Source organism: Diadema antillarum, unplaced genomic scaffold (genome assembly GCF_040938485.1).
Source record: "Diadema antillarum isolate AM-2024a unplaced genomic scaffold, OU_Dant_1.0 seq00000182_RagTag, whole genome shotgun sequence".
Lineage (NCBI taxonomy): Eukaryota > Metazoa > Echinodermata > Echinoidea > Diadematoida > Diadematidae > Diadema > Diadema antillarum.
In genome coordinates, this window is record NW_027271249.1 from 208247 (window position 1) to 279893 (window position 71647).

Below are 71647 nucleotides of genomic sequence, written 5' to 3' on the forward strand. Positions count from 1 at the left end.
GGACTCAACTCTCTCTCATACATCACCGCATTCGTACGTAAAAGATATCACAAATAAACACACCGGTTATTGCCACGGTAATTGAATTGTATATGGCACAAGCACTTTACTTGCCTTTATTTTCGGAGATGGGTGAATAAAACATAGGAAAGTATCTCGTGGGGTTGCCCACAGCCCTTCGCAATCTCACCAACTGCTCGTATGATATACGGACGACCCAAACACTGTCCTTACCCGGCCGTGGCTAGAACGCGACTGCCCATTTGACAGTTGCCGTACAGACTCTTGTTCGTACCGCCCGCGTGTAAACGCACGCCCCGTCCGTACCCATATCCTCTAAGAGAACGTGCGTACACGCACTATCATGACATCACTTTGTTACACTACCCCCCTCTAAAACAAGTCAGTCCTCTGACGGTGAAATAACAACAATAACAGAAGCGATGGTATGAAACTACTTTCCTATCAATGAAACAACTTTTATCTGACAGCCTTCTCATATATCAGGCTTCTTTCTGTATAACTATACATAATTCATAACTTCCTCTTAAACAAGATGTTATTCTTTCTTCAAAAACAACTCGCTCTTTAACAGTCATTCATTAATGGGACAACACACTGAGTAAGCCTATACACATCACTTATCTTACTAAGTGCAAAACATGACAAATATCAAAACCACCACCTGATATATGGCTTTCATACCTGTGGCAAAATTTGGTAACGACTCAGTGTAAAGCCGCAAATTCAATTAAGAAGTCAGCCTTTAAAGCTAAAGAAACAAGATGGAGTTTATAACTTCTTACTCTATTAATAATTTTCATCTTGCGCCAAACTTCAATGAAAAAGAAAACCACTACACAGGAATGTACTTATTTCCAATTTTGAGAGTCATATTATATGGAATGCATACTCATACCAATTACTTATCACTTGTTCATATCCGTTGTGATGAGTATTCTAACTCAAAAGCCAATAAACACTATACAATTACAACTCTTTCCTTCAGACCTGTAGTATTCTGTGATAGAGGGTATCTTAAAACATAACTCTCTGACCTCCAATGCTTATAGCCAGCATGAACATCGATGTTACAAATAATCAACGTTTTCAACTCTTCCTTGTATCTGAACTCACGACTTAAACAATCCTTATTGCTATACTGTCATGATAAAACATGTTATTCATGTAATTATTGTCTCACTTTGGCCTAGAAAATACACAAATTGAAACATACTTTATTCTTGACTTTGCTACTGCGAAAAGGCTCTTGTGTTCTCTATTCACAAATCATAAGGTAGAGTAAAATTAACTACAGCTTTTTTTGAATTCATAACACGCTGAACTTAATGGCAGTCCTTTGTCAGGAATCTGGCCTCCAGGTCGATTTCAAAGTCTGTGATGGTTTCCTCTTGGCAGACGAGGATTCCCTCCTGAAAGGTCTCCCTCTTCACTGTTTGTTTGATGCTTTTCACCCTCCCTTTGCATTCTTCTTCCAGGTCGTCTGTGGTGAGTTTCCCCCCGGTGAAGTTTGGTGGCGCCACTGGTTTGCCGGTTGCCTTCAGCGGAGTTGTGCATAACCATCCGGCACTCCCTCTCCTTTTCCTCCTGGAATACTTTCATGCCCTGGGCGCCGTACCATGTGTAGGTACTGTTCTCCCTTACTCTAACAGGCAGTCCCATCAACATGCGATGCGCCTCAAGGCTCCCAATGTCTTTCCCGAGCTGGACGCGTCTGATGTCAGTTTGGAGCACAGGAAGCACATCGCCAGGGCCATCTGACTCCGTGACATCCTCGGATGTACTATCCGCCGCCTGTTGTTCCGCCTCTCGTAGCGCCCACATCCCCCTTGCCTTGCCAGACAGAGGTGTTTTGCCCCCCCTCTTCAACATACTGCCGGGTAATGGGCGACACTCCTATCACAAGCTGGTCTCCACATTCGTCATCCGGGCCGGCATCTCCGGTTTGGTCGACGTTCGAGGGCCGCTCCCTCGTGCCTGACTCCTCCCGTGTTGGCTTTGGGGTCGCTGTGGACCGACCCAGTCTCCTCTGCTCCCCAGTCTCGCGAGTCTTCCGCAGTGGGCTGCTTCTCCTCTGCGGACTCCGGCTTCTGGGGGTCCTCCTATGGGGACTTCTCCTATGGGGGCTCCTCCCTCTACCCGTTGGACTCTTCTCTGCTGGCATGTCGCGGTGTGTCTTTTCATGGGGGCGGAGGTTGTCGATCCTTCCATAGCTTCGGTTGCATTCGCGGCACTCAAAACGCCTCAGATGTCTATGCTGACTTTCGATGTGTCTCTGGAGACTTCGGTGGTGGCCCAAGTACTGTTGGCACGTGTAACACTTGAAGTTTCCACCCATAGTGAAACGTGGGAACCTGCATCAAAACAGAAAGAAAGGACCAAGGCTGGTTCCTTCAATTAAAAAACCCAACCTACGTATTACACTTGTAAGCTAAAGGGAACACAAACATCGCATTTATTCATCACATTTCAAAAACCCAATCGTTTTGGGGCCATTCTCTGCCTTGGAGGGTTTCGACGTGGTGCCGGGATAGGCATTCGCCTAGGTGCTGGGGTGGGGATATTCGGTTCGCATTCTTGGTCAGGGGGTATCGTTTCCAATTCGGCGTATGGTGACGTCGGAATATCCTCTCTGATCTCTTCCTCTAGCGCTGTCTCATCCTTCTCGCCGGGAAGGTAGCTTGTTTCTACTTCCGGCTCTTCGATCCAGGATTCTAACGGTTCCCCTTGATAAGGCTTCAACCGGTCTGAGTGAACAACTACCATTTTGCCATTGGGTTTCATTTGAAGTCTGTACATGACGTCGGAGAGCTTGTGTGTCACGAGATATGGCCCTTTCCATCTTCGCTGTAGTTTCGGAGACAATCCCTTCTTGTTTGCGGGGTTGAAATACCACACGAATTTCCCTACTTGTAAGCCATCCTTATCTGCTGTCTTGTCATATGTCCGTTTCTGGTGTCTAGCTGCTTTAGCTAAATTCACTCTAGCTCTTTGATGTGCTGTTCTCATCTTCTTTCTCAGCTCGTACGCATAGTCCGACTTCATTTCGGTGTCAATTTCTTCGTCTTCCCTGGTCGCTTCCGTAGTAAGATCAATGGGGAGACGTACCCCACGACCTAACATCAACATATTTGGTGACTCTCCTGTTGATTCCTGGGGTGAGGATTGATAGCCAAATACGGCCAGGGGAACTTGTTCGTCCCAGTCACGCTGCTTTCTGGTCGGGTCGATCATCATGGACACCATGGATATGAGCGTACGGTTAAACCTTTCTATGAACCTGTCAGATATCGGGTTGTACGGCGTTGTGCGAGTTTTGTCGATTCCCAGGACAGAGCACATCTCTGCAAACACTTGAGATTCGAAATTTCGTCCTTGGTCTGAGTGCAATACCTGCGGCACTCCGAATCTGCATACAAATTCATGGACAAATTTCTCAGCCACTGTCTTAGCCGTTTGATCCGGGATGGGATATACCTCTACCCATTTTGTGAAGTAGTCCCCTACAACTAGCAGATATTTGTTGCCTCTCTCTCTGTCTCTGGGAAGGGACCAACGACGTCCAAGGCAACACGTTCCATGGGCATCCCGACTGATCGTTGTTGTAGAGGTGCGCATCTTGTTCTGACAGGAGACTTCTTGCTGGCACATGTGTTGCACATACGAATGATTGATCTTACGTCTGCATCCATTTTTGGCCAGTGACACCTCAGGCGAACTTTTGCGATTGCTTTCTTAGACCCCAAGTGCCCTCCTGTATGACCGGCATGCAGTTCCGCCACTACTTGCTTCCGGTACTTCTCTGGAAGAATAATCTTCCACTGTACAACATCTCCACTGTCGGATTCCCAACGTTGATGGAGGACGCCTCGTATCATTCCCACTTGGTCCCACATACGCCAGTATGACTTTGCGATGTTTGATTGCAATTCTACATTGGACCAATCTGGCCGGATACCCTCCTTTTCTTTATGCTCGACTACCCATCTGATCGTGTCGTCGGCAAGTTGTGCCTCTCTGAAATCAGAGAGTGTGATGGAGGGCTCCACGTGGACTGCCTTTACCTGCTGGTGGAATTCTGAGTTTGGTACCGGGCTCTCCTTATGTTTTGTGTTTGGCTGAGGACAATCCCCTTTGATGTTATCGCACTGAGTACAATCCCTGCACGGTCGCCTGGAAAGACTGTCAGCGTTCGCATGTGACCTCCCCGCACGATGCACAATGTCAAGGTCATACTCTGAGATGACTTGGAGCCATCTAGCCATCTGGCCTTGGACATCTCGGAAGCTCAGAAGCCAGGTGAGAGCTCCATGATCTGTCCTGATTGTCGTCCGTTGGCCATAAACATATGGCCGGAACTGTTTCAGGAAGACAACCACAGCCAGTAATTCCTTGCGGGTTGTACAATAGTTCTTCTCGGCTTTGTTAAGGGCCCTGCTAGCATAGGAAATGACTCTTTCCTTCCCATCGATCACCTGCGAGAGCACGGCTCCTATGCCCTCGTTACTAGCATCAGTGTCTAAGATGTACTCACAGTCAGGATTTGGGTACGCCAAAATTGGCGCCTCTTGTAATCGTGCTTTCAACTCTGTGAAAGCAGCCTCGCAAGCTTCGGTCCATGTAAACGGTTGACCTTTCTCGGTCAGTCTGTGTAGAGGGCGAGCGATGTTGGAGAATCCTGCGATGAATCGGCGGTAATATGAAGCAAGCCCCAAAAAACTTTGAACTTCCTTCACAGTAGTGGGGGTTGGCCATTCTTTAACCGCTCTGACCTTCTCTGGGTCCGTGGCTATTCCTTGGGCTGAAACGACGTGACCTAGGTAAAGGACACTTTCCTTGAACAAGTGACACTTTTTTGCCTTGAGTTTTAGACCGGACTCTCTCAAGCGCTGGAAGACTGTCGCCAAACGATGTAGTTCCTCTTCGACGGTCTTGGCATATATGATGATATCGTCCAAATAGACCAAGAGAAGATCCCAGTGTAGCCCGGACAAGACACGCTCCATCAACCTTTCGAAAGTGGAGGGCGCATTCGTAAGGCCAAAGGGCATTACGTTCCAACAATACAGACCTCCTCTCACAACGAATGCTGACTTTTTCTTCACGTCATCGTCAAGCTCGACCTGCCAGTAGCCCGAGGCAAGATCGAGGATTGAAAACCAATTTGATCCTCCAAGGGCATCCAACGAATCGTCTATTCTTGGAATGGGATATGCATCTTTGATCGTGATCTTGTTTAGACGCCGGTAATCAATGCAAAACCTTTTCGTGCCATCCTTCTTATTCACCAATACAACATTGGAAGCCCACGGGCTATCAGAAGGCTCGATCATGCCAGTGTCTAGCAATTGTTTGATTTGACGAATACATCCTGATATTCACAGGAGTTTTGCGATATCTTTGTGGTGTGTTCCTTCGACTCCTTGCTTGGCCCGTTCGTAGAGGTCTCTTAGATGCTTAGGCACCTCTTCAATCATTCCGGCATCTGTGGGTTCTGTCTGTTTCTCTTCAGCATCAGTCACAGGAGTGATGAATCCAGCAAGGGTACCCCGCTTAACAACGCATTCTTTGTTACTTGGGTTGTAGACTCGGATAGGCAGGGTCGTATCTTCGGCCTCAACTAGTACGCATGCCACTAATATTCCTTTCCGAGCTAGTTCATTGTGCGCAGGCTCAATCAGACCAAGGCCTGTCCTGACCTTGCTAGATCTCACGTGACCTGAAATTAGTGCCTCGTGTCCAGCAGGTATTCTGGTAGTTTCCCCAACTACTACCCTTGCACAGAACGATGTTCCTTGTCCGTTGGTGCATCTGATTCTCTCGCCCTTCAGGTTCAATTCCTTGGACTTCAAATCTAAACTTGCCTGGTTTTGTAGGAGGAAGTCCATACCGAGTATTCCGTCGATTTGGCCAGTGTTAGCGAAAACAACTTGCAATGACGAGATACAAGCCCCTATTCGAAGTTCGATCCAACCACTTCCTAGTGTTGAAAGCTGACTACCATCTGCGTTCCTAACTCCTGAGATGTTGGTATTCAAATGTGGCCTTTTTACTCTAGGAATACGGTGATACAGCGTGGATGACAATATCGTGTCGGTAGCACCAGTGTCTACCAGTAGCATAGTCTTGATACCCCGTACTTCCACTTCAACGAAAAGGCCACTGCGAGCCACATCGGGTCGTGTTCGAACAGTTGGTTGTATCTCTGGGACCGTAGGCAACTCATTCATTGTTTCACGGTATTTGTTGGCCCCTAATTCTGATCCAGCCTCCTCTCGGGCCTCTGAGTCGGCTGATCCTCGTTTCCCGAATTTTTGACCTGTTCTTCCTTCAACTTGTTTCTTGTCTTTTGCGGGCAGTCTCGTTGGAAATGCCCTTTCTCATGGCACTTAAAGCACCTCCGATCTGTTCTTGGTGTGCTCCATCCCGGCTGTCCTGTCCACTCCCTGTTTGCTTGTGGTTTGGACTCTAGTCTTTCTCTGATCCACTTCAGTTCCTGTCTTAGCTCGTCTATCTCTGTCAATGAGTTCCTTTCCAGGACTCTGGATTGTTTATATCTCCTTCCAGTCCTTTGTTCCTCCAATCTGTAGAAATTGTCGGTCGCCAGTGCAGCCTGAATGGCTTCGTCCAGTGAAATAGGCTTGGAACGGAAGACTCCCTCTCTGACAGACTGATCCTCGATTGCTTTCGTAAAATGGGTTCTCGCAAGACGATCCTGTGCTTCCTCCGGTAATTCAGGATAGGCGAGCATGGACAATTCTCTTACCGCTTGGCCCAACTCCTGAATTGTCTCTCTTGGCCCTTGACGGCGGTATCGCAGTTCAAGTAGATAGTTCTCGGCTAGCTGTCCGGGACCGAAACGCTTTTCTAGAAGGCCCATTAGTTCATGATATGAAAAGCCTGATGTTTCACTGATCTTCCCGCCGAGGGTTTTCAGGGCAGGCCCCCTAAGACTGGCAACCAAGAACACTTTCGCCTGGGCATCATCCCAAGCATTTGCCATTCGACATGCTTCAAAATGGCCGATATATTCATTCCAAGGAGTTTTCCCATCGAACCTGTCCGGAATAATATTAGGTTTTGAAGGTGTTGTGTGTGCGAAGTGTGGTTCGTCAAGTTTTCTTTCTTGTGCAACTACTCTTGTTGCATCAGAAACCTGTCTTTCCATGCGGTGAGGTTTGTCTGCTTGACGTGGTTGCGGTCGTCTGCTATGTGCCGGCATCCTTAAACCTGTCGATGTCTTTTCCCACTCACGAGAAGAAACGGGAGGTCCTCGGTGATGTTCAAACATCGGAGAGATAGGTCTCTCATCCGCTAGGACACCGTCGTCAAATATGCTCGCAGTAGGTGTCCGTTCACGTTCACGTACCCTCGGAAATTCTACAGTTGATTGCTCCAATTCCAATCGTTCCAGCTTTTCGCGTAGGAGACGATTTTGTTCCAGCAGCAGTTGATTCTTATCTCGAGAGTGTTGCAATTCTTCATCACCTCGCTGGACTTCTGCTGCCAGCATGTCAAGTTCTTCTTGAGGATCTAGAGCTGAATTTTCCGCCATTGTCAACGGCTTTGCTTTCGTTGCTGTAGAAGTACAAGCGCCTGCAGAAAATGTAGTGAAGCAACCTGACGAAACTGGAATGAAACTGGAATGCTCATAGATACAAACGATGAGATGATGACACCTTAAGACGATGGAGTACCAAGGGCACCTGTGAGCCTGAGGATGCCCTGTAGGCAGATGTGATGGATCACAGTATGCTGTCATTGAACTATAGAGGGCCTCTGTCAATTTTGTTGGGGCACCTCTCCCATTACTTTATACAGGTGAGTGCGTCCGTTATGTGGAACTCCGTCATTTTTCATGAAATACCAGTTTATGGCACAATGTCATGCAGTATCCATTATGTCATATTATACATACATATTTCAGGTTTGGAAGTGTTATTGTTAGATTGTATAATGTTATTCTAAAGATGGATAATTTGGTGTTAGGAGTACGGTTTACACTTGGCTTGATGCAACACCTAGTATGTATAGTACGCACGTCGATATCACAGTCGTAATGTGTGTGAATTAGCCTGTGGATATGTGTGTTGTGTATAGGCGCATTGAGTCACTGCGGTCGTAGGCTTGTGCGTATGATATACTGCAGTACGTAAAGACTGATAGACCTAAGTGGGGTTGGAGTACACGGTCAATTCAAGATGCGTTGGATAAGCGTAGTGAGTCAGTGTGCTATGAGTAAAGAAAGAATGCTTAGTGTGATAGGAAGAATGGATGGTTTTCATTGACTATCAGTGCTTAATTAATGCAACTACGTAATATGATTTGGTAACGTGGAAGAGTTTAAAGATAGAGTCAGAGATGTAAGGTACAGTGTAGGTACAGTACAATGTTGTGGGTTTATAATGTAATACCACTGAAGTTGTAAGAGGGAATATTATTCCTTTTGCTTACCCTAATAGAGTAAGATTCTGTATTGATAGGAGGGACTAGGGTATTTTGTAAATGTGTTGTTTAGTAAGAGATTTAAAGAAGTATTTATCTGAGTATCGATCATAATAGTTTTGACACACACAATGCTGGAGTTAAGAATACAGGTGTATTGCACTGCCGTTACCATCATTTAAGGTTTGTCATGCTGAGACATTGTGTAGATTTGTATTTGTTTTTCATAGTTGGTGTACCCTGTGATCTGAAGTTGTAAGATCCGCAGTAGTTTGGTATAGTGTAATTTTTCAGCATTATTATACTCCCATCCTACCTTGCTGACATTCCAGATTTGATGTAGTAGAACCTATATGGATCAGATGTGTGATTGTAATTGTTTTGAGTAATACTAATAGCTGATTTGATTGTGATGAAGTGACTTTTATGTGTTAGGAATGGTTGGTTGAAGAGAGGATTTGTCTGTATGATATCGCGTGACTTTTATTAAAGAGCAAATGTGGTCAAAGAAAGGTTATGTGAAAGTGCTAATAATAGACGCATTTATGTTTGGGAAAAACTGTTCAGCAATTTAAATCAGTGAAGAGAGAACTGCTGTCTCATTTGTTTTTATTATCATTCAAACAAAATAGCATAGTTTGAGTCAGATCTCTGTTGGACTCTGAAACAAAACAGGTATTATTCTTTTCACAAATAATGATGAATGAGATATGTTTTGTATATTTTATATGCAAGGACTGGTAGTCACAGATGTAAAAAGCCTTTATCCTACTACATGTATATGGGGTCTGACATTACACTAACAGAGTGGACATGACACTGGCTGCTTGTCATGAAGTGTGGAGAGTATGATTTTATTTCGTAGAGTGAGCCTTCTATGTGAATAGGCATTACAGAGTTGTAACATACAAAATGTGTAAGTCTCAAAAAGCAGATATTGTTGCAACACATTTGCATTGTATCAAATGGTTCCACAACATTTGTACCCAGCCATTTACAGTCTGTTTAATGTATTATAAATGGTTTTGAAAAGTCATGATTAGTGAAACAACAGAGAGAAAGAGAGAGTTAACTTTATGACACATATAGCTGATGACGGCAGATGCTTTCACTAGTTATGATACTATTATTGATACTCTCCTGTGGATTTACATGGCTTAAAGGATGATAACTCACTTGGTATTTGTGTGTTACTATATGACTAAGATGGTTTTGGTGTTAAACATGTACGGATTTCATGATATCGTACACTACAGTGTTTTGAGAGTTAGTGTGTTTCAAGTGCATTTCAAGGCATGTATTTGTGTTGGACAAAGATGTTTGTTTGTAATGATATTATCATTACATGAACAATCATATTAATAAAGACCTCTCCCATTACTTTATACAGGCAGATCCGTCTCCCACTCGGTCATCTTTCATGGTGCCTCGTGTTCGCCCCTTACCCACTGGATTGCCATAAGAACCCCGCAACAGAACCAGTAGGGCGTACTCACACACCTAGCACCCCATCACACTTCTAGTAAATCATCCAGTTCAACACACATACACCCACACCCCGCAATAATCCCCCGAGAGGACCACCACCTCCCCCACTACACAGAGTTAACTCCTGCCCTTGACGTCTATGGATGAATTTATAGCGCCTAAAGGCGACGTGCAGGTACAGCTGTAGCGCCTACAGTTTATGTGACATGTAGGTGAAGAGGCGCCTGCAGGTGGCGTGTATAGGTGAAGAGGCGCCTGCAGGTGGTCTGTAGGTGAAGAGGCGCCTGCAGGTGGCGTGTATAGGTGAAGAGGCGCCTGCAGGTGGCGTGTAGGTGAAGAGGCGCCTGCAGGTGACGTATTGGTGAAGTGACTCCAGGCGAGCCTCACGGGAATACGTCTAATACGATGTAGAGGTGAAGACACCTTTGCGTACTATGTAGGTGACTAGGCTTTACGGCGACTTGTAGTTAACGCAATAAACTGCACATGTCGGTGACGGCGCCTTTAGGCGTCGTGTAAATGAAGTGAATAACGAAATTTGAGTAAGATCGGAAAATCTTGCAAACGATATGAACTAATACAATCAAAATCCCTCAATATGCCTGACAGATCCCACCGCTGCCACCAAATGTAACACAACCGGGACCGTTGTGTATCGAGGTCGGGGCTCTCCTGTCTTGGCATTCAAAGGACTCAGCAACTCTCTCTCTCATATATCACCGCATTCGTACGTAAAAGATATCACAAATAAACACACCGGTTATTGCCACGGTAATTGAATTGTATATGGCACAAGCACTTTACTTGCCTTTATTTTCGGAGATGGGCGAATAAAACATAGGAAAATATCTCGCGGGGTTGCCCACAGCCCTTTGCAATCTCACCAACTGCTCGTATACGGACGACCCAAACAATGTCCTTACCCGGCCGTGGCTAGAACGCAACTGCCCATTCTTTTGTCAGTTGCCGTACAGCTACCACAGACTCTTGTTCGTACCGCGCGCGTGTAAACGTACGCCCCGTCCGTACCCATATCCTCTAAGAGAACGTGCGTACACGCACTATCATGACATCACTTTGTTACAATATATACTTGGGTGACCCGCACCTCGTCATAGTTAATGTTTGCGCATATTTGAATCACATTTCGCTACTGAAATTCTTTGAAATCCAACTCACATACAGGAAAAATGCTGAAAATTCCAATGGAATCACAAGCTCACTGATCGATATCGAAAATTTGCAGCTATCGTCGTCAAACGCGAACGATGCGAAATAGCTGTGCGCTGAGAAAGGGGCCCGCAACTCGTCACCCGCGCTCCCATAGACAAAGCACGTAAAAGACGTCTGCGGGTGACCGTGATGCTCCCATAGACACACACGTAAAAGATGCGTGCGGGGACAGTGGTGATACTAAGGTTATAACACGTAGGTTCCTATTCCGATTAAAATTTCCGATTTTCGCGAAAAACTGTTCGGTTTTCACCAAAATTTGCTTGGCCCTGCCAAGTTTCAAGCATACTGAACACAGTCCCGGGCATAAATTTTTGTTTAGTGCGCTTAAAACAATTTTAAGCGGGGTGACGGTATTCGGGCCCCTGACGAGGTGCGGGTACCTCGCTATATATATATATATATATATAATATACAACTCCATGTAAGTGCACTGCGCATATTATTTTATGCTGAATGTACATTCAGCTGTATGGTTGTATGGTGTAATCCGCGAAATTGGTAAGAAAATTACCCAATTATTAAAACGTTCATAGCCCTATAGAGACAGTGCGTGTGCTATTCAATAGAACATGCAGAAGTTAATACAGTATTGTTTATAGCCTATTTTGGAAACACAATAGCCTCGGTCTTATTTTCTCCAAAGGACTTAGGACTATGGTTAGGGTTGTGATGGGGTTTTAGGTTTAGTTTGATGTGAGGATTAGAATTAGGGTTAGGTTTAAATTGGAAAAATATTATGTTTGGCTGATAAAGTGCAGATATTTCATGGGAGCATTGTTGCAGGAGCAAATGTCATGGAACCGCTGTTTCAAGTTGATGTGTTTTCCTCCGTCCCGTCATCAAAGATCGACTGGTTTGGAATTGAGTGTGCAGGCCTCTTGAAAGCAATCATATTTTGAAAGTAGCCAGTCAATTAATCAGTCAGCCTACTTTAATTTCATAAGACAGTTCTTGTAGAAGCCATACCAAAGTGTTGCCATATGACGTCACATACACAATATGAAGAACAATATGAACAAAAAGAGATTCAACAAAATTTCAATCTTTTTTTTTTTGGTAAATGAAAAGTACACCACTAGCTACTAACGTGTGTTAAGGGTAATATTTCTTTCTCAGGCAAAGCAAAATAATGCTCTTTCATAATGCTATAGAAAAGTGAAAACATGTTGAATTTTCAATACATTTTCTTCCTATCGTTCTTCGTGACGTCCAGGGGCGGATCTAGCTTTTTATAAAGGGGGAGGGGGAGGGAGGGTGTGGGGGGTATCCCCCCTCCCACAGTAGGGAGAATTTTTGAAAATCTGTGTGTGAAAATGGCGTTTTCTTGAATCTAAAACACCACTATTTTTGATATAGAGGTCATTGCCCCCCCCCCCCCAAAAAAAAAGATGTAGGATAAAAAAAAATGGTCCCGGATTTTTTTTTTTTTTTTTTTTGGGGGGGGGGGGGGGGGGTTGGGGGGTAGCAACCCCCCAACCATGGGCGTAAATCCCGGGGGGGGGGGACGGGGGGATATATCCCCCCCCCCCCCCCCCTGAAATGGAGGAGGGGGGATGGCCTGTATCCCAATCATCCCCCCTGAATTTTGAACAAAAAAATGGAGGAAGCAGAAATGCGATTGTATCAATTTTGGCATACTGCATGACGTTTGTACGCCGCCCTTCAAACAGGTAACAGAGCTGAACAGTATATTCTATCTTGTAAAAAAATTTATATCTAATTTTCTCAAGCGCTCGCTCGCTTCGCTCGCTCGCGAAGAAAGTAACATCGACATACACTGTAAGGTAGGCTCAGACGTTGACAACGTCAAATAGCATAGGCCTACATGTAAACATGCTATGACGTGAGTAACTGGGGACCATCTACAAAATAATTATGTACGAAAACAAACAAACAAACAATAACAAAAACTATATCGCCATAATTGAACCCCCTCCATTTCCTGAATCATTCTTGAGAAACGACAGTGAGTGATGACTCAGTCTGAATACATCTATGGGCATGGATACCCAGGGAAGATCAGGGGCGTCGAATCTATCTCGGGGGGGAGGGGGGGGGGGTGGGCAAAGGGGCATTTGCTCCTCCCCCACGGAAGAGTTTAGGCAGACAAATCATTTATCCCCAAGCAATTCCGGAGATGAGGACAAATCTCGAACTTTCTTGATGGAAAATTGTCCCATAATACCGCCAGAACTATGCACCAGATCGTTAAATTGCCATCATAAACATGCAAAAGCTCCGCTATACTGGATCCCTTTCGATAGACTTTGTACACTTTTGAGATTGACGTATATTTCCTTAATTTATCAAAGAGTGTGCAGCAGATCTTTCACTTAACAAAAGCTCCCTCATAATTATGCAGAGGCGTCGATGGGGAGGGGGTGGTTCCCCCATAAAAGTGGGACAAACAAAAGCGAAAAATATAGCTACAAACGGGAGTTTTTGGAGTGTGAAATGTCAAAATTTTGAAGCTCGCTCGCTTCGCTCGCTCGCATTTTATTGTTATGCAAATTCTCCTAATGATGCTGCCAGTAATTGCCAGCAGTTGTAACCGGTGCGCTCCCTTAATTTCCAAAGCGAATTAATACAGTCTTTGGACGGTAAATGTCAAAATTTTGGAGCTCGCTCGCTTCGCTCGCTCGCATTTAATCATTACGCCATTCTTCCGATGTTGCTGCCAGTAACTGCCAGCAGTTTTCGCCCGGTTCGCCCCCCTTAATTTCCAAAGCGAAAAAAATGCAGCACAAAGGACAGTTTTTGGGACTGTAAAATGTCAAAATTTCAAGCTCACTCACTTCGCTCGCTCGCATTTAATCATCATGCCATTCTCCTGATGTTGCTGCCAATAATTGCCAGCAGTTTTCGCCCGGTGCACCCCCCTTTAATTTCTAAAGGGAATTAATACAGCCACAAACGGTCTTTGGACTACAAAATGTCAACATTTTCAAGCTCACTCGCTTCGCTCGCTCGCATCTAATCGCTATGCCATTCTCCTGATGTTGCTGCCAGTGATTGACAGCAGTTGCGCCCGGTGCGGCCCCCTTAATTTCCAAAGCGAAAAAATACAGCCACAAAGGGCAGTTTTTAGGACTGTAAAAAGTCAACATTTTCAAGCTCACTCGCTTCGCTCGATCGCATTAAATCGTTATGCCATTCTCCTGATGTTGCTGCCAGTAATTGCCGGCAGTTGCGCCCGGTGTGCCCCCCTTAATTTCCAAAGCGAAAAAATACAGCCACAAACGACAGTTTGGGGACTGTAAAATGTCAAAATTTTTGAAACTCGCTCGCTTCGCTCGCTCGCATTTAACCGTGGTATGCCATTCTCCTGATGTTGCATGCTGCTAGTAATTGCCAGCAGTTATGCCCGGTGCACCCCCCCCTTAATTTCCAAAGCGAAAAATATAGCTACAAACGACTGTTTTGGGACTGTAAAATGTTAAAATTTTCAAGCTCGCTCGCATTTTATCGATGTACCATTCTCCTGATGTTGCTGCCAGTAACTGCCAGCAGTTGCGCCCGGTGCACCCCCCTTAATTTCCAAAGCGAAAAAAATACATCCCAAAACGGCAGTTTTTGGACTGTTAAATGTCAAAGTTTTGGAGCTCGCTCGCATTTAATTGTCTATGCAATTCTCCTGATGATGCTGCCAGTAATTGCCAGCAGTTGCACCCGGTGCGCCCCCCCCCCCCCTTAATTCCCAAAGCGAATTAATACAGCCACAAACGGCATGTTGGACTGTAAAATGTCAACATTTTCAAGCTCGCTCGCTTCGCTCGCTCGCATTATTTTTCATCGCTGTGCCATTCTCCTGATGTTGCTGCCAGTGATTGACAGCAGTTGCGCCCAGTGTGGTCCCCCTTAATTTTCAAAGCAAAAATATAGCTACCAACGGCAGTTTTTAGACTGTAAAATGTCAAAATCTTCAAGCTCGCTCGCCTTTAGTCGCTGATTTTCTGCCGAAAGTCATTTGACAAGCAAAATAAAAAGCAATAACAAGAACAAAAAGTCTTCATATTTTTGCTGCCACTTTCCTCCCACTTTATATTTCATGCAAAAGGGGGGCACCAAGCTTCTCCCCCCCAGGCTGCGCCGGTCCGGTTATGGGCATGTAATCGTGATGATGATGACTATCGCCGATCATCCCCCCACTCCTCAGTACGGATTTACGCCGTTGCCCCCACCCCCCCCCCCCCCCTCTAGATCCGCTTCTGACGTCACAAACTGAAATACCAGCAGTAGGCCTACCCGTACTAAAATGCCACCGTATAGTCTGCAAAGTTGGATAGCGCCAACCGGCGATGACATGATAAACGACACATAGACCTAAGTGGTGACAGGTGTCACCTTAATGCCATCGGTAGTCCCAAATTGTCGCAGTTTTAATTGCATGTTAACGAGAAATTGTGAGAAGACGCAATCACGAATAATCTGTAGTGTTTTGCATTACATGTAATCTGCAATCTTCTCATATAGGCCTACTGATCAAATTATGTGGAAGTGAAATATCCAAGCCTAAAGGAAAAGAGGCTAAGAAAACGACAACAAAAACCTGATAGGGGTTGGGGGGTTGGGGAGGGCAGATCTGTTCCCCCGCTCTCTTTAGGCGCTACCTGATGGTCAACATGGTTTATTTCATGGCTCTCCCTCACTTCTTTTTTTGCACCATACAAAGGAATACATAAGGTGTCAACCCCCCCCCCCCCCACTTTTTTTTTTAAACCCCTGAAGTGCGTAAGTGACCCGAGAAAGAAATAGATAGAAACGTTGAAGTGGTACACGGGAAGGCTTTGTTGTTGTTGTTGTTTTTGCGCTGAAGACCTTTTTGTGTGTCTTTTTTTGTTTTCTCTTGTTTTGTTTTGTTTTGTTTTGTTTTTTTGCTTGTCAGCTCATGAAATCCGGAAGTGGGTCCCCACTTGTTTGAAAACGGCGCCAGTTGCAGTGCATTTGCTGCATTCACTAAGACGAAACCATAAACGTCGACCACGAGGGTGTGTTGTATGTGTGTGTGTGTGTGTGTGTGTGTGTGTGTGTGTTGGGGGGGGGGGGGCTACCTATCTGGACCTATTTGGACGTATTTTTTTCTTCTTCTTTCATCACTGTTGTGCATGGGGCCTTTGGGAAGATAAGTCACCTCAGTTCGGGGGGGGGGGGGGGGGAGGCGGTGTTGGTTTTGTTTTGTTTTGTTCAAGCGGAACCTGCTCGCCACTTACGGGCAGAAATATAGGATCTAACGTAGATGTGGACGGAGCATTAACACACGACTTGGGCGCACCGCTCTGTTCAGAAGTATTGATACTCGAGCTTTTTTAGCTAGATTTTGAAAGGTCGTCATTCTATTAAACAAATACATGTAGGCCTAAGTACTACAGTAGTAGATCTACTACCGGTACGAATGGTTCATTTGAACAACGTAACCGTAAAAGTAGGTCACTATCTGGCCAGACTTGAACCCGCCGCGTGTCACCATGCTGTCTCCGTCGTGCGCGTTCATCCCGCCTGGTGCGCTATGATTCAAAGTTAAAATCCGTTTTCATGTTCAGCTTGACTTTGATTTATCGAGTAGGCCTACATGAATTAGTTTTACATCAACCAAACGGAACCGTGAGCGTGTCCCATTTAAATCGGATTATGCCTGAGAAAGTTATCTTTGCGAAATAATGATGCCAGTCACAGTCACTTGCAAGTATTCAAACTAAATTACAGTATCACAATCTACTATAATTCATCGATTTTGTAAAAGAGCTCAGGAAGTCTAAAGTAAAACCTCTATAGGTGTCATTTGCATGAGATTCTTCTACATTTGGAATTACATGTTTAGCAATCATCAGTGCATACAATGAAGAACTATCACAATGGCTAAATAATTGTTTTAAAAAAATGATAGGGGCCTATATTTGTGTCCAAGCCAGTTAAAGTACTTTACAAAGTATTTGGAATGACCGTCATGCGACCAATAACACCGATTTATATCTACAGAATAATTGTGCTAAAAGCCAGTTTTCTATTCCACAGCCTATACCATGATTGATGGTAAAGAGTCATATAGTTTACTGTAGTATTCAAGTCGAGGTAAGATTATGATTAGAAATACACGTGTATTAAAGGGAAGATAAACCCCAAGAACAATGTGGATTGAGTGAAAGCAGCAACATTAGTAGAACACATCAGTGAAAGTTTGAAGAAAATCGGACAATCGATGCAAACGTTATGAATTTTTAAAGTTTTGGTGTTGGAACTGCTGGATGAGGAGACTACTAGAGGTTATGACGTATGAGTGGACAACAATACCAAGAAAATATAAAGAAAATACTACAAAAATCCATTTTTCATGAAAAGTACAAATTCCATCAATTTGATATTGACATATGTTAAGGGTAGCAATTATTCCCCCTGCTTTCTGAAAGCGGTTGGTCCACTGCTCTTTCATAATTCTAGAAAAGTGAATTTTTGTTGAATTTCCTTTATATTTTCTTTGTATTGTTGTCCACTCATACGTCATATCCTCTAGTAGTCTCCTCATCCAGCGGTTCCAACACCAAAACTTTAAAAATTCATAACTTTTGCATCGATTGTCCGATTTTCCTCAAACTTTCATTTATGTGTTCTACTAATGTTGCTGCTTTCACTCAATCCACATTGCTCTTTGGGTTTACCTTCCCTTTAAACATGAAATAGACCCATAAAATCACTTTAATATTGACCGCCGCTACCAGCGCGATGTATGCGCGCGTGCATTCATCATGCAACGAGCATGCACGTGCAACACTTGCTAGACGTGTGTATTAACAAGGTGTACGTATACGATTACACGTGTACGTACGTGTAGATTATGAGCTAGCCATGTCTGCATTCGTTCAAGAATCAAGGACTGAACGGTGGTAATGAGTTTGTGGATGTCTTTACTTTCAGACAATTACTGCCAACAAAGTCTGACTAAGCTGGAACTCATCGCTCACTGTTGGTGTGACGAACAACTGTCATTCTGCTGTAGAGTTCAGTGTCTCACAAGGCATGTACAAGTGACTGTGACTCTGATGAGTCTGAGCTGACTGGGTAACCTGCCTGTCGAACGCCGCAGGCACACTAGACGCGCCCGGCCCGGCGAGAGGCAGCGCAGAAAAGAGGCAGAGAGCAGAGTCGAGAGACCGGCGTTCAGAGCTGAGTGGATGTCTTTTATTTTAATACTCAGTCGCTAATTACTTTTAGAAGTCTAGACGGAGACCCTTCCTTTGATTAGGCCGTAACCCTCCCGTTTGTATGGTCACAGTTCTCTGACAGACATCACCTGCCCAGCGTGTTGATATTGTCAAGCTGGTTGACAAAACTTGCAGAGAATAATAGTAAAATAGTTGCAGTTGAACTCAGAACTAACCGTTAGAAGATCCCAAACAAGGCGAACCGTCAGTGATGCAACTGATGCTGATGGACTGACAGTGATGCGCTGATCATGTCTTCTCCGTGGAAACAACTGGAGCGTCGTCTGCCTCCCTTGCCAGGGAATTCTTCTCCGTCGTTGTTTGCGCCCAACAGGACGACTAGGGATTCTCCTGTTCCAGCATTCGAAAGACCTTTTTCAGTGAGAGAACCGAGAACTCCATACGAGTGCAAGAGTGGTACGTTATGCTGTTCAATCTATACATTTGTTTAGATCTGTCACCAGTATCAGTGCATGGTCTGGAGCTTGGAGTGCTCTTTATACTACTAGTCTTATGATGGCCTAACACTGCAGTAGAATAGACTAACGTTAGAATCTAGAAAATGACAATGATAAAATGTAGAAAACTAGTTTAGAACCAGCGACAGCACAAGTTTTTGAGGACCAAATAATTCTGCTCGGACAGTGTTCTGAAAAAACAACAAACAAACAAACAAACTAGGCCTAAATAAAAATAAAAAGAGATGTAGGTTTGTAGGATTGCTATAAAAATAAAATAAACAGTGATAGGGTCTAAATCATGTGTAATGAGTTATTCCCTAGTCTATTGGCCTAACACTACCAGTGACAGTGTAGATCTAGAGCTATCTTGAATTGTTAATGAAATTGAATAAGAATAGACTGGTCTAGAATTTAATACGTACATGTATGATGTAGGCCCTAGCAATTGATTCAATCTTACATGATCACAACACAGTAGATACTTGGGTATTAGTTGTAAGTACGCTGTGCTAACCGTTTGTAATGCTGAATGTTAGATTCTGTTTGAGTCTGGTAGTAGTCGTCTCGGCCGTTGGATCATCCTTGCTCTTTTTCAGGAATCCTGACAACCCATGGTGAGGTCAAGCGTTATCTCAAGGAGAACCCGTGGCTTGTGGAAGAGTTTGTGAGGGAAAATTGCACTGTGGATGAAGTGCAGAGGTGGTTTGACAATGCAGACAAGAATACCAAAGTTTATTCAGGCAAGTTTTGAAGGAAATAAAAGAGAGTGACTCGGGCTAGCTAGCTAATGCAAACTGAGTAGACGTCTAGATCTAGTAATGATCGAGGATGACCTCTTACTCCAGTGACCTCATTCTCCTGTCTGGTTAGAACCTTGGACATTGAAATGTAAAGAAAGGTATTTAAACACATCTTGAACTTGAAGATGACTGCTTACCGCGTATCTGCTGTTTACATGATTGTTGCCTTTACCACTTACATGGTGGCATGTCACAATGATAACTTGCATGCACATCATTCATAATGAAAGAATATGGAAGTATGAACATCAGTCCAAAAAGAGGAACCCAAAGTGAAAATGACAAATATGCTTTGTATTTCTCTTCACTGGTTCACTTACTGTAAATATTCATTGAAGCCATGTTAGTTTCTACAAGAATAGTAGGCCTACAGTGTAAGTAGATAATTGAAGACCTAATATAAGAACGACCCAAGTCCAATTTTTGGCCAAATTCAGTTTGACATGTGAAATTGTAGCTTATGCATGGACTCATCGTGTGTATAAATGATAAATCCTAATTACCCCCAGAAGTGCCTGAAATGAATGAGTTAATAAATCTTATATTAATGTAAGGAATGAAGGACTTGGGTCATTCTTACATTCATTTAATAGTGCCCTCTTTCATCCTTCTCTCATCTCTATAGCAGAATATCATGTATATGAATCAAAGAACGACCCAAGTCCATATGAATCAAAGAACGACCCAAGTCCACCACACAAAATGGCCTCTCCACAATTAATGTAAATGTTGATTGTCATAATAATATATGCTCTAATTTGTATATACAATGTTGCCTTCCCATCACAGTTAAATAGAATATTATTGGACAAATAAAAAAGATATGAAGTTTTTTTTAGTTTACTCGAAATGGTCTTCCATGGACTTGGGTCGTTCTTATATTCATATACTCAATTGCCAAAGCTATCTCCTTAATTTCGCTGTGATAGTTGAAAGCAAGCGAGAAAATGTATCATTTCTACATGCTGAACTAACCAAGTATTGTTATGAATTCAAGAGATTGGCGATATAGCAAACTATACTAGTCCTAGGAGTCGCTCAAATTGGGTTTTACAAAATTTGGAATGTTAACACTGTTACATACCACATTTATTCTTCTGCTCTTGAAGTTGTATTTGTTTTTCATTATGTTTGAGGCCGTAACTGTTTCAGCAAAACCTGTCACATCCTCTCTGCTTTGCTATTCACTCAGGGAAGAAACCAAAGCCAGATTCTTTTCGAAAGGAACATTTTCTGGTGAGTGTTTTCTGTGTCCAAAATTTTGTTTAAAAAAAAGAGCCTTTTAAAAGTTTATGACAAAGAAAATACAGAAACTTGTAAACTGTTATCAAAACATCTTTGCTATTTGTCATGTGTCACAGGTAAAAAGGGAAAACACAATAACCCAAACTGGGTAAAGGCCATACACAAGTATGTTTAATGTAGTATGTGATATGGGTATGAATATGGAAAATTAAAAGTGCAAATATTCATCAGTTAAATGAAATTTCATGCTTTAATGTCATATACTTAGTACCTTTAAATTAACATATGAAAGGAAAGTGAATTTCTGAAACCAAATTTGATTTTAAAGAACACATACAAGAGTGAACACAATGAGCCAGTTACAGTGAAACCTTGTTACAAAAAGGTCAGATAAGACAAAACCTTCTTTAAAACAAGGTGATTCTGCAGGTTCTTTGTAGTACAAGCAGCCCAAAGTCACAGCAGTGAATCAGATAGCAAACTGCTCCAACTCTTTATATTTTTTTTTGTTTCTGTACCCTGCCACAGTGAGAAACTTAATCTAGGTATTGTCTAGGCTTTCAGGTTTTGCTTTATAATGAGGTCCCCTGTACTCAGTTTATTTATTTATTCATTTATTTATTAATTTATTGACTTATTTATTTATCAATTTATTATCTATTTATTATTCATATATTTATTCATTAATTTATTCATTTGATTCTGGTCATCAGTGCCCAATGGATGGAGAAGACATCAAGACGTTCCTGGTGGACATGGTAGAAAACATCGAGGACCAGGAGAATGTACCAGACATCCTCTACCAGCTCAGCCGCATCATGGCCGCAGGTAGGCCAGTTGCAGTCACTCGAGAACTATCAAGTGTTGTAGTCTATTAAAGACTGAATGAACATTTTCTGCAACACATGTTATATGAGAACTCTACTTTAATTATGTAGTCCTGCGACTACCCTGTATCAGTTGTTCCCATCCTCAAAACACACAAAAAAAAGTCTGACACTGTGCAAATGCACTATATTTTAGTGAGGATATTATTTGATATTATATACCTCACTTCTAGAATCCTCTCATCTGATTGGTTAAAAGGGGAGTCATGAAAATAGCTGTGCCCTATTTTTGAGTTACTGTGACCGGGGCCCGGGCACAGTTAGTAAATAGGTTTTAGAGACAGTCGCGACCCCGTACACACAGATCGCTCATATGTACGCACCAATGATACGACCGCCGCGCATTCGATCAGCGTGCTGTAAAAGAGACTAGCGGACTGGTTTGGAGACAGTCGCAACTCGCAACCCCGTGTGTACACATAGATGATCACACGCACCAATGATACGTACGACCGCCGCAATGTCGATCAGCATTGATTACAACTTACAAGTGCTGTAAAAGAGACTAGAATCTATATTCTCGGTATTTATATGTCTGAATATATGTCGGTATATAAAACAAATAATGACTGCTTGATATTCGGGGCACAGTTAAAATTATGTTGGCCCTTGGTGATGTGAAAACCATAACCGTGCCCTCAGCTTCGCTTCGGGCATAGTTACGGTTTTCACATCACCTCGGGCCCATAATTTTAACTGTGCCCTCATAAGCAGTCATTATTTGTATACTGATGAGCAACATGCAGTTGTATTCATGCCAGAGATTGTGCAGTGTAGGCTGCATCACCATAATGCAATCATTGAAAGTATATATTTTACCTAATGTACAAATACAGCTGTATACACATTTATTTTGTTATCTACTGGTGTCTGGTTTTTCTGACAGCTGTGAATGCAGACGAGTCTTTTCTGTTTATGGTTGGTGCCCAGGATGACGTAAGTATTATTTTGATGTTTTTTTTTTTTTTTTTTTTTTTTTTTTTTTAAGTGGTATAAATTTTTGTAAACCTAGTGCTCTGTATGAATTTCAAAAGTGGCAAAATCCCATGTTTTGTAGCAGAATTGCCTTTTCCTCATTTTTTTTTTTATACCCCCGCCAAACGAAGTTTGAAGGGGGTATATAGGAATCAGCGGACGGTCGGTCGGGCGGTCGGTCGGGCGGTCGGTCGGGCGGTCGGTCCGTTGCAAATCTTGCGTCGCGAACTACTTCCTCAGTTTTCAACCGATTCCCATAAAACTTGGCACAGATGTGTGCCTTGGGTTGTAGATGTGCAAGACGTATTTTTTGACAGTACCCAAAAGTACGTTGCCATGGTAACGGCATATTATGGGCAAAAATGGGTACAAATCTTGCGTCGCGAACTCCTCCCACAGTTTTTGATCAATTTTTATGAAATTAGGTACAGATGTTCATCTGAATATGTTAATGTGCAAGACACATATTTCCGCAGTGGCAAAAAGTGCGTTGCCGTGGTAACGGCATATTATTGGTAAAATATAGGGCAAAATGCTTCATGGCAAAACTGCTTCATCAGTGTTCTTCCAATTCTCATGGAATTCATATTGAATGTTTGTCTTAGGATATAGGTCAGCATGACACATTTCTTGACAGTGACAAAAAGTATGTTGCCATGGTAACAGCTCACATATTATGAGCCAAAATGATGGAAAATTTTGTGTTGCAAACTACTTCCTCAGTTTTTGCCCAATTTCCATGAAACTTGGTACAGATGTGTGCCTTTGGTTGTAGATGTGCAAGACGCATTTTTCGACAGTACCCGAAAGTACGTTGCCATGGTAACGGCATATTAATGGCAGAAGATCAAGCAAAGATCTTGCGGATTTAACTACTTCCTCAGTTTTTTGACCAAAGCTTATGAAATGTTGTTTTGACCAAAGCTTATGAAATGTTGGTTGGCGGGGGTATAACCAGTTGCTGTAGCGACATTTCTAGTTTTTTTGGGTAATGCTCAGATTTCTCTGTTAAAGAAAAGAAAGTCTTCCCAGTCTGTTCTATGCTAATGATGAAAAAACAAGTAACAACAAACAAGCAAACACGTCATGAGTTGACAGAAATTTACAAATTTAACAACTTGCAAAATATTGCCTCCCATACAACAAATTTATGCCATGCATCATCTCCACAATAGGACATATCTAATTCGTTTTCTGTAAAAGAACCATATTACCCATTTTGTCTCTGTGGTTCGTATTAACAAATCCAGCCACTTGCAAAATTATCTTGCTAGTCCCAATTTGCGAATATGACACTTGTGAAAGATTCATCTAATGCACAGTTTCAATTTGAACACCAAAGTTAATGTATAAAACACAGCACAGCTATAAATGTTGTTCTCCATCAATTTTTTTCTTTAAGCATAACAAAGCCTGACTGTATTTTGATATTTTATGATCTTTATTGACAGTCCCTCTATCTCTGCAGTGATGTGGAAGATAGGTAAGTGCTCCTTTCTTATCAAACTGAGCAATCTGAAATTAAAGAATGTGTACAGTAGGTAATATTAGTCTGCTTTAGATATCATCAACTATGTTTGCTACCTGAGGCATATGGAATCAGCACGCCGAAACTTCACTGTAAGTGTAACTATGACTTTAACTATGACTATGACTATGACTATGGCTCTGACTATGACTATGGCTCTGACTTTCACTATAACTATGACTATGACTATAATATGACTGACTATAACTATAAAACTAACTGAAACTGTAATTATAATTGTAACCATAACTATAGCTCTGACTGTAACTGTAACTGTAACTATGACTATAACTATAACTATAACTATAACTATAACTCTAACTCGAATTATAACTATAACTATAACTATAACTATAACTATCACTATAACTATAACTATAACTAAAGTATAACTACAGTTGTCTCTCTGAAGAACTTAAGTTTGGTATGGATATTTGTTTGGTTGCAGCATCCAAGTGATTCCATTCGCACCAATCCTGCCTGGAACCACCATAGCAGCTCACGTGGCTCAGAGTTTGCAGCCAGTACTGTCACCAGACATCCTTGGGGTAAGTGTGGGCGGCTGGTCTTCCAAGTACTTGAGTTTTTACAGCTTGAAGCTGTTACTTACGAATTATACTAGTCTTGTATGACTTCTCATCCATTCTCCCTACAATCAGTTGTTATCTGTCAATGTTATTCATATTGGAAAATGATAGTGCTAAATTTATATAAGTTTGACATTTGAATCCCTCATTATAATGGCATTATGCACTATTGATTTTCACATTTCTTGCATTGAGTATAATGTCATATCAGTAAGTGTGATCTCAATAAATGTGTAGCAGGTCAATTCATTTATTATTGTCATTTCATACTGTTGAAGCTCAGAAGCCCGGGGATAGAACTGCATTACACTTGGACTGCCATCAGGCAATTTTCAAAGGGAATGTTTGTGACCACCACTTGTTATAATTGTACAATAGTGATTTTTAGTAATTGTAACCGGACTGGTTTGAGAAGCTGTTCATTTCAATACAATGGAGAGGCTTTTTGTTAGATAATGACATCCAAACACTTGTCTCTATCTTTATAGAAACCTTAGAATGAACAGCATTTGACTTTGATATTTTGTTACATGTGAAACAATATCAACAAGCTTGTAAGCCTTGCGTGTCAAAGGCCTAGCTTGTGCTCTAATGTCTTCTTGTTTGATTGCTTGCCTTCACTGTGTGTTCTTGTATTTCTCCCACATTGCACCCATCACTAATTTTAGGACGAGCGTTTCCCGCGGGGAACTGGGAGAGAAGGCAGTCTAGCCCAATCTGTGCTGTGTCTGCCTTTAATACAGCCCAATGGTAACATTGTGGGTAAGGACAATGACCGTAGATAGCGCAATATGATCATTTAGTGCTCTTTATATTCTCTCACAGGGAGATCCTGAGTTTAAATTCTACCAGCATAATTGTGCACTTAGTTTACAGTATTTAATCCACTTTACCCCTTTTTAACCATCAAGTGCAATGCTGGGCACTTTGCTGGCAGCGCTTGGGGAGCAGTGCTGGCAGTAAAGAGTGTACCTTCATAGATAAGAAAAGATCATAATATCAGAGAGTATGGAGAATTATGATGTATGAAAACTTTCAAAGGATCAAGCTGCAAATCTTGAGTTTATTGTACGTGCTATGTCTGTGAGGTATGTGCTACATTGTGCGTACTTTGCCAACGCAATCACAGCTATTTGCCATTTTGCATATTTTGTGCAGTTTAATCATATTGTAAGTGCGTGCATATAGGCCTAATCATGATTTTTAAATTAGAGATATTTTGGACATTAAAGATATTTTGGACATGGAACTAATTTTGCAACCAAGAAACATATTGACAGAATAAAAAACAAATACACTTTATTGCAAGTCCTTGGGCAAAAAAATATGTTATTTCATGCCCTTCGAAACAATGCACTATGCATTTAGTTACTGGAGGCACTTCATTCACGAGTTGTTCATTTTACAAGTATCATTTAACATGCAAAGTTTGTGAAAATATATGGTGTACCGAGCTATCAGGTCAGATGGACTGTGCAATCTGTGTGTGAATGAGCCACTCTACCACCAGAATGCAGGGCAGATATCAAATATGTGATATGAACCAATATAATTCATGCAATTGTTAATATCTTCAGGCAACTGATTATCCATTAGATTTCTCAAGACATGAGTTACACACTGTAATTGTATTTCATGTCTAAGCATACTTTTCCCTATGGTAAATTTTGATGACATGCAGCTGTCCTTGAGCTGAGTCGTAAAGTAGGCAATTCACCGTTCACCACATCTGATATGCAGGTAAGACTGCCATTTCTCGACTTGCTGGTGTATTTGTTTTGTGTTTTGTGTATTTTATTATTTGTTGTTATTTTATAAAGCCATAATATGGACTTTCAAAGAGGCTGTCTTTTTTAAAAATCAAATTATAACACTGTAGGATTTTCAGAAAATTTTTGTAGGAATTCAAGATCAGTTGGAGCAAGTCAAAGATGGAAAGAGAAAATTTGGTGATGTTCCTCAGTCAGAAGTGATATGATTTGGAATCATTGATTGATATCATCCTTGAGTGGAATGTGATGAGAGATGATTTGACATGGGTGTAGAATACTACCTCATATCTGAGAACATAATACTGTGTATGTCATGTATACTACATATTTTTTTTGGTGTGTGAATTGGAACTTAACAAATTCATCAGTGTTTGCAAATTTAGAGTACAGAAATGGACAGAGAGATATGGACGTACAGCATTCACGCTGGGACAGAATTAATATTTTCTTGTGTTGGTATATACGTAAATAGCACCAGACTTGCAGAATTTGCGAAAATAAAAACATTACCATGCTATAGTATCCATCAGGACTGTGTATTAGTTTTACAGATTATTTGATTTTCTTTTTATGTCAGGGAGGTCCAAAATATTTTACTTATTACAGATGAGTACAGTTGCCCAGACAGACATCTGCAATTCTGAAAGAGAACCAGTGTGCAGATAGACAGCAAAGATATCAGAACTAATAAATGTAATACAAATTAAAAGCAAGTGTGTCTTGAATTCGTTAATACTGTTCATTTATATTTTCTTGCTAGATTGCTGCAACATACTTCACATGGGTTGGCATTGCACTTGATAAGGTTCAGGTAAGTTTTACAAATATTTTCTCAGCATTTGATGATCTTGAATGATACGAAGCAGATGCGGAAATGTGTATTGGTCTGTTGTTCGTGGTACGACTTAATTTACCTGAGTGATAAGATATAGAGTATGAGCATTGTGGGAGGTTCAGCAATAGCCACTGTGCTAAATAGAAAAGTGTGATATTGTAACACATAGAGTGAAAATGACCCGCCACAGCAGAAATGTATCAAAGTCATTGCATTCTCGATCTAGTTCTTAAAGGACAAGTCCACCTTCATATACATAAGGATTGAGAGAATGCAGCAATATTAGTAGAACACATCAGTGAAAGTTTGAGGAAAATTGGACAATCCGTTCAAAAGTTACAAATATTTTAAGTATCTGCGCAGTCATTGCTGGAAGAGAAGACTACTACAGTGTATGATGTCACATGCGTACAACTATACAGCGGTTGTATAAGGAAAATAAAAAGAGAATTTCACAAAACTTTACTTTTTGAATAAAGTGCACATTTCTTTGATTTGCTACTGACGTATGTTAAGGGTAATGTTATTCCCCCTGCCTTCTGAAGGAGAGAAGTTGAGTGTTCTTTTGTTATGCGAGAAAAATGGAAATATGTTGAATTTTCTTTATTCTTTCTTTATATTGTTGTACTCATGTGACATCACAAGCTATATTAGTCTTTTCATCCAGCCATGACTGAGCAGAAACTTCAAAAATTCATAACTTTTTAACGGATTGTCCAATTTTGCTCAAACTCTCACTGATATGTTCTACTAATATTGCTGCATTCACTCAACCCACATGTCTATGAAGGTGAACTTTGTTTGTTGAGGATGGACTGATTTTGCTATAACATACATTTCCCATAGACACCTGCCAGAGTTTCTCAGGACTCGTCCTCAACGAGTCAATAGTGCTACAAATATAACAGTGACATTGTGAGCTTTCTATGTAGGTATGATGGATGCTTTGAAAAAAACAGGAAAGATGTAATCAATTTGAAAAAGAAGAGGTTATTCAGGTTTTCATGCTATTATCAAGAATTCCCTTTATACATGTACCTACAGTAATGTATCATATTATTGTAGACTTTATGTGAAAGATTGTCATCTATGAGAGGGATGTAAGGAAACATTTTTGAACAGACTGTAGTAATAATACTTTTCATGTGATGCAAAGTTTCAGGTGTGAATTTATGCCCTTGAAGCCTATGATACACATCTGTAGAGATGTTTATCTCAGAATACCTGAGCGTATGAAAGGTCTGTTGCTCCTTACCTCTTACCACAATCAAAGAGCTAGCTTTAATGAATGCTGCAATGATACACTTAACACAGGTTTGCAATGGACTTATGAAACAGAGAGAGTTCAACGACTTCCTCCTACAGGTGTCTAGGTATTACAACAAAAACTAAAACAACAACGAACAGTTCTGTTTCCCATGTTCAGGAAGAATTCCTGGGGACTTTGTTTTTAACTTATTACTGATTTTCAACTGTTTTGTTCTGGAATGAACTAGTTTGAATTGGAGTGCTAACTTTTTAATACTGTTCAAATTTGTAAGTATTTCTTTTTGTGTGTATCACTACGGAAGGATTTGTATATACGATCAGATATAATGTAAGCAAACTACAAATGTATTTGCTTTTCAAATTGGTATATGGTTTATTCTAACTACAAACGCAATCTGATTCAGTTAATATCGTACTTGTTGGAGGAACCAGTCTTGACTAGGCTGACTGTTTTTGGTTTTACCTTATGTTTAGCAAACTGATTTTATGCAGTCACCAACAGCTCCTTATACTTTTGTAGCAGTTGGCATAAGATTTGTATGAATCAGTTATGAATTGGTTGACTATGCATACATGATCTGTTTTACTCATTGCATATGAAAAGTGGTGGTATCTCTCTACAGTTTATACTCGGATGTAGGAAGCAGATAAAATCATTTCCAAAGGTCATAAAATTCATATTTTGAAAAGTGCAACTTTGTTTTATATATAGGATTCTCACTTGAAAAATTGCATTTCTTGTAAACCCATTTTTAAATTTCATCTTATATTTTTGTTTGTTTGTTTGTTTGTTTTTTACAGTTTAATTTCAGATTTGTTCAGCAAAATGAACTTGAATAAATTCAGGAATATGATTTATAATTTAGCATGACACTAACATTTTCGAAGCATCAAAATGAAGTTATGATAGCAAGTTTTTACAGTCATCAGATATGCCATTGCCATGCAGTAACCATGGAGTTGTTTGACGTATTTTCAACAGTCTTTTATGGAATGATTTAAGATATCTTTATTTGTCAAAAAAGTTACAGTCTTAAAATTAAATATTGTAGTTACTCAATTCCTAGGCCATTCTTGTACCTCTGGAGTAGATGAATGACATAATTGTGACACAGTAACAAAAAGGACACTCTTCCATTGTCTGTCTGTCTCTCTCTCTCTCTCACCATTTTTGTGACATTCAATAATGTGTTCTTGTTTTTAATTACAATTCTAATGTATAATATTTTATGGAAAAGAAATTGGAAACATGCATTTCCATGATTTTCTTAACCTCACATTGTGTTTTTTTTTTTCTCTTCTATTTCAGTTGTGGTGTTGGTACTTTAAAGCTGACATATTGCCAAGTGCAAACTTATATTCATGTTTGTATTGTTGGTGATTCTTTTTTTTTTAGTTACATCATTTGCTTCTGCTTAGTGTTACTGAGGTGCTTAATACAGTCTTGATTTCAATATGCTCTCTAAAAATAAATCTTTCAGGGTGATCTTTGATGACATTGTGGCCATTGATGCTCTAAGTCAGCACATCATGGTAAGTGATTGATTTCTTCTCACATGTTTTCAGAGCAATGTGTAGGGACAGAGGTGTGCCATTATATATTTTGAAAGTGTGTAGGATAGTTTTATTACGATTATTTAAAAAAAGATGTTTTCAAATAACTTTTTCTTTCTTTGTTACAAAGCAACGTCAAACGTCAATCATAATACTTCAATGCTGATCAGAATGGTTAAAACCCACTTTATAGTAGAGGCATGGTGAAATTCCTGGGTGGGTAATACTATGATATGAAAAATATCTCCTGCGCTAGCAACACCAAAAACATGCAGTGGTGCTACTGGCTACTGGAATATAATGTTTGATGTATTTTCCTTTCCTTTCCTTTTCTTTTTTCGCAGCATTATTTCTTCTTTACCATAAAAAATGGTTTTGATTTTAAATATATTACAGGATGTTCTCTCAATAAAATGTGAAAGATGATATATTCATTTCATATCAACTTTTTTTTTTTTCGTCCATGTAGGCTAGTGTTTGATGATATGGCAAGGTCTAACAATTCTGGTACATGGTGGTAGAAGTTATCAAGGCATTTTGTCAGTGTCTTAGATGTGAATTAGATGCTATGAGGAGAAAGCTCGAGAAGCCTCATTTTCAACCCTGTCGATGCTAACGTTCCATTCAGATGTTTGCCAAGAGCTTGGTGAATGCAGACCGGTGCGCATTTTTCTTGGTCGATGCCAAAGCTGAGGAGCTCTATGCTGATCTGTTCGACGAAGGACAAGACAAAGACGGGAAACCAGTCTTTGCCAAGAAGAGTCAGATCAGGTGCTCTTTATTCGCAGATGAAATATCCCACATGATTTTGAGGCAGTATTGTTAACTTATTGTAGGCATCAACATGTGCAGAATATACTGCGCTTGATGATTGTCATGAGCAAGTAACAGATTTCAAAGCTACAGGAGAATCAGCAAGAATGAGAGAAAAAGCTCACCTAAGAAACTTGATGTTATTTCAAAGTTTGTAATTTTTTTTTCTTTACTTTTTCACTTCATACTCATCATCATGTATCTAATGATTTTAAAAAAACCCCAAAATTACCATAGACAGGTGACTCGAATTATAATTTATTCATAATGAAGTCCTTGTGACTGGCAGTTTTCTTTCACTACATCAAAATTTTGTTACAGCTAAACAAATAAAATCGGGAAAGATGTATAGGTGATAGTTTTGGGACCTGTATTTTACTTCTTTGTATCTGAAATTACGTTATGACTTGTAATTATTATAATGGAAGTGCATTACCATGGACAGGTGACTCGAATTATAATTTATTCATAATGAAATCCTTGTGACTGGCAGTTTTCTTTCACTACATCAAAATTTTGTTACAGCTAAACAAATAAAATCGGGAAAGATATATAGGTGATAGTTTTGGGACCTGTATTTTACTTCTTTGTATCTGAAATTATGTTATGACTTGTAATTATTGTAATGGAAGTGCATTGTATAGATATTTAAGCATGAAACCTTGGTGGTTTTCTCCACTCATTGATGGAATGTTTCAGGAAATTTACAATGTATTGTATTGAGACTGAGTTTGTTTCTTAGCCCATTGAGGAGGAGTCCCGAGTATACTCGGGCAGGTATCTATGGGAAATGCGTGTTGTAGCAAAATCGGTCCGTCCTCAACGGGTTAAGTTTGCTGTTGTGTGTTGTGACAGATTCCCGATTGACAAGGGCATCTCTGGACATGTGGCAAAGACTGGTGAAGTCGTTAACATCACAGATGCCTACAAGGACCCCAGGTTTAACAGGTGTGTATGATGACAGCAACGGCAGCCTAGATATGAATGGCAGAATGTAGCGTTGCCTTTATTTGAAGCTGAAGAATAATGTGTCAAACATGTATGTTTGCCTGATCTTTTGCTGTCGTGGTTGTCTTCACTGCTTATTGCTGGAATAAACAAAAAACACACACAAAAAAAAACCACCACCTCACCATACAACAACAAAGACTGAATTTCCTTTCAAACTGATATTTTAAGTTTAAGTCGATTTCATTTTTAACCATTCTATTGGAAATTCTTTGATAGAGCGCTGTGGGCATTGCATGTCTTGCTATTCAATTCATCAGGCTTTTGTTATAATCTCTTTTTTTTCGTAATGGTTCTTTTGTTTTTGGAATGTGACAGAGAAGTGGACCTACAAACAGGGTATGCCACCCGCTGCATTCTCTGCATGCCTATCATTAGCCACGGAGAGGTCATTGGGGTCGTCCAGCTTATCAACAAGATAGGCGCGGACGGCCAGATCATGTCCTTTGATCACACTGACGAGAGCAATTTCCGCATGTTCTCCACCTACTGCGCCCTGGCCTTGCACTACTCCAAGGTCAGATGTCAACTGTACTTTTGTGCAGTAACACAACATTTGCTCCTGCGACAATTGCTCTGGGCCCTGTTTTATCAAAAGATATAAATTGATTTTAGATTTCCTTAACACACAAGCTGCCATAGACTTATGAAAAAAAAAATCAACTTTATAATCAGTTTTGTCTATTATCTCCAAGGACTCAGGGTCTATTGTTAGGGTTTTGATAGGGTCTTAGTTTCAGTTTGATATGATGATTTAGGCTGAGGGTTAGAGTATGTTTATGGGTAGAATTTATTTGTGGATTAGCAGGCAGAAATTTCATTGGAGCAGTTGTCACAGGAGCAAGTGTCATGGAACCACCTGTTGCATGTCACGATGAATCAAATTTTTATGTAAACTATTTCCACTGCACCAGAATTGTATCGCTATATGTGGGTCTTAATATTATTACGCACTTTATAACATTAAAAACTAATGATGATTGCAGTTTAACATGGTAGCAAGTAGACTGAAGCCCAATGAACTAGAGTATTTTAGATGTTGTTTCTTTGACAGCAATTTAAAGGATACTGTCCGTTAAGGGCCTTGTTTTTGCTGTATTATGGACGCACCACTCTTAGACAAATATCAGTACCTTTTTTTTCCCTTCTCAGAAATTACTATACAGACTCCAGAAAAGGACAAGAGCACTTCTCCTTTTGTAATCTTTAGCTTGCACAGTTATGTCATGACACATTTATTAACCAATGCAATCAGTGTAACATACAGAGTGATATTATCACTGGTGCTTGCATTCAAGTCTTCACCCATACTGTTTATTGCAAGCAGATCCCAAAGCAAAAGAAATGGTATCCAAATCTGTTTACAGATAGTGTACAAGTGTATATTTTCAGTGACTATTTTATTTACTTTACAAGTGCCATCGCAGGCACAACATCACAATTGCGTACACGATACACAATTTTGTGAACCTTTGGCAGACTTTGTTGTTTTTGGTTGTTGAAACATAGTTTTAATCTGCTCAAAAACTTCTGAACAACTCTCGCAGATCTACAGCAGTAACCGGCACTGCGAGCACCAGCTAGCTGTGGCTAAGGAGCAGCTATCCTACTACACGTCGTGCAGTGAGGCACAGGTTGAGCGGCTCCTCAACAGCTGGCAGAAGAGGACTTTTACCATGCCCCAAGACATTGACAAGTCAGTCACTCAAGCTTCTTCTCTAGCTTTTACTTGCCTTTGTTTGTTATTGCCATTACTGCTGCTGCTGCTGCTGTTGTTGTTTTTTAATCTTCATTGCCCTTCTTGTTCTTGTTCTTCTTGCTCTTTTTATTGTAATATTAATTCTTCATCTCTCTATTCTTCTCCTTTTCATTCCCCTTCTCCTTTTTTTTCTTCTTTCACATCTATCTCTATGAGGTGATTTGGTGTCTGTTGGTGTTTGTAGTGGTTGTGGTTGAGGTTGTGTTTGTGTTTGTTGTTGAAACACTAAGCAAAGAAAATCTTTATCCCATGTACTTGTTAGGGGAAATGTGTGTTTCCATCTCAAATGTGTATTTGTATGCTTATTCTGCAGGTTTGAATTCCACAGCAGGGCCCACGTCTCTTCCCTGTGTGAGCTGTTCATCTACATGTCCCACAGACTTTTTGGTCCCTCATAGTAAGTTCTTTTACACAATGTGATGACTACATAGCCAAACTGTGACATATGATTCCTTTTTAATCTTCCAGTTTTGTTCATTTAATCATCCATAATTCATCTCAGTCAATAATGAGCTTATCAGGAAACTTTTCGTATAACCTGATTTTAAAGTAACTGCTTGATCTGTATGCTTGGAAATTCAAAGTGAAATATTGTGTGAAATTTTACCTTTTATTTGATGACTTTGTCAATGGAGATATGACACAGGAGCTAGAATGCAGGTATTGATGCAAGTTTGTAGCTGAGTACATCATGACCACATTCTATCTGTCAAGGAACAGACCTTAATGCTTGAATCTCAATTTGATATCTAGAATAGAAAGAAAAGATGCTAGCTACATGTATCACAATTGTCTCCAGTATACTTACATCCTCTGTGGAAGTTTTAATGTTTGTATACATTTATTTGCTTGCCTCATAGTGATATTCTGGAAAAGGAGCAGAATTGATTTATTTGGCTGATTAAAAGGGGGCAGCGCTGTCATAGGAGTATACTGTAGTTTTGCATTATTTTGCAGAGTGAAAATTTGTGCAGATTTTATGGTATACTTGGTGAAAACGAGCCCAATGAAATAGTTTGTAAATATTTTGAGAGATATATTTATTCTATAATTATGTACAGATACCTTCATCTATAAAATGCTAAATAAGTGATTTTCACTGAAATTTGTCCAGTGTTGAAACTTGATTGTGCAGCAGTTTTCACTGATACACTTTGCCCATATTGCAAACAAACTACCAATTCATTCACAGCCATACACCAACGTTGCTTTGCCCATCACACCCCACTCACAATTTGTTCATTGTGGAGAATTGATCACGCAGCAGTTTCCACTTATACACCTTGTTCGTAGTAAAAACAAATTACCAATTCATTCATAGCTGTACACCAACATTGCTTTGTCCACCAACATTGGTTTGTCCACACCTTCACTCACAGCTTTGACATGACCACACTGGCACGGTTCATCCTGACCGTACGCAAGAATTACCGCCTGATCCCCTTCCACAACTTCTGCCACGCCTTCGACGTGGCCCACTCCATGTACATGCTGCTCATGAAGAGTGAGGGAAAGTTCACGGTAGTTGAGGTATGCCAGCGCTTTAATTGTGTCCTTTATAATCTGTATGGGAGCATTCCTGTATTGCAGATAATATTCTAATATATCAATCCTGAACATACTTTTTTGATACTGGAATGTCTTTGGGTTTTTTTTAAGTCTTTTTTTTTTCTCCATGCTCCATTCATTGTGATTGTTTTTGACCATTCATTTAAAATGTTGGATCTATATGCCTCATACATCATCTCTACTGGATGTAGAGATGATGTTATAATTGGTGTATTTTTTTTTCTCAGTGGAATAACCATGGCTGTTCTATATATTAAAGTGAAGAGAATGTCACATTACAATATCACCTTATCATCACTTTGTAACTGTGATCTTCCAATAATGCCTCCCCAACAATTCATAGTTGATATATTAAAGAAAATTAAATGTTTTTATGCCTCCGCCACAAAGTGGTGCTGGAGGCATTATGTTTTCGGGTTGTCCGTCCGTCCGTCTGTAACAAATTTTGTGGACAGCGTAACTAAAAAACCTTTTGAGGTATCCCAATGAAACTTGGCGTGTATGTGTATCAGGGGGGTGAAGTTGTGCCTATCAACTTTTAGGTGCACATGCTCAAGGTCAAAGGTCAAAAGGTCAAGGTCAAATACATAAAATTTCACTATTTCCACCATATCTATGCAATGCCTGAAGATATTTTCTTGAAACTTGGTGTATACGTGTATTACCCAATTAAGATTCTCTGGTGAAAGTTTGGGTCATGAGGTCAAAGGTCAAAAGGTCAAGTACAAATATTAAAACTTCACTTTTTTTCCGTAACTTGGAAATTGTTCAAGGTATCTTCATGGAACATAGTATATATGTGACCCACTACAACAAAAGGATCCTAAAGTCGCAGACGGCTGAGCCGAGAAAATCCGAGTTTGAAATCACATCATCAAAATTGGTCAAAACAATCAGATTTCTGTTTTTGGCATAATTTTGTAGTCCAATGTTTTGTCCAGCATCTGCCGAAATTTCGAAGCTAAATGATCAAAGGAAAGGCAAGAAATCAGCATATTTCTGGGCCATGATTTTCTGACTTTCAACGTAACAGAAACGTGTCCGAAGATTTGGATTTAGCGCTGCAGCTAGACTCCACCCCTAGCAACGAGGGAGTGATCTTATTGGTCAGGGCGTGGCATCCTGATTACTGATTGGCTGTGCGTAGACCGCTGGCGCTAAGCTTGAATGAACATTGCGGAGGTCGCTGGGAGCATACCTTATATTGTCAAGCGGTGAAAACTGTCTCGCCTCCCCTTGATCATGATAGCGTCGGAAGGAAAACTTTGAAGGCGTTTTTCTCGAAACTCTGATTTCCACAACGACTTGACATGTGCGAATAAAATCATCGATATCTCCGCAAACCGAGTACTTATATGAGTTGTGCTATATATGAAATTAAAGTAGAAGAGTAAGGGAATAATGTTATGCCATTTTCAGAAATTGTCCTACCCGACTTTCGGATCCTTTTGTTGTAGCGGGTCACATATACATGTACATGTACAGAATTTAGGGTTCATGGGGTCAAAGGTCAAGGGCAATACTTCAAAATTTTACTATTTGCCTCATGTTTGTGCAATGCCGGCAGGATTATTTTTTTTTTACATTTGGTGTATGCATGTATAACCTAATAGAGATTCTCTGGAAATTTATTTATTTTTATTTATTTATTTTTTTGCCTCAAAGGTCAAAAGGTCAAAGATCAAGTGAAAGTGCTGAACTAACTTTTTCCTCCATATCTCGGAAGTGGCTCAAGTTATCTTGAAACTTACTACATATTTATGCAAGTTCTGCCTGACAGTGATTATCTTATGAATTTTAGGGTCAAAGGCCAGATGACAATCGTAACAATTTACTATTTAATACAGAAATTGCACTTTTTCTCCATACCTTGAAAATTACTCAATGCATAAACGTATGAATGGGTCAAAGTCAAGTTGAAGTCCTTAAATCCCCAAATACATGCTCTCCTATTCATCCAATTAAACCTAGGTCAAGGAAGGTGAACATTCAACACATTTGTGACAAACTTGTCATTTTAATATTTTGCCAATTTTGTGAAAATGTAATCACACATTGTCCACATGTACTATCTAAACATATTAGGAGAATCATGCATTATGGCGGAGGCATACCAGTCACCATAGCGACATTTCTAGTTTTGTAAATAAAATAAAGGAACTATAGGAATATAGTGTGACAAAAACAACAACAAAGAAATATCCTTGCAGCTGATACAAGTGTTTTGGTGCAGCATGCTTGAAAATGCATTGTATTGCTCATAAAGATATAGAGATCTCTGTAAAACTCTTGAGTACCAAGCAGAAAACAAAGGTCAAGGACAATCTTGTGCAACCACACTCTTCACGTGATGCGGCAGCATCAAAGTGACCATTACAAATGTGGACATTTTGTCCGGACTGCCCTTTTTGCAGATGCTGTCCTTGTTCATCGCTTGCATCTGTCATGACATTGACCACCGGGCGCTGACCAACAGCTTCCACCAGAAGTACGGGACCCCCCTCGGCACCCTCTACCAGTCCTCCGTCATGGAGCAGCATCATCTCAGCGTCACCATGGACATCCTGCAGCGTGAGGGCCACAACATCTTCTCCCGTCTCCCTGGCAACGAATTCCAACAGGTATGGCAGATTTCTTTCGCCAACAGTTTAAAAAAAAAGAAACAAAACAAAAAACTGGGCAAATATTACTGTAAAATGAGGAATGTTCGGTTGCATTTTGATTTCGCAAATTTCGCGAGTGCCAGCAATCCTATTTGTTGGCACAAATTGCCGAAATTAAAATGCATGCATAAGTTGTTGCCTACACAATGTACATTGGATGTTAGTGGCAATTCACGAAAATTTCATGCTGCGGGAATGGCCGTTGGCACCAATTCGCGAAATTTTCATGCCGCGAATATATAGTGTTTTACATTATTAGGATGAGGTGTCTTCCATACAGCAACAATCGCTGATGTCACCAATGGACTCAATCAAAGTAGGGGCCTGCACATTGAGAGTTTTGATATCCACCAAGCTACAACAGCTTTTCAATATACCGGTACTGTAAAACCCGAATTTTTTGGTGTGCATGACACTTTTGCAAATTTTGCGAGGAGTCAAGATTCGCAAAAGAAAAATGCACGTGAAACTGTTTGCCTACACAATGAATTAAATGCCAGTGGCAGTTCGCACAAGTTTTGCCATGCCGCAATTATTTCTGGTTTTACAGTTAAAGTACTTGTACTGGATATTTTAGACAGCAGATTTAAGACTTAATTTTCAAGTACACCATTCATATCAGAAGTGAATAGAAGAGAATGTGGGGTCAGGAGAACAACAGTCCCATGATCATTTCCTGTATAATATGTAAATTTTCTTCAATGAGTGCTGATTATTGTGTGCAGTGCATTATCCTATAAGTACATTGTATGGGATTGGCTTTTTTCACTAAAACAGAAATGCAAGAAAAATGTATGAGAAAAGTGCAACACGAGACTGAAGTCAAATTTACTTTCTCCTTAGATTTTGAAGGATGATTATATTGCCATTCAAGCACACTCTCATACTGATATCACTGTACTGTGATCCTGCTTGAAGATAAGAGTTATTAAAGATATGAATTATGAAGATATTACCATTTTTCCCCAGGTCATTGACCAGATGAAAGAGAATATCCTGTCCACAGACCTGGCCCTATTCTTCGGCAACCACAAAGAGCTGTCCAAGCTGCTAGTGACCCAAAGCCTGGACTGGGGCAATGACAGACACAGGTGAGCATCTGGTGGTCAGAGGAGCTAGCATTGACCACCAGTCAACCAGCACATCATTCAAGATGTGCTATTACTGTACTGTTAAACGAGGAATGTTTGCGTGCATTTTGATTTTACGAGAGCCAAGATTTGTGAAATTAAATTGCACGCAAAAGTTCTTGTCTACACTATATGCATTGAATGTTAGAGTCAACTCGCGAAAATTTCTTGTCACAGAAAAGGCCATTAGCTCCAATTCACAAAAACTTCATGCTGCAAATATTTTGTGTTTTACAGTAATCATCATTAATTCTCAGGCAATCTCCCAGTCTGCCAGGACAGCAAAATGTCAGCTTAGTGGCTGAACCTGTAGGCCTTATCATTCAAGATTTCAGTCAGTTTTTGTATGTATGACCACTTCACCGGGATATTTCCCTACTCCACAAGAAATGAAGTGGGTTCTTGTATGTGCGTAGGATATGGCGTCCAGGATCTGAAGTAAAGCTTAGTGACTCACCAAGAATTTGATAGATGAGGGGTCAAATGAAGAGTGAGGTTGTAGGCCAGGTGAAGGGAAAATGAATTTTGCAGAATTTTTGGTAATCAAAATGTGATAATCCACTCTAAAATACAATGTATGCAATGAGTCAGGCAGCATATTATAGGACAGGGCAGACATACAAGGTATGCTTTATTCTGTTGATTTTGGTCGATTTGTGTATTGCCTTGTCAGTAAACATTTGTGTACCTCTCTCCTTCAAACTACTCAAAACTAACAGTAATATTCATCGTTGATGTAAAAAATCAGATGCCAACCCTCAGAAATCAACTTTGAAATAGATATTTCTTATCAGTGTGCAAATACAGTCTCTTACTCTCTTTTGAAACCCTTTTGAAAGTACAAACTTCGAAATACCTGTCACAGTTATCATCATCTTTCAGTTAACCCATTGAGGACAATTTGATTTTGCTTCAATACGCATTTCCCATACTTGGGACTCATACTCAACAGGTTGATTTAATAGTATGTATATTTAAACTTGGTTTAAAGTGTCCTGATATGACTGAAATGTATTGCTTAGCCCCAGGTTAAACTTGAATCAATTCTTTGATATTGTCTGGCTACAGGCTCATTGTTCGCTCCCTCTTCATGACAGCCAGTGACCTGTGTGCCACAACCAAACTCTGGCCGGTGCAGCAGGAGATAGTGGACTGTCTCTATGAGGAGTTCTACAATCAGGTCAGTGTGACATACTTCTTACCTTGTGGCTCTGTGCCTCACAAAGCACTTTAAAGGCATGGTATACTATTGGTGCAGATGCGGGCTGGGCTTTTAACTTTGCTCGAGATACCAAGAAATCACATATTAAATGATACAGAGCATGCCATTCTAAGAGAAAATCAAGGTTTATTAGATGAAAATTGGTTTTGGAATTGCTGAGACATCCAAAAACAAGGTGAAACAAAGCAATTATAATAAAAGGTGGGTCCAACCTTTTATAAGGATTGCTCTGTTTTGGATATCTCAGCCATTTCAAAATTGGTTCTCATCAAATAAACGTAGAATTCCTGTTGGAATTACATGTTCTTTCATATTTCATTAGAGGGTCCTCATTATCTCACCCCAAAATGTTAGAAACCTGAAGTGTACAACCCCTTTGATAAGCAGATAATCTCAGAGAAGTGGCAGTGTTCTCTAGATTACCTGTGACCTGCATGGAAAACTCACCCAGAATGAGATGCACAGGTTGGTTATATGCCAACAGGACTGAAAATATGCATTTTAGGAGAACTGCCGATTGGGGCCGGGTTTTGGTGTATTTCTGAAAGAGTTGTCACATTTCTATCCTTTTTGTCAGATTACTCACTAAACCTTGCAATTAAAGACTATGATTCACATGTGAAGAAAAGTTACATCATGATATAATATTTAACAAAATATTTGTACACTCTTTGAAGCAGTAATTGTGATCAGTTCTATCCTTGATTTGTTGGCAGGGGGATGTGGAGAAGGGCCGTGGTGACGAGCCAATAGCCATGCTGAACAGAGACAACCGTCCGAACCTTGCGAAGGAGCAGGTGAGAGGAGTTTGGCACAAATAAACAAACTAGAAAAGCACTCGGAGAGCGCAGACCTCCGCCAAGCCAGTAACTCATTTCTACCCATACATGCCTGCAATTTCCCAACGTAGAAACCTTTTGTTTATGTCATCAGCTTCTAGCTGTGCGGCATTTCACCCAGGAACGCTTTAGTGTGCTTATGTAAACCTCCAGTGTGTGCAGCTAGAACTCCCCATGTTCATTGACCTTGTATGGCAAAAGATCAAAAATACTTCAAAAATCCATAAGAATTCCCGGATCATAACCAAAATTTATTCACCATGTTCCTTGTGTCATCAACTTACCCTGCAACTTTCATTCAAATCCGTTCGCAACTTTTTGAGTTATTTTTCAAACAAACAAACCAATGCCGATGATCACTTAACCTCCTTCTTTGATGGAGGTAAAAATACTTATTTTGAATGGGCATTCTTGCCTGAGTGCTATATTACATGTCTGAAAAAGGTAAAACATGCAACTGTATGATATTGCGTGTAATCTTTGTATTCTGGTATTCTAGGTGGCATTCCTGACTAACATCTGCATCCCTTGTCTCTCCACCCTGGTTGAGATCGTGCCTGATGCTGCCCCAATGCTGGCAGGCTGCAAGTAAGTCACATGCCAGGGACGTCTGCAGTTGTACTCTCTGTATAAGGGTGTTCAGATCCACAATCAACTCATTCCGTACTGAATCATGAAATGCCCGTAGTTTCCTTATGTACCACTGAATTCTGAAATGCCACCAAGTTCCTGTACCGAACAGGTTAAAAAAAAAGTTTTTGTTTACAGGTGGGAAGTAAGTCTAATGCCAAGAACTTCTATGTATTGTTTAGATTCTGCCAAAAGTGTTCAGATTCCCAGTCAAAGCAGGAAGTTTTGCTAGCAGGTTGCAAATATGACCACAGATAGTGAAATCTCTTTTTTTAATTCTAGATATGGAAGTGTTTTGATCCACAGTCAAAGCAGCAAGTTTTGCCAGCAGGAATCAAATAAGTCCAATGCTGAGGCATTTTGTGTCTGTACTCTCTGCATGAAAGTTTGTTTCTCTGCAGTCAAAAAAAAGCAAGTTGTGCCAGCATACTCGATGTTAACAGCCGAGACATCTCTCCAATATTCAGTTCTACTTCCAAAGCAGAAAGTTTTGACGGCTAGTTTTCGGAAAAGTTCAATGACGTGGACAGCTGTGTTTGCAGTCTCTCATTGGGCTTGCTCATTCAAGAAATGATTTGTCACGCCGTACACCGGGGTACCGTCGTAACCCGGGGTACAGTGTTGTGAAGTGCCATCTCATGTCCATTATCATACAGATGTACAATGTTGTCATGGCAACTATTTTCTCATCATCAGCACCGGCATAAATCGGCGTGGCGATAACAATCACAATGCCGATTTTCCTTCCTGGTCAACTTTCAAACAGCGAAGAGTACAACAGAGCATGTAAAGGAGAAAAAAAAGTTATCATTTGCATGCGTTAATTGTTGCATAATCACAAACAAAACATTTTTGTGCAAAATGATGTTAAGATTTATTTTTACACATTTTGGTAACCCAGGGTACAGCCTTGAAAAAAAAAGAAATCAACAAAATGGCGAATTTTATTTGGTACCCCAGGTTACCAAATATTGCATCAAATTAAAAAAAAAAAAATCCACCTTATGTGTAATGTATGTAGTTTCGATAAGGAGCACATATGAGAAACCAATTTCAAGCAAAAATCCTTGTGGCACAGATCAACTGGAATGATTATGTAATCATCTGTGTGGAGAAATTGTATGTGATTCTGTGTCCTTGACTCCTTGAGCCAGTAGGTTCAATTTCATTTGCATGCCTATGAATATGAGTCTGCAATATATTGTGCTAGAGCGTGAGATTTAGTTCCATGTTCAACACCTTGCCATTTGCTGTATTCAACCAGTAACTCTATACAGGGGTCAAAGGTCAGAAGCTTGTGCAGGAGCACAATGCTTCAGTAATTGCTTGATCAACTTCAAGAGTGTCTGATTTTGATGGACTTTCATCTGACTTGACTCACATTTTCTTTTCCAATTTTCAAATCCACATGAATATCAATGATCTACATTAGATGTGGAAGAACTGAAACTTAAGAATTATTCAAAACTGTTGGGCTAGAGCGTGAGATTTTGTTCCATGTTCTACACCTTGCAATCTGCTGTATTCAACCAGTGACTCTATACAGGTGAATCTCTGGCATAGCCTGAAAAGGTCAAAGGTCAGAAGTTTGTGCAGGAGCACCATGCATCAGAACTTGATTTTGATTGTTTGATCAACTTTAAGAGAAGAATGTTTGATTGTGATGGACTTTCATCTGACTTGACTCACATTTTCTTCCAATTTTCAAATCAACATGAATATCAATGATCTATATTAGATGTAGAGGAACTGGAACTTGAGAATTCTGAATTCTGCACACATGCTGGGCTAGAGCGTGAAATTTTGTTCCATGTTCCACACCCCGCAGTCTGCTGTATTCAGCCGGCGACTCTATACTGGTGAATCTCTGGCACAGCCTGAAGGGGTCAAAGGTCAGAAGCTCGTGGAGGAGCACAATGCATCAATACTTGATTTTAATTACTTGATCAACTTCAAGAGTGTTTGATTGTGATGGACTTTCATCTGTCTTGACTCACATTTTGTTTTTTCAAATTTTCAAATCCACATGAAGATCAGTGATCTACATTAGATGTGGAAGAACTGAAACCAGAGAGAGAAAAAAAGAATCCAGTTGCCTTTGCGTTGGTTTGAATATATTGAAAAGGGAGTCAATGTGTCTCAAACACAGATGTGTCTCATCAGAAAAGAGGATGTTTTCCCATTCCCTTGGTATCCAGCGGGTATGTTCCCGGGCACATGGTGGTCTAGCTTGCCTGTGTCGTGACTTGAGTTTGGTCTTCTTAGATGGGCAACAGGATCTAAGGCTGGCGTGACGTAACAAGTTCCTTATTGTTCCCGCACTCACTATATGCTGATTCTGCGGATGAAGCTCCATTTTGATCTGTGATGCTGAAAATGGTAAAATGGTAAACAACGCTGTGATCTGATGATAACTTTGTAATACTAAATGCGTTTAAATTCAGTGTCAGGTAGCTCAGTAAGACTTCCAGGTATTCAGATAAACATGGTTGTCAGAATGGTTAACAATTATGTCAACAAGAATATTGGAAGGTGGCTTGAGCATTAAACTGATAAAGACAGTGATTATACCTATTAGTGACCTCTGTCGCAGCGCATTCATTGTGATGGCATGGTCCTCCCTTGGAGTTGTAAACTTCAGCCTTCTGGGTCATCGCCAACTTCACACGTTTTATCGTATTTGGCTCGCAGCTTCCTAATGTCATTGGGTAAAACCCCTACCCTCCGAACAACCTCCTTCACTGGAGTTTCTGCTTGGAGAAGCCCTAATGTAATTCACCGTGCTGTAGAGACAGCCCAGGCATGATGGTGCATGATTCTGTATGTTCTTGACTTTCTGGGTGTGCTGAAGATCAGACATTTAAAAAAAAACCTGATCATGTTCATTTCATGGTGTTGAATATGGTATGTAATCTTTTTCACCAAGATCTGGGCATGCTTTCTTTGGTCACTCCTTCATGAAAGGGGCTGGCAATTTATCAAACATCTACCTCCTGACTGTCAGTGCTATTTTCAACACTCATGATATTGATGTGTAACAGGAGTGAAATTCAGCACCTTCTCATTGATTAATTGTGTACATTCTACAGTGAGTTAATACACAAACTTTAAGATGTCAAAAAGAATCAAGAAATTAACACCAAATCAGCATCCAATATCAAGAACAAACATCCAAAGAGTGAATTTACATTTAATTGCTCATCTCTGTGCTTTCACATCGGGATTTTTTATCGAAGTAAAATCAGACCAATATCCATGGAATGCTTCAATATTCATTCATCCATTCATTAATTCAGTCATCTAACCAAAGGTAGCCATAGCAATTTGAGAGTCCATTAGCATAAAATGGGAGGTTTCTGGCCCATACGTTCATCGAGGCATTAAAATTTTGAAGGAAATACCAAATGATATCGGTCATAAACACAATGATGAAATGTTATTCAGTAGAATTTAGTCACAGAGAATCAAAGCAATACCTACAGATACATGTAAGTTAAATATGATGAATCATTGTTTTATAATGTTGTCATTCGACCATGTATTAAACCATATTACTTCCAAAAACCATTGTTAGCCCCATTACATTGACCCACCCTCAGCATTGAGGTAAACTTTGCTACACTTAGAAGATATTTATTAACAGGGTTTAAAAATGAAATAAAAACTATTTTCAAATTTCCATAGCTTAAATGCCAAGGCATAAAGATTTGACTATTTCCACTCATTATAACATGAATGCTTTAGTTGCCTAGACTCTTCCTGTAACCATTAAGCAATCTTGAAATCTGCATCTCTTACCATTATTAAGAATATTTGTAGAGCATTAGATACTAACAAATAAGGTACTAATACAAATACAAGTAAGGCTTTACAAAATTTGTAATAGAAGGCAAATAACTTTATACAAATACATAACTACAAAAAGATCCAACCCAAGAGACAGTAATGCCTTTTGATTACTATTTCTAAGACAAATACATAAACCATATTCAGAAACAAATTAACAGGTTGCTAAAACTTTGTCCAATGTTTCTAGAGATCTAAAGATGCTTCCAATGTCATTTCTAAGTTCTTAAAATGTGTAACTATGTCACAATAAACTTTTAAATATCATTACTCATCTCATATCCCATGACTGAGTGTTAATGTTGCATAACCTGACCAGTTGCCATATAGATGGGCATCCAACCACTGATGTACCCACTAATGTGAGAAACCTATAGTTTACCAAGACACAAAGTTATGAAAGTCATCTGAAAGTAAATATTTTTAGAGAACTAAGGTCTAAGTTTACAAATAACGAAGATTTCATCCAGTGACAAAGTTTGACAACCGCACTTTTTTTCTGAGCTTCGTAACATTTGGCCCGTTCACTGCTGTAAATATGAGATTATGAAAAACAATAACATTATAAATAAAATACACAGTAAGTACGGTATAAATAGTATAGATACTACATCTTAAGTGTATATGATTATAACCAGATATACATATACACACACCCCAAAATAAAGAAAAAAATAATTAAAACAATTCTTATGATAGTCTACACTAAATCTTATGATACATTATGATGAGAAATGGTAATTGTATAACTTGGCTATGTATTTGTCACAATTTTGTGTAGTGTTTTAACTTCCGGTCTTTCATCGCTATAAACTGCATGCGTGTCATTTGCTGTTCTTTGTTGATCATGTCGATTGTTTGGTGATACTTGGCAGGGCTTGTGAGGTCCGCAGCGTTTGCTTTTCCATCCGTGTAGGTTTGCATCAATCATTTCCAACTTTTTCTCTACTTGTTTAATGATAATGCTGAGGAGCTGTTAAGTTGACAGCCAGAGTTTGGAATTCCATTTGTGGTTGTTATCGATGAAGCATGAGGTATTCTTCGAGAGTAAGCCTTTTGAGACAATATCACATTCTTTAAAATGTATTCAGATACTAGTTGTCAGTGAAGCTGATGTGGTTGTTTGGTTTGTGTAAGTCTCAGGATCTGTTGCCCGGTGTGTGTGTGTTCTCATTTGTTGCCATGTTCAATGTTAACCCGTTGAGGATGAGTCCCAAGTCCCAAGTAAATTTCAGTGCGCTATGTCTCCATCCCACTGCTGTTGCACACTCTGCAATTTCATCGGCAACTTCCAAAAATATCACTCTATCTGTTTCTCATTGTGACTATGGGATAATATCATTACATTTTACTCTCAGTCTCTTTCTTTCATATCCATTGTAGGGACAATTTGGGACAGTGGCAGCTTGAGGAAGAGGGAAGAACCACCACCATGTGGAACGTGGGGGCATCGCGTGTGAGCAACAAGTAGACAAACCTCACATCATTGCAAGGCAAGGATTCATTATCAAGCTCAAGGAATTTTTCTACATATATCAGACAAATGTAACACAGTAAATGATTACTCTGTTAACAACAAGTCACTTAACCTCACATCTTTGCAGAGCTAAGATTCATTATTGCCCTCAAGATATTCGTCTTTTTCAATATGCATCAGACAGATATAAATCCGTGATTGTCTCCTTTTTAGCAACATTTTGTTGCCACTGACCTCAAAGAACCAGATTACTCCTAGGTGTGATGTATAAGTATGCATGCTGGCTGTCCTCACATTTTTGTCATAACACATGACAAGCAAACATAACATTCAAACACAAACAAACCTAAACACGTGGAATTACAAATATGAACTTGTGCATCAGTGCAAACTTTCAAAATTTAAACACAACAAATTCTTTCAAGTATTAATATGACATCACTCACTTTTCTGTGACATACATACTAATGTCATAAGACAGCTACAAATAAATTGGCTACTAACAAACATAGAAATCTATTTAGTATTAAAAGAAAACATCATCCCAACCAAGATCATACTGCAACTCGTTTTCATATTTTCCCTCTCTCTCCTTAGACCTGCATTTTTCCTATCTTTAGATAAAATTGTTACAGGGATGTTGCCTCTGCATGTTTTCTGTGTGCCTTGAGTAAACTATACAAAGATTGTTCATTCATTTTCAATGAATATCACAAAATGGCCATAATTAAAAATGAGCAGTTTCTTCTACAAGATTTCAGAATTTTGTTCTGCAAACATGGTTTGTGAATGACAGCTACTATCTTTATCATGGTCAAGTAGGAGAGTTGATAATTGTTTGCAGAGGTCAAGGGCAACTACATCCTTGGCTCTATTGCAAGAGCATATTATCATTTAGACCTTGATAGAACCCTTTTGACAATGCACTGTCGTATTTTCCTTGTGTATAATACGTTGCTCCTCTCACACTGTAAATCAGAAATTTGTGCACAGTTCCTTGCATGTCGTGCGTTGTAAATAAGAAATTTAATCCTAATGTTGATTTCTTGATGGTCTTAACTGTGTGTGAGCATAGAGCATTTACCCATTACCTCAAGATAAATCTTTACTTTCTGAAAGCTGTTGGCCTTGTGTACATTCTGCAGAGACCTACAGAGCACACATCAAGATTGCTGTTGTACAATGTACACTGCATGCACATGTAATATGGTCTCTTGATTCCCAAAGAATCCCCACTTTGGTTGTTTAAATTTGCTAAGTTTTTGATTTGGACAAAAGACGATATCAGCACTATACAGGGATAATAAAATCTGTTTTATCAAGCTCGGATATAACAAGATATTGATTTTAACGGGGTGAATTCTGTGGTCCCATTTTTGCGTTACTGTATTCAGCTGTCCTCTTTATTAGTACAGTATGTTTACAACATGGTACGAGCTATAACAAGGTATTACATTGTAGCGAGGTAACCCTGGCTGGGACCACTGATTTTACCTGGTAAAATCAGTTGTCCCAGCCAGGGTTACCTCATTACAATGTAGTTTCCCTAATTGTACCAGGCAATCAAAAGAATACTTATTGTAGATACAAATTGGTATGTGGCGGCACCTCAGTTTACATTACAGCATCTTAAACTACAAAAGATGGTTATTATACCCCCACCCACACATAGTATGTATGGGGGTATATAGGAATCTTTTGTGTCCTGTTTGAGCAGATACATAACGTCTCAACTGTAGAGGAATTTGTTTAGTCAAAACATATCATGTTTAGGTGTGGTCAGTAGTGTCTTACTGTGTGAAACTAAGTTTTCCATTTCCTTACATAAAAAAAGAAAATTTATGAAATCAAAATGTTTTAATGAACCGTTATGCAGCTTAATGTTGGCAGAGGATTCTTTGTATACCATAAATGCCTTCTCTTTACAAAGGAACACATTAATGGCACTTAAATGTATATTATAACATCTCCCCCCCCCCATTTGTAAGTTGTGTGTGTGTGTGTGTTTTTTTAGTTTATTGATTCTTCAGATCGTACTGCAACATGTAGCAAAGTTTTCTAACCAGTCGCAAGAGGTTTGTTTCTATGTATAAAGACCAACATAGGATTCGTTTCAGGAGTGTATTGATGTCAGTGTGTCAGATATATGATTGATGTCTTGCGATGTGAAGAATACATGTATATTTGTTCGTGATTGTTGTTTTCTTGTCTTTTTGTGGACGCCCTCCAATACATTTGACTTCGAAGTGGGGAATGTTTTGCTTCATCTTACCCATCACTCCTTTTCTAGTGAAAAGTGCCATTTTTTGAAAGGCAGGCGTGTTGGTTGAAGTCCATTATATTCCAGTCCATTAGAAGGCAATATACAATGTAATGGTGTCATTGGTGGCAAGGGTTCACTGCAATACACTCTCCAGGGAATGAGACTCATTTGCGTGACAGGAACGGTTTTACATTGATACCTGATGTACTTGTTTCCATTCTGACTTGTATGGAAAGTACAATGATTAATTTTCATCAGAACAATTTTCGGCATTACAGTCACTGTGAGAATGTGCCATTTCATCAAAGATGGATCTTTTCTTTAGTGGCAGTTCACAAAAACAGGACTTTGAATGATAACTCTCTCTATGTTTACTTATTCCCAATATGTTTGAGGCATGTTTATTTATCGCAAATGAAGACGAGTGGTTACATTGACGCCTTATAATGCCTTCATTTTGCATTACTGCAAAATAATGCATATTTATACATGTACATGGAATGTAGATGCACCATTGATGCCCCATCCATGCTGAAATATCAAACAAATTTTAATGCAGAATACAAGTGTCTAAGACCTTTATCATTAAATTGTTATTTGACTGTAATGTATTGTTTGTCTGTTTTTAAGTGTTATTTTAATTGTTTATATACTGATGTTTTATGCATTTCCTTGTCAGTGATGTGAATTAAAATTGGTGTTAACCAAATTTGACAATGAATGCACCCGTTTCCAATGTGTTTGTTTTTTTCCAACTTTGCAATAAATATATCTATTGCAACTGGCAATCAATCGCAACTTTCTTGCAACACACCCTAGGACTCTACTTGCAAATTCTATACATACTAATCTGTAGATATAACGCACAGAGGGTCATCAGTTTATTAAACGCACAGATTTTTCTTTCAGTTTCAATCTTAGTTTTATTTTATTTCTGCATTTTGGTATGCAAATCATACATGAATAAACAGTACAAAGTCATGTGCATGTATTGACTTTGTGCTGTACTTTGTTTAAATACATGTATTTTATCAGATCTAATGGAATTAAAGAAGTAAGTGATAAAATGCAAGAGTCTGCCATCTCGAGCAGCTAGATGATTAATAGTTAATGGCAGAAAAAAGACAAAAGAAATTCTATCCGCAACTTTGATTTTACCACGCTGACCACAGAATTGAAATGATGCTATAAGCACTAGTGTGAGTTCAGTAATGTGTCACTAAAAATAGGCAGCGATGGCATGTCATTTAATCGATACAGAAATAGACATACAGTGTATCTTATATATGAAGGGGTGTTCATTATAAAATAACCTGGAGAATTTTACACACTGGTATTAACGTTACATTTACAGTACTGCTAAAAATTTCTTATAATGCGTCATTATTCTAGTGTCACTATTCTGAGGAACATACGGATACCAACACGACAAAATCAATCGCTATGTATCAAAAATTAGTCATATTATACAGAAGAGAAATAAGGTTTTAAAAGCTGCCTTAAATGCATTGTATGAGCTTTTGTCCTCGGGAGGAGAGCAAATTCAACAAGTCAAGACAGCTGCTGCAATGCTCTCACTCTTTTCCTACATCCTGAAGATTTTGTTCTTTGACGAACCAACAAACTACTCCTACGGGAATGAAGATTTAGACTGAGTACAACTGCAAATCTTGAAATTAAATGAACTAAATTCTTTGAGATACAACCATGATTAGTAAACTGCTTTCCAAGCCAAAAACACAATCTGATAGATTCTTCGACAAACTCAGGAAGCTAGTGCAATATCGTTTAAGAATGGGATTGATGTGAGAGAACTTAAAGGACGTTTTCTAGGCACTGCTCTGTAATCAAAGCTACTGACACATGCAGAATATCTAAGCACTCTAATCTCCTAAATAAGCCGATTTCACCCTATACACTTGTATGTTATTTTGAGGTCTATTGAGAAATCAACCTTTGCAACTTTTTCTGCTCTTTTTTAAGGAATCGACATCTCATCTTTTATGTATTTCCTCCGCAGATACAAAGGAAACCGAAAAAAAATTGTTTTGTAATATACGCCATTTAAACACGGAATGAAGAAAGCATAACAGAGTTGTTAATCTCTTTAGATAGGCAAGTACAAGTGTATTTTTTTTTTTTTTTGTTACAGGTGTCTGCAAAAATCGTAGAATTTTCCAGGACTAACTTCTACACATTATACATTTTGCTCATTGGTAATAATCCGTTTCTTGTGAAGGAAAAGCAGAGAAATAGAGTTGGTCGACCTGTGGGCTATGTCATCCGGTCCATGTACAGTCACATTCCACAAGCAGTAAGCTAGAGAATAAAAACAGGCGATGTGAATTGTGATAGAAACATAATACTAGTAAATACTTGTGCCAGAGGGAGAGCGCGCGCAAAGTCGTAGTGGGGAAATGTACACTACATATAACTGCAAAAAGTTAACTAATAAGTGATAATACATTTAGTATCGAAATACATGTAATGCTTATAAGGGAATAACTTGGTATGTTTAATACTGTGAAGACATCATTGCTTATACGATAAGGGCGTATAAGGGAATTACAGTATGCCGTAACTGTAAAAACATTGATTTAACTTTGATGCTATTACCTTTATAAGATGTGTATTAGGTAATTGCATACAATTGTATATTAGTGTAAACACATAAATTTAGCTTTAGTGCTAATACCTTTATCAAAGGCGTATCAGGAAATGAGTAGCCTTGTAGTGCTGATACATGTCATGTATGCTATTATTAAATGAGTAAAAAGATTGATTTAAGGTACTGTTTACCATTGGGAGCAGTGATCTTTAAAATGTGTGAGATATTACATTGGATGCATAAGTTCGGTCAGTTGTATGACAAAAAAATCCTACCATGTAAATTTTTTTTTTCAGTGGAGCCTAAAATATAAGAAGATATCACTATTTTTCTCAATAAATCATAACTGTAGACGGTTTAGTCCAGAAACATTTTTATTATAACTATTGTTCACATTTTGTATATCTAACAGTACTGAGGATTAATTATACTGATTCATTTTTTTTTACAATGATTGTTTCTATCCCTATATACCATAAAAGCTTATTCCTATCATCAAAGGTGCGTATAAGGAAATTACATCACATATTGCTTTAAAAGCATTAATGTAGCATTTAAGTGCTAATAATCAAATGCTTCATTATAATCATGAGCAGTCAGTTGATTTTTCCGTTTTTTAATGTAAGTATCGGATGGGCGAAATGATACCAAGGGTGTCCCCATTTTTTTTCTTTTCAACTTATGAAAGCAACATCAACAAAGAAAAAAATATCGAACTCCTCCATGAAATATTAGAACGTCTATATGGGGCCTACTCACTTAAAACATTATATCCTCAAGACTAATGAATAACAATATCTAGTTGGAGTTAGCAAACTTTAGTACCCACACCTTTTAGTAGACGCCCTTTCTCTTCATGAGGACAGTGAGACAGGTGACGATGGAGAGAATGAAGATGACGACGAGAAGACCATACGTGGTCGACGACTGCTGCAAGACGCTACGATGAGGACCCGCCATTGGGCCCCCTAGTGACAGAGTATAGATAGAATATCAGTGCGCGCCTTCATCAGGGCAAGGTAGCGGGAAGTACGTTTTGATGTATATTCATCATTATAAATATCATTCCGATAAGTTCATGTGTTTATGATGTATGATTTCCCTTCCCTAAATGAGGGATAATTGCGACATAGGTAATGAATCAGACGAATTCGACCTCAATTTTGTTGAAATTCAGCGATTTCACAAGCCATTCCACAAATTTGAAACTTGGGATTTATAATGTTGACGTAAAAATGAATAACCATCCATGCATGATAGATAAATATTTCCTTCATTTGTAATCTTGATCATATCTCTCCACACTCGCTAAGAAATATTATGGTACTATATAAGTTCGGGGTCCTAGTTTGCGCATGAGCCGAAAAAGGTCATTTTTACTGAGAGACAGGTTGGTTTTTATATTCACGGAGAAAAGCATCTGTGATGCAATGATTATTCATGTAATCCTTATCTATTGTGCCTGTCAGTAAACATATATCTGACAGCAAGCCTGGTATTTGGGAATGTTAACAGAAAAAAAAATTAAGCATTCATTACAGACAATGAAAAAGATGCTTCCAAAAGTGGTGATTGACGAACTATTCTGGTCACTTGATCTATGCAGATTAATCCTTTGTTTGAATATGAGTTCCACAGATTGCTATGTTGGGCAAACTGGTGCGTAACCAAATGAGAAGATGAAAGGTCATGTACCCATGTGTACATGAGGCCATGAGCCATCTCCAAAATGGTTTAATTTGATGCGATAAGTTAAAATCAGGTTATGGCCATGATTTTTATGACAAACAGTGGTTTACCTATATCTTATCTTTATGTATGCATAATAAAATCACTAGTCATAACAAATTTATAAAATCCGCGTGAAAGTCAAATAATAAACACAAACACACGCATGCCGAGGCACCTGTTGATCTGCTTACCGCTAGATATGTCCTCGCGACAGTGTTCTAGCTGCGTTACCGTCTCCCCGTACCCGTTGGTCGCCGAGCACGTGATGTTCACGCACCCGTTGTCCAGAGGCGAGAAGACTGCCGAGCCGCAGCTCGACGTCGACAGCTTGCGGTTGTTGACTCCGATGTCGTAGGTGTGGAGATGCGTAGAGGATTGATCGGAGAGGTCGACGTGACAGGTGATGACCAGGGTCACAGAGTCACCTTCCCCCTTGATCTCTAAGGTTCGAATTTCGAGGATATTGCTTCGTGGTATTTGAGGACCCTCCTCTTTAATGAATGAAGAAAAAATGAATGATTGAATGAGATAGATAACCAACTTCAAATAACTCAACTAAGTAACTGCAAGAAAGTTAATTGAAACGTATGTGATTGTATGCAAAGCAATGTAACTATAAAAAATTATAATATAATATGTATATCATATGTTTATATACAGTAATTATTAACGGGCCGGTTATGTCCATTTTGATTTTCCCCCTTTGTATTGTTGAATATGTATATTTGTAGGATTTATATCTTTGCATATGTATTTATCATTATGTATATTTTCTCGTTTTTTCTATGATATTGGATGTGAAATAATTATGATTATATTGGGTGGATTTAATGTAATTTATTGGTAATGAATTTCGGTAGATTGGTGTAATTGAACGCGAATGAGTTATTTTTTGTGTGTTTCTTAGGTTAGATATATGCTGATATAAGTTCATTTTTTTGTGGGTTTTTTTTTTCGTTGTGAAACAGCTGTTCATGTATTATGTTTGTGTTTAAATGTACTTGTATACATGTATATATTTGTGTAACTGTCAATTGTGGTGTGATGGACCGAGTCCACTGTATTTCTTTCCTTGTACTTACCTGCCTGTGGGCAGGTAGTATCCTAGGATTATTTATCACATGCTTTAATTTGCAATGGAAATAAAGTATGTTATACTCTGCATAGGCATTCATATACAACTGTAATGAAATCCACAGATGGAAGAGTCAAATGTAAATAATTATGATAATTGTGTGTTTATTATGTGTATAGATAGATATTGCAATGGGGAGAACACATCGAAAATGGACAAAGGACTTGATCATTTGCAACAAAGCAAAAGATGTCAACCACAGCAATAATTCCTGTATATTTTGTACGTTTAGTTGCCTTCCATTTCTACTGGCAGACGAAAAAGAGAAATTGACAACATAGAAGACAGTTAATTGTTTTTCCTAAGAATTACTGAATTCAGTTTCAAAATTTTTAGTTTGGTGCAGATCTAAATGAAAACTAAATGTCTCTGTCTATATAATCATTTTAAGTATTGATATATAGCCTGCAATCTGAAATTAACACGAGGCCGGTGAGTTGGCTCAGTCGGTAGCACGTCTGCCTCACGATCACGCGGCCCGGGTTTGAACCCGAGTCTGGACTGAGCAATGTTGTGTGTAAACATACCGTCCCCTCTAGCAAGAGGCAAAACACTCTGTCCCTCGGATAGGACATAAATTGGAGGTCCCGTGTATGAGAGAGTCACAGCTCATGCACGTAAAAGATCCCACTTCATTCATTCATCGCAAAGAGCAGGGTGTTTAACCCGGTGAAGTGGTCCCACCCCACATCCAACTGGACCCCATGGAAGACCAGCTTAGTGTAGCTGAATATGGGCTATCCAGCCATCTTCACGGATGGAAAATGAACAACAACAGCAACAACATAAACTTCTGCGCTGATTCATCTTTTCAAGAAGCTGCGATAATAGTGTACTTTAGCATGTTTAGAAAGGGAAGGGGAAAAAAGCTATAAACAGTCTGAAGTGATCACACTCCAAAATACAAAATCGACCCCCCTAAAGTCTAATCATTACTAATGGAACTATAATATAATAATAATAAGGTCTTATTTACCCAGGGTAGCCTCTTCAGTGTTGCCACTGTTCTACCAGAGGGCCCTGCTATTATTATTACCCTAGCGTTGCCAGGTACCCATTTATACACCTGGGTCGAGAGGGACACAGTGGGTAAAACATCTTGTCCAAGGACGAAAGCACTGGGCGGGATTCGAACTCGGGTCCTCCGATCGGGAGTCGGGAGTCTTATCCACTATACCACAGCGCCCCTAACTCTTTCAATCATAATCATATGAAGGACTATAACATGTAGCAAGATATTACCAACAATACGATCAACAATGTTTTTCATCTGCCATTATTATGCGACCCAGGGAGTATCTGTCGTGTATACGACTCCAGTCCCGGATCTCCTTTGATATGAATTTCAGCTAAGAGTTTTTTTTTTTCCTTTTTTTTTTTCAACAGTGCCACTAACTCCTCCACTATAAACTGTTATTACCAGAGGCAAAAACATTTTTTTTTTTACTTCAGTTGGTAGCGTCACTGCTTACCTCTTGGACAGTGCCAGAGTGAGGTCGAGGTCGAGCCAACTCCATTTGTCGCAGAGCATGTGAGGTTGGTGCAATCATTTGGGCGTGGCGAGAGGATGGCTGAGCTGGAGCTTGATGAGGAGAGAGTGGTATCCCCGGTCCCGATGGTGTAGGTGTGGAGGTACGGGAACGGCTGATCGGTGAAGTTCACCTGACACGAGATGACGAGATTCGCCACGTTATCTTTTCCTCTCAGCTCCACAACGTCGATGAATAGGATGTGTGGTGGTGGAGCGACAGCCTGGCTACGTTGACCACCTTCGAGTCAACATGGAAACAGAAGAAAAAAATGTGGTGAGGTTTTAAACTTCGTCGTTTCATTTGCATTTAAGGACAAAGTCGTCAATTTCAATAGTGTACTGGCAGATTTCGTGTGGGGGATGTCTGTAGTGTTCGCCATACAGAATATAAGTTTTGAGTTTTACTTTGATCAATGCAGATGCGTAGGACTTATAACGTGTACCATACAATAAGATGTAGAGTAGACTTCTGAAACCTCGTACCCATTTTTTTCCTGTTTTTTTTCTTTATTTTTACCTGCCTGTGCAATTAAGACATGTCAAAGATGTATAGAGTATTCACATAAAAACAATTTACAAAATTCGGGCGAAAATTATACTCAGAATTAGATATGGCAAGCACAACTGAAGTCTATAAAGCACATGTTTCTGCTTGCATTTGGCTTGTGAACACCATAAAGGTATAACCCTCTTATAGTATAAGCTCTTTTTATGCAGCAACGTCATGGCGTAAACAAAAAGCAGAAACCATCAAGGAAGAGTATCAGGCGACCACTTTGCGGACAGTATGAGAAGTTGATGACTGTTAGCTAAGAACTAAACGGGGGAAGATGTGAATATTCCAAGAACTTTTGGAGAGTGGACTCTGACACATTGCATGAATTCCTGTCAGAACACCTGACAGAACGGTACAGGGCTGGTGTCTTTTTGAGCTTCTGACACGGCTGGTTTGCAAGTTGCTTTTCTATTTATTATTATTTGTAGTGTGTGTTCCTCCTCCTTGCTTCCATGGGATTCAATTGCAGGTAGAGATGCATAATGGTATCGGTGGATTTCAGGGGTCTGTTTCATACAGATTGGACTAAAGTAACTTTGCAATCAATCCCAAATTGCGTTTGATAAACCACTTCTCGATTGATCGCAAGTAACGCTCAATATACTGAAAGTTACGCTTGATTTTTCTTGAGACGTCTTGACATGTCTGTTTTCTTCAAAATAATAAGTATAGCTGTGTCCGTCACACGGCCATTTACCCTACACTATTGGTCGTATTGGCAAAATACACGGAATTTCAATCCCGATGAAGTGTCCCAGAATGAATATGGAGACTACATGGAGTATATGTGCCGTAAAAGAAGAGTACGAACTATTTTTTTTTTTATCCGTGAACTCCGGGTTGAAAAACAAGTAAGACTCTAGGTTGTATGACGCATGGACCTTTATGCCATATCGCACTCTTGGACCGTTATGACTCGTGGTTGTCGGTCTCGTGGGATGACCCCAAAGTGATAGGGGGGGGGGGGGGGGGGGGAGGGAGTAAAATTAAAGCTTCAAAATACAGAAGAGCCGATGATCCTAACTCACCCAGAAGCTGAAGTGTCACTGACCGCACAACACCAAGCACGTGACATTGGAGAATGTCACCATCGTTGGCGGAAGTAGGGGTAAAGGTCAACTCACTCCTCACGTCATAATATGTGTCAATGTCAAGGCCGTACGCAAGGCCTTGGGAGAAGGATACCTTTTCGTAATATGCATCCACAGCACTTTCGTTTCCTGCAAGATATCACAAAGCGCGTATGTGATAAGAAATGATAATTATTCAGAAAGTAAAGTATTAGATCAATATACACGAGGAAAATTATATTTCTTTAAAAAACATAAAAAGATGAAATATTTTATTTGCACTGTACCCATCAGACACCCTAGCTATGTCGAATATTTTCATGTTTCCCCCTATTTTGAAGGTTTAATTGCTTTGAGTGTACGCCTACTCTTTGTGCTGCATTTTGTCAGTGTCAAGCTTTGACAAAAACTTATTTCATGACTTGAAATATATACTCTGATACTATAATATTTGATACGAAATGCCTATTATATCACAACAAACTAACCTAATGGTGCAATCAGGAAGATCGGTTAATTAGGTGATCCGAGTATCCTTCGGATCACCTTCTGTATCTGTACGGATTCTTTGTTGTTCATCTTCTTCTTTCTTTATTTCTGGACAGAAGTTGTGTATCTACTTACTCAGAAAGTTCTCAGAGTATCAATTTCAAACTCATACCATATATATATCATGTCCCAAAGACGACAAATCTAAAATATCATTGTGATTGGTCGGTCGTGACGTCACTATGACGTCATTATATGAAAACACATTCTCAAACATATCTCATTAATGGAATGGAGTTTTTCAATGAAATTTACGTCACATATATGTCAACTTATGCGCATTCTACTCATATTCTCAAAATTCATATTTTCTCTTAAAACGTGCGCGTACGCGCGCGTTGAAATATTTGTATGCTCAAATCGAGCTCAATTTTTTTTTGCACGCGTTTCAGACCATTTGGAGCATTTTTTGAAAAATTGAAAAAATTGGACGGACGCGTACGCGCGCGCACATATACGCACGCACAGCTCATATGCAATAGAAATTTCCCGGTTTTTTTACACTTATCGGATGCCTGAAATGTCAAGGAATATTTCTATCAAGTTTCAAGTCAATCCGACTCAATATGACGTCATACGGGCCCGTCAAAGTTGAAATTCCGCGCGCGTCAATGGCGTTATACAGTGCAACAATGCCAAAAAACCGCCAATTTCAAATCCGAATTTACTCGCCAGGATGGACGATGACCCCCCCCCCCCCCCCCCATTTTCTTTACATATTTTGAAAGCTGATGAGTTGTACATGTCATTCCATGGGTTGGCGATGCTGGAAAAATGATGAAAAGATATCAAATTTCTTAATAAAATAAAAAAAGTAAATTTTCAAAATGACGTCATCAAATTTCAAGTTTACTCGACCGTATCTCACTTATCCTTGGCCAATTTTCACCCAGATTTCAGTATGCTGTAGCTACTTTAATACTCTATCAGTTTTAAGCAATCAAATATTTCGCTGGATGAAGTCTTCACCTCGTAAAAATAGATTGAAGGTAACCTTGTCAAATTTGACCCATTTGCGTGTTATCTCTATAGGAGTGCAGCTTTTCTTGAAATGAAAATTAATATGACTGTCTTTATCGAGCACTATCTCACTTATCCTATTGTGAATTTCTCCCAGATTTTAATATGTTGTAGCTGAGACTTTGCGCTATCGGTAATGCGTCCTTCGTTTTTTCATACGACGTCGAAATCACGTCGAAAAACTTCGCTTAAATTAAAGCTTAGCTTCGATGTATTTTCATATTTCTTTCTTTTTGCAAATTTCTTTGCAATAACACATGAAAGACATTCCCTAGTATCCCCATATTTTGCACATGTTTAGTTCATGTGACGTACATTATTTTATAAGGTAACAACTACTTGATCGAACACCATCTTGGGTAGGTAAATTAGGGTCAAAGGTCATAAATGTATCATCCTGTATCTTGGTGAATACATGTCCTATCTTTCCAATATTTTTGCACACACAAAGACCACGTTACCAGGATCATTTCACAAAATAACCACTTTTTTCGCAGATGCCATCTTGGCTGTGCAAAGTGGGGTCAATGGTCAAAATTCATTCTGTATCTTCGTTATAGTGTATACGGAATATGGCACCAAAGATGGCAGACCTGACTTCCTTTTTTCTAAATGAGAATCCAAACATCACAAGGCCAATGTCCATAAACACAGATGAAACCTTTACGGTCATGCCTATTGGGATCAGGACTCAAATCATTGATTTTCGAAAAGATCGGATCACCTAATTTGTCAGTGTTGACAAATTCCAAGTCTAGTTTGTTGTTGTTTTTTCACGAAGGAAAAAAAAATGCATTAGTCATGGCGGCGGACGAAACTTACGTTCCCCTTCACAACGCACTCCAACGTCGTTGCCATGACCACAAGATGCCCAACCAGAATCACCATCATAATAGGGGTAGCAACCCCATGGATATCGGGAGCATTCCAGGAGGGATTTCTCGTTTCCAGTGGGGCAATACGTATAGTAATCAAGCCAGATTGGACCGGTGCCTTGCCCGAAGTGTGCGTCGGCATGCACCGATGCAGCTGACGTATAACCCAGCTGTCTGCAAACGGCGTGTGCTTCTTTGATATCCCACCCGCTGTCACACACCGTACCCCACTGTCCGTCGCAGAATATCTCAACTCGGCCTTCTCTCTCATGAGACCCTCCGTCAAGGCGCACTGACAAACATCAACAAACAAAATAAATAAGTGAATGACAGTAATGTACACATATAAAGATAAATGCCTATATTAGAAAATTAAAACGGCTTATCTGATATGCAGAGTGCTACGAAAGTTCGATTGATGTATGTGCATATGTATTGTTTGTGATGCCTTGTGCATAATATACGTATATAGCCTAATTGTGAGAATTAAGGTAATGGAAGAGCAGGCAACCTCGTTCACTATACTTATCGCAAGAGATATGGGTTGCTCCGCGGAATACTTGGGATCAGCCATAGAAAGACCAACGGGTCTATGTTGATCCCCCACAAACTGAAATAACTGCTTTTATGTTGTGTTTGTCTGTTGTGAAATTGTTGTAAGTTGAACATTTTTCCTGTATTGTTCCAATGTTCTGCTGTGTATGTATCGTTCCTGCATTCTTTGTCAATGCTTTTTATCAAGATGTGGAAATAAATGAAATAAAAAAAAATGAAATGAAATAAATTCAGTATTCGAGTAGCAGTGATTAGCTGCAGTTTATAACTGTACTAGTTGACCAACTTTTAAACTTTTAGGGGGCTCTAAACGATCCTACAAAAGGTCTGTCTTTAACTTAGCGAAATATAGTCGCTATATTATGTTATTTTTTATTGTCGAAAAACGGAATGAATTTGAATTTGAATTTGAATATTCTGTTAAAAGAAAAATTAACCCCATACAATATTACCAACGATCGTCTTTACCTAAAAAAAAATACCTCAAAAGTAGTTAACAAACTTTTATATATGACAGTAATAATAGTGATGTTTATTTGTTCTCCTAAACTCAAATGCCATAAGAGCAAGTGACGATGGGCTGCAGGACCTACAATGTGTGGGTTTTCCTAAATCAATGCTTCTGCTCTTAGAGTTCATGATCTGCTATATAACACTTATATGTCCATCTATAGATTAATAAATCGTATAACATCATTATCAGAACCTACAGTCTACAATGCAAGAATCCCCGGCACCTCTTCAGTTTTTGTATATCGTATAGCCACGTGAACCTTTTTCATTTTCGGATTAACGAACCTCTAAGATAGGTAGATACGAATCACATTTCATCTTCTAGGAATTACGAATCACCGGAATAACGAATCTTCGGAATTACGACTTGTAACAACAAAATGGGATACGAATGGATTGTAAAATGTAACAAGCTGCTGAATAGTAAGAATATTTCTAGGTAGAGTAACAGTGTATGTGAGAGACGAATGTGCAGCCTTTATGAAAGACAGAGAATAAATGATTAATTCTGGGCAGTCATTCTAAGTTCACCGTGTCACTGCCAATGAGTATATTTAGAGGGAAAGGGAAAAATAATTATGATATATATATATATATATATATATATATATATACACATATATATGTATATATATACACATATATATGTATATATATATATATATATATACATATATATATATATATATATATATATATATATATATATATATACAGTCAAACCTGTCTATAGCGGACACCCAAGGAAGACGAAAAAGTGGCCGTTATAGACTGGTGGCCGCTATGGACAGGTTATTCAACTTTTGTGTGCATTGCCTACATGTCCATGGATCATCGTTGTATACATCTATAGGTACTCACATGGACATGTATGTGTATACGTATGCACACGTGTGTTTCATGCATTGATCAATGCCGGTGTTTATCAAATTGTTGCAGGGATGCCAAGTTCAAACAAATTTTATGAGTGAGATTTTCATGACTCGGTATCTCGGCATGCGAATGTGCGCCCGAGCGAGGGTGTGGGAGGGGTTTTTCCCCCCTGTGGCCTAACACGGTAGGGAGCTTTTTCAATTTTTAGCTCTTAATGGTGCGATCAGGTGCATACTTAAGTGACTATTTTTTACTTATTTTGAAAGACAAAAGGGAAATATACCTTCATTTGCAACTATCACTTTACCACTCTTTTGAGCTCTGCTCATTGTTATAGGCCCAAGTTGCAGACTTTGCCTGATGCGTGAGAAAAATGGGTGTCATGAGTGAGATCGTGAGATGGCCCCTAAATGCTTGAGTCTCACGCAGAATGAGTGAGACTTGGTAGCTCTGTTGTTGTACCGTAGCATGTGTACAGTCGTGAAGAAAGCTCAACACTATAATTATTATGACTGAATGATGAATGCAGAATGTTGTCCATGAATGACTGGCACGGCTACAAAGCAGAAAAAACACGCTGAATCATCGGCTCGGCTGCGGCTCCATGTGAGTCTGTGGCCGCTATAGAAAGGTTAAAATCTACCGCGGGAAACAAAATTTGTTGCCGTTATAGACACGTGGTCGCAATACACAGGGCCTTTAACAGGGCTTTTCTCTCAGGGGGATTTTTCATAGGCCGCTAGACAGGTGGCCGCTTAGGCAGGTTTGACTGTGGATATATACATGTATATACAGCAAAGTGACGACAAAGAGAAACAAAACGGGACGATCACAGAGGGGAAGAGAGAGAGAGAAAGAGAAAAGAGTTGTGTAAGGGAGAGGGAGATCAGATTGAGCGAATGAATTAATCGGCACATTCAACTTGATATGTTCTAAAAGTGAAATTTGGAACGATTCCAAACAAATCATGTTATATACTCACCAGTCTTGCCATCACACGGCCTCGAGCACTGGGTGCCTCGAAACTCATAATTCAGGCAGATCGTTATGCGAGTTCACCTATCTGCCTTTTGTAAAAGCAACACGCAGAAACTTGAAATATTTTACTACAGGTGTAACTATGAGTATGAACAGAGGATCTGAAGGTGGGATTCAAATATCATGTCTGCTTTGATAGGAGAACTGCGCATAGTTTCCAATTGTGCTGGACTATCTCGTTTTATGTACGGTAAATAGCGTTAAATCAATGTTTTTATTAAAACTGTTACGAGATAGGCGTACCTCACTTCCGTCTTAAGGAAGAAAACCCATCACATTTACTCTCCTGCTTGATATCGCGTTGCAATATTCTTGCTGGGGTCATTGAACATGAAATATGCTCAAGTCTCAGTCAATCGAAAACCATGCGACCCAATCTTCCATGAAAACGAAAAGATACTGACCGTTGATAAATTGACAAGTCGTTACAAAATTTCTGGAATTATTGTCCATTTTTTTATCATTGAGTAGCTGACATTCTTTCAAGAATCCAATATGAGTTTATTTCAACCATTTTTTTATCCACAGGTTGTTATAGATCGAGTACCACAGTGCCTGTTTTCACATGGAAATTGATAAACCGTATAAGATGTGTAATCTAGCTGTAGGAGACAAAGTGGTGTGGAAAAAATATTCACAATTATTTCGAATTTTCCTTATTTTTTCTAACCAGTATTACTGAAAATCAGTCAGTTTTACTTTTATGGAGTGAGAAACGATGGCAAAAACCTGTATCTCTTGTATTTGACATATCTCTTGTATTTGACAACAAAATCTGGTCGTGTGTGGAAAAAGATTTGGTTTAAATGAATCGCTCGACATATGGGAAGAAAAAATGCTCTTATTTTCCAAGACTTTTTCGCGCTCGTGTCTTCACACATAACTTGTGGATCTTGAAATGTCCGTGATTTATGAATTCACTTCATGATTATGACATAAATGTGTGTCCGCAAGCAAATGTCTGTGATCCAAGATTGTTCACCGTATCCCTAGGTACCGTAGACAGTCCGTTCAAAGAGTAGAGTTTTCATCCCTCTACAAACGAAAACGCCGCACATGATTTGTCCTCCATGTCTGATCTTAAAAGTCATACATTTTATTAATCAAAACGTTGCTTTACATAGTACCTTCAGTACAACCAAAGGTTCCTTTCAATGAGAAAAGAAGGAATTAATTCTATGAATTAAGTACTTAAGTATCTGACTCCGAGAAAGCAGGAAACTCACGATATCAGAGAAAAAGGTGAACATTTTCGTCGGTCTTAACGTTTGGAATCTCAGTATAATTGTTCGACATTTCTTAGATTGAAGCGAAAGCAAAAAAGCGATAAAATTATGTTTTATCAAGTAGAAACACTTATATCAAATATACCCCTGTCCCTGTAATAATGTCGAAACCAAAATCTTTTCAGAATAACCTTTTGGTAGAAAATAGAACGTACTGTATATGTTGGTGCTTAACAAGACAGCATCCAGCTACACTTACCAAAGGCAGAATCAGTTCGCCAGTAACTCACTGCATTCCTCAGCTTGAGAGAAAATGTTGTTATCATTCTTAAACCAAACACCTTGGATGAAGTTATTGACAAGATAACAAATGAAAAGTGCCTATTTTGAAACAGTGTGAGATTAGATGAATTTATTTTCGGTTCACTCTATAAGTAGACAGTCCACTGATAGCAGATCCGTTTCTGTCAATTGTCAGTGATTGTCTTGCTCGTGAAACGTTGTAATACACGTCATCGAGTTGTTGTTGTCATCGTCGAAAAGGGATCAGTCGATGTATTTTGGGGAAGACAGAAGTCTTCTCTCCTCCTTCTGAAGTTATGCGGTGTGACATGCTTGTTCTCTAATTTATTTGTAGGAAATCTATCTAATTCACATAGCTCTGGTTCACAATCCATTTCCGTCTTAAGTGTACTCCTCGTCCATATCACTCAATGGGACCAGAAAAAAAACCAACATAACACACTCAAATTGTCTAACCTTTACTGTTCTGCTGAATTATTCGCAGTGTAGAAGAACAATGCTGAAGAAAAACCATGAACAGCAACAATAAAAGTTTGTTACAATAACCTCTTTTTAGGACATAAAAGGTGCACCTATAATAGTGAAGAATTTGAAAAAAAATAGCTTCATAGTGATGACGCTCTAAACTGGTGAACGGGACAACTCAAGTAAAAGATGACAGAGTGCACATATTGCCTAGACTTGTCTTTCATTTGGATATAAAGTTCCTAGGCATCTGTCATTAAACCACATCGAGTGTGTTACTATATGCCAACGTATTAACGATGCGTATAAGCAGGACGAAATTTAAGGGTTAATTCGTCGGTTAGAATATGATTTAATTGGCAAAGCATGTCAGAAAATACAGTGCTTGTCAAATTGATGTTTACCTGGCTGTACGATCGTCCCATCAGAAGCCTCATTCCGTTGATATGTGATATTTGAAAATTCTCCCGGTCATTCTAGGTATAATATATCGTAGGGTGTCTGCTGAGAAGCTAGTCAGTTTCTGCCAAGGAGGCTGTGCACCATGGGGTGATAAGTGACCCGAATTAGTCTCCATTTCTCGTTTGTACGAGTCCTCCTGTCCAGCGATGTTCATGCATATCCTTACAGGAATATCTCCTGCGTGTTTTACCCTTCATTCATGGCTAGAAACTCTAAAGACAAAACAGAGGAAGAGCAATGAATGAGGGCTGTCTGATATGTATGGCAGAGTGCACTTCCGTCTTGTGCCTGCAATGGGTACAATGTTATCATCCGGAAGAGGGTAACGACCTTGGCCTGTATGAATCACATTCGGTTGATATAAGGGGTTTTCGCTTTTTTATTTTATTTTTGTAGCAGTTGTCTGTATACATTTAGTTAAAAAGAAACCATCCTAAAATATGCGTTGTTGAATTCGTGAGTGCTTACGTGAGTGTGGGCGCCTGTGTCTGTGCGCTCGCGCGCGCATGTCTGTGTATATATGTAAACTTTAATATGCAATGACAAACCTGCACCATATATTTCAAGGTTATAGCCTACCGTATGTAACCAGTGCTTCAATAAATATCATACGTTTATTTTGTATATATATATATATATATATATATATATATATATATATATATATTGTAGTTGCTCCGCGTATTGGCAGGATTAGAAATAGTAATAATAATGTCACAACAGAGGGATGCATTAATTGCCCATCTTGATTTTAATGAATAATCCGAATTTTCGAGGATCCTTCCTCTTCATCAGGGATGACAGTGCGAATTTTGACAATGAAATTCGCACTGTCATCCCTGATGAAGAGGAAGGATCCTCGAAAATTCGGATTATTCATTAAAATCAAGATCGGCAATTAATGCATTCCTCTGTTGTGACATTATCATTACTATATACATGTCTATATTCTTTGAAAGTGCAATTACAATTTGCAATTTTGATGCCATGCTGATGTTTTCAATGCACATTTCTGCAAATAGTTTTGCAGTAGGCCTAACGTTGTCAACAATAAATCATGAAGTGAAAACTGACGTAAGTGTTAACCATGTATCCAAGAATTATCCTCAGCTTTCTATATATTTTTTTTCTATATTGATAGCAACTTATACATTACTTTTAAAGTCATCGAAATATGTGTTTGGAATTATATACACACGTACATACATGATCATATATATACGATATGTATGTATTAAAGACAGCTGTGCTTCTGTAGGTCAGGAGTATAGGAATATCAAAAAATAAGGACTCAAAGAAAGCTGCGCATATTTATAAGGAAAGGGAAGGGGAAGAGGAGGGGGACACTGTATTTTTTTTTCTCTCTCTCTCTCACTCTCTCTCTCATTTCGTTGCATTTTACTTTCATCAGCTACACAGGGCAGTCAGGGCAGTAATCCCGTCCAGATCTGGATAAGGGATTTCCCCTTGTCGTCTGACGTCACAAGCCGGAAAGACAGCGAGTATACCTTGGTAATGTTCCAAGAACAGCTTGGGGCGAAAGAGGGCAGAAAATGGTACCAAAATTGTGACATTTATTGCGAAATGTCACCAAAATATCAAGGGGTTACGTAATGGAAGTATGATTTCGGGAAAATGCATGTCTATATCGTCAAGATGACAAAATTGCGTAAGGCTGACGCCTTGTTTCGTTTCATCTTCAAACCCTCTATCAGTCTGTTCACAGAACTGGTTGTCTGCACGCCATTTGTTATCCTATCGCCATTCAGATACCAGACTGCGTCTTCAGCTCCAAACACCTCCTCCCCAGTGCACAGAGCTGTAACTTCCTGGTCTGGTGTTAGAGGATTTGGCACCTCTAGTGTCACGTTTGTCCCGTCTGCAAGAACAATATCAGAAGGAAATATGAATCGATGGAAACAGCTAAAAGGAAATTTCAAGTTGAATAATGTTTTGATTGGAGCTAACGAGAACGACAACAGCAACAGAAATAAGTTAAACCCATGCATGTTCGATGCGTACCTGCCATGTCATTTATCGTGTCGCTCCATGATTTTCAGACACTCTCCATGTTATCACATTTCATCCAATTTTTGAATTGAATCTTCCTGTCTCCATTTCATTACATCTGACTGAATTTCACAATTACCTACAAAGTGATAAAGTCTACAGAAACTTAAGTTTTGTTTGTACATGACGAAATGTTCACCATTTCAAATGTTTCCAATTTCTAAAAGATATCAGTCAAATTCGTATCATTAGCTTTAGACAGAGGGTGAGGTATCTGTGTATCAATGATATTCTTAATTAAACGTCTGTACTGTGCTGCTAGAACAAAATGTCCTTAACATGCTCAATGTGAATTACTCACCAGTGTAATGAAGTAGGAAGGAGAATATTCCAAGCAGGGATAACATCCGTTGGTCAGTCATCATGGTCAGCTGTCCTCAAGATCTGAAAGGCAAAAATGAATAAAGAATGGCTTTTGTTTTCATTAAAACTACAAAAACACCTAACAAAAAAATGGTAGCACTCAGCTTGTTGGATAAAAAAAGGAAGAGACCTCACGTTTTTATGACAAAAGTAATTTGACATCAATCGAGGTATTGTGATGATATCAGAAACAGAGATGTTTTCATGCGAGAATCAAAGACAGTCATCATTCATGAAATTACCTTTAGGATACTTTATGTTGACGATAGGAAAAGAGGTCGCCGATGGATGTCACAAAACACAGGTTATAGTCAGATTGACACTAACAACCTATCATGTCTATAGGTCTGGTCAGCAGGCGTTTAATGTGCAAGTTGATGTGCGAGTATAATGTGTATGTGTATGTCCTATCCAATTAGCGGACAATCGCTTTTTGATAACAGTCAGTCGTTCGTAATATCAATCCGCGTCTGACTCGTATGATTTTCGCCTAAAATTTTCCTGCTCACCCACCCTGTACCGAATTGTTCTGATACGATCAAATCTTGAATATATTAACTATCATATTACACTTAAAGAAATCAAATTACCCAAACAACACTGTATTTATTGGCCTCGTGTTTATTCCATTCATATTCTCATGAAATTATTTCTTATCTCGTGATGATATTTTATATGTTCTGTTGTCAAACGGCTCATTTACGTACTCTTCCGTGCTGTCATCGCTATACATCCTGGTTTCAATAGAACGCGATGTCAAAACAGGCTTCTTAGGTTTCAATGAAGTCGTTGTATATTGACTTAATCAACTCAAATAAATGACAAAATGTCCCATGCAAGGCATTTATGCAGAAAAAAAAAGAAACGTTAGGGCATAAGGATACGAAATACAATATAATAATATACAATACCATACAATACAATACAATACAATACAATACAATTCAATTGGAATATTTAGTATAGAGCGCGGTCTAATATCAAGCAGTTTTTTTTTCTTTTTTTTTCTTGCATGTATTTCTAGTTGTTTGTTTGTTTGTTTGTTTTTTCTCGCAGGCATGACAATGGAATTTGATGACCTGGAAAAATAGAAAGAAATAATAATATTGTGTAACAAAACAGTAAAAAATGATAATATTGTTTAACAAAACATTAAAAAATGATAATATTGTTTAACAAAAAATAAATAAGAATAAAATTGGCAGGTATAACAGCAAGCTTCAAATATACAACGTAGGTTATGTGACAAAGACGTAGAAAAGGAAAGAAAAAGAATAAAATGATGTGATTTATGGTACAGGTACATCAAAGTGATTATAAAGCGCGATAGTATAGTTTTGTGAAAATCGACAGGTATCATTAAGGGCTTCAAATGCTACGCACTCATCACTCATTTTCCAAATCTAACAAATTAGCTACAGAATGGCGCCACAAACGTAACTTCCCATGACTCTGCACATTCAACGTAATGGGCAACTACATTTTTCTGTATGAGAAAACACAGAAAAACAATATAGGTATAGCAGACACTGCCAAATGTAGGGCCACCTAATCTTAGAAATGGCACTATGACGACTATGCCACGCTATATCGCATTATCATCCCAATCAGTCTACAGGACGTATGACCTGCATATACCGTAAGACGATAATCTCACATGTTCCCTGTATGAAGACTCATTATTTTGTGATCATCCACCCAATTTTCATGACAATTCCTTTGGACTACTTTCAACATTGAGCAGGCTAAAGGTTGTTTGTGATAACATGCACGATGGTTTTTAGCTTCACTTGAATAGTGAAGCATCTGTGTGATATAATGATCATTTTTGGCATAATCCTTATAAAAGAGTGCTTGCCAGCACGTCCACCTGACAGCAACAAAGTGTTCATTGAAGTCTATATAGCACTTGGCAATATCAATAAAAATGGTTGTGCTCGCATTCAGTGTAAAACGATCAGTAACAATGAAATGGATGTTTCCATGTGGAAATTGACGAGCTTTTCCAGTTACGTGGTCTATGCAGGTTCATTCTGTGATTGACCGTGACTGCTATAATATGACAAAGAGTGTTAAATAAAGTGTCTGACCAAAATAGATAAATAAATAAATAAGATAAAATGAGCTAATCACGAACTGGAGCATATAGGCCCAACTTATTCAGCGGTCATCAAAATTTGATGTCCTTGAAATGATGGATCTACATAATCATCATAATAATCATTCATACCTGCTCATAAACATCACTTTAAAGTATCTTAATTCGGTGCGTGTGATTAAATATGTTGAAATATAACCCTTTTTTAGTTGGATGTGTAATGTGTACCTTGAATGTTGTTTTCAAACGGATGAAGATTCACCCTATCAGAGTCAGGTGACATGGAGACAAGTGAGTTCATAACTGATACACGTCAGATGGATCTGCTTGATACCCGACTAGCCAAGCACACTGTTTTCCTAGTAAACACAGAGGGAACCCGTTGCCAATGTGTCATGATAGGAAATGGGCTTTTGATATCAACCATGCGTCGATATCTGATCTCTCTACAAGCAAAAAAAAAAAAAATCTGCAAAAAATGCAAAGGAATTGCTCTGCATGAAGTTTTATTATTCCTATTGCATTGTATTGTATTGTATTGTATTGTATTGTATTGTATTACATTGTATTGTATTTTATTACATTGTATTATATTATATTGTATTGTATTACATTGTATTGTATTTTATTACATTGTATTGTATTATATTATATTGTATTGTATTGTATTACATTGTATTGTATTATATTGTATTACATTGTATTGTATTATATTGTATTGTATGTAATACACTGTATTTCGTATCGTTATGCCCTATCTTTTCTTCCTCCTCTGCATAAATGCCTTGCCTAGTAAACTAATCTCATTTATACTAGTTATTACGTCAATATACAACGACTTGAATGAAACCTTAGAAGCCAGTTTTGACATCGCGTTCTATTGAAACCAGGATGTTTATAGCGATTACACCACGGAAGAGTACGTAAATGAGGCGTCTCACAACAGAACATATTATCATAAAGTATCATCGCGAGATGATAAGAAATAGTTCCGCGAGAATATGAATGGAATAAACAACAGGCTAATTGATACAGTATTGTTTGGGTAATTTGATTTCTTTAAATATAATATCATAGTTATATTCAAG

General features: G+C 39.2%; 1 protein-coding gene across 1 annotated transcript; it reads left to right on the forward strand.

Annotated features, from left to right (window-relative positions):
• The first annotated feature begins 18637 nt into the window (after positions 1 to 18637).
• Positions 18638 to 47249, forward strand: LOC139728507 (cAMP and cAMP-inhibited cGMP 3',5'-cyclic phosphodiesterase 10A-like). Its single transcript, XM_071639444.1, has 24 exons — positions 18638 to 18803; positions 19444 to 19587; positions 20840 to 20883; positions 21606 to 21720; positions 22666 to 22715; positions 24206 to 24237; positions 24731 to 24830; positions 25538 to 25631; positions 26551 to 26609; positions 27402 to 27452; positions 28791 to 28849; positions 30227 to 30278; positions 30928 to 31070; positions 31968 to 32060; positions 32439 to 32637; positions 33668 to 33816; positions 34193 to 34276; positions 35259 to 35409; positions 37863 to 38069; positions 39081 to 39202; positions 40310 to 40421; positions 41180 to 41260; positions 41802 to 41890; positions 47162 to 47249. Exons 1-24 carry the CDS (start codon positions 18638 to 18640, stop codon positions 47247 to 47249), a joined length of 2484 nt encoding a protein of 827 aa, XP_071495545.1.
• Positions 47250 to 71647: the final 24398 nt, after the last annotated feature.

Excerpts from the sequence above, each read along its gene's own strand:
- LOC139728507 (XM_071639444.1), top strand. The coding sequence starts at position 18,638 with ATGTCTTCTCCGTGGAAACAACTGGAGCGTCGTCTGCCTCCCTTGCCA. Across the intron at positions 24,831-25,537 it reads TGTCACCAGACATCCTTGGG|GACGAGCGTTTCCCGCGGGG; the intron begins GTAAGTGTGGGC and ends CACTAATTTTAG. Across the intron at positions 33,817-34,192 it reads ATGCCCCAAGACATTGACAA|GTTTGAATTCCACAGCAGGG; the intron begins GTCAGTCACTCA and ends CTTATTCTGCAG.